Raw genomic sequence first — 72,089 nt, forward strand, 5'->3', positions numbered from 1 at the left:
ACAGCTGCGTCGCTGTAGCGCTTAAGTGAAGACGCTCCTACGCTGATGGGTGAGCTTCTCCCTTGGGCGTAGTAAATCCCCCTCTGCAAGAGGCAGTAGTTATGTTGATGGGAGAAGCCTTCCTGCTGACATAGTGCTGTCTACACCAGGAGTTATGTCATTATAAAGGGGTGGATCTGGGGCACCCCTAAGCGACATAGTTGCACCACTATAAGTCTGTAGTGTAGACCTGGCCTGAGTCTCCACTCTAACAGTGTAACAGAGTGGAGGCTCAGTCCAAAGGAATGGAACCTTGGCCCCGTTAAAGTCAATATCGAACTTCCCATTGATTTCAATGGGGCCAGGATTTTAAGAACAGCTGAGAAGTAGTTTGAGAACCGCCACTTTCTGAGAGATAAATATGTTGGAATCCTTTGAATATGTTCAGAAGTCTCTCTCTCTCTCTTTCTCCCTCTCCCTTCTATGGATTATATCTGCCCCCCTTCCGCGCCCCACCCCCCCCATGACATCAATACACTTGCAAGGAAACCATGGCTAAAACCAGTAGAATTCATCTGAGGCCACATTATCCATAACTTAGCTGGTGAAAACAGAAAAACTTAGTCTGAAGAGATACATTGAGAAAATCTTAACATTGTATTCCATATTGACCTGTTATACAGCACAAATTATTCTTTGAATGATTGTCAGCTTCCTACATAATACACAGTAGAGCCATTGCTTTGTATTTTGAAAAAAACACAAGAGACTTTTCTTTGGAGATCAGTTTTCATTATAGCATCATAAATGAAGCCTGCCACTTTTCTAAATGGGTAATTGTTGACAAGAGCCATTTAAGCTGTCACACATTCTAATAAATAGCCATGCACTCTGCAGGCTCTTGGAAAAAGAAAAAACCCAACAACAAAGACAAGAAAGCTTTTAAGCTATGGAGGAAGCCGAGCTGTCTAACTAGGAATAGCTTGTTTCAAGGAACAGGCCAGTGCTCTAAATAAGAGTAATGCCAGCCCACAAACACAGTGGGACAATTATGCGCTGCAGTGAAAAAGAGATAAGTTCAAAGTGTGCATCAAGCTCACAAGGACAACTGGAACTTTGCTGATACAACTCTCTTAGCTATAAAGCACATTCTACAAAACTGACCTACAGGAGTTCTTTGAACAGCTAGTAGGACTGAACATTTTCTATCCACTTTTATTGTCTGCCGCTGCCAAGGAGTGCATCAGCTCAAAATAAAAATGTCACACAATATGTCCTTCAGCATCAGATCACCAAAAACTGTTCTGTGTCTCCCATGCCTACAAATATCAGAATGTCATGACTGAATATACAATTGTCTTTAGATGTTCTTCCCATTCCTATACCCATTAAACATTTTGGAATTATATCATGCATCCGACGAAGTGGGTATTCACGCATGAAAGCTCATGCTCCAATACGTCTGTTAGCCTATAAGGTGCCAAAGGACTCTTTGCTGCTTTTACAGATCCAGACTGACACAGCTGGATCTGTTCTGTGATACTAGCAACAAGCACCCTTATTATTCACAGAGATCTTATTATTCACAGAGATCAGTGCTTTCAAACTGAAGAGGGTTTACTCACTCAACAGTGGCCTCAGCTTATTGTTTAACTTTAAAGCTCAGGACATTTCCAAGTGAAGAATACAGTAATAGCTTTTATTTTCAGAATCAACATTAGTTTACTGCACCATTGGGTGAAATCCAAGCATTTAGTCAGGCTTGTTTCCCTTGCTGCCTGGCTTAGCACATGTAATGAGAATTATGTCTTTCACGTCCATGCCAACTTGAATACATTAGATGCAAGAATAACAGAGTCAGCACTATATCAAAAGAGACAGCACTGCAAAAAATAATCTAATGCATTCTTACCCAGGTGGCATTCAACTTCCAAATGTTAGGGCTAATGAACCATAAAGAGCTAATGATAGACTAGATTTTTACAGTCATAAAGCTTGTTTGGTTTAAACTGTCACCCAACACATTTTTTAAATTTTCCTTGAGAACGCACCCTATTCTGTATACACTGGGTCTTGTCATCACATCACTTTGATAACACAATTATATCATAGCGTCTCTCTGTTACAGTATGTTCAGTTTGCAAAAGGAGACAAGTGAAGTGCTACATGAAATAAATTTTATGTTCAGATGGATTTTCAGTGATCTTTCAACTCCATCTCTGCATATGTAATTTTGCACACACACCTCATCCCACACTTACAAAGCACTAACACCTCTATGCATAGGAGATAACATTTTCACAAGTGGGCTTGGCACATAAAAATTCTATTACCTGCACATACACAGGTGTTGGAATCTATCCTCCGCACCCGGATGTGTTATTGCAGGAAAAACACACATGTAGGTTCATGCACATGTAAGGATGCATGCACACAAGAAGCTAACATCTGAAGATCAAGTCCTTTTTTTTATGGCTGGCAATAGGAAAACAAAAATGGAAATAGAAAAAAAAAGGTTTTATTTTATTTATATTCTATGTTGCAAAAAAATCTTTGTTTCCGTTTTTAGAAAACCCCAAGCTCTAGCCTTGATTTTAAAAACTGCACTCATTTCATGTTTTCACTATTCTTACATGGTCTGATCCAGTCTCCCATTGATTTCAAGGGTAGCTGAGTCAGGCACAACGTCCTCAGTTCAGAAAAAGTCAAGGTCTAGTAGTCTTAGCATAGGACTGGTGTCAGGAATTTATGCATTCCAATAACGGCTGTGAAATGGACTTGTTTTGTGACCTTGGACAAGTCACTTAACTTCTGTGCCTGTTGCTTTAATGGCCGATCTTCAGCCAGTGAAGAATTCCCTATGGCCTTTGTGCTGTTTTAGGTTACACGGTGGCCATTTTGGCCCCGACCAGAATCAAGAGAATGGAAAGATATCTCAGAACCACCTTTTCCCAGCCCTACCTCAGCTATCCTAAATATAAACTCAACACTATGTGTAAAACCAGTTCAGCCAACAAGATCTAAGCCCTGATTCAGCAAAGCATTGCCATGCAGCAAAGACAATGGGACTTAAGCACATAGCTGAAGTGAAGCATGTACAGAAATGTTTTGCTGAACAGGGATGGATTTAACCATGTATTTATTTGCTTCCCTAAATTAGGGCCCTTGTCCCCAGAGTGGCTGCTTATAGTTGAACACAAATCCCAATTGGTTATAATACCGGTGGTCACCAAGACAATGTTATTTAGTGACATTGTCAGACTATTCTATAACACTAGTGACATTTAAAGTCTTTTATGTAGGAAATAAACTACAGTAGCCAACAATTCATTTCAAGGGAGCTGAGTGATAAAATACACCAATTTTTTATTCATTAATATTAAAATACAGTAGGAGAAAATCTAGAAAGTATTCAAAATATGAAGACATAAAAAGTGCTGCTGGTTTTTTAAAAGCTGTAGTTTGACTTTTTTAAATACAAGTGACCTTCTATAGATATTATACAGACTCATGTCCCGCTGAATGAGGACAGTTTGCTGCCTTTATATGGCATTGCCTGTTCTGATACGTTCTGTCAGCATATGAGTGTCATCTTTCCCTTGTTTTCTAAAGCTTGTTTCTCTTTTCTCTTTGCTTTGGTTCCTTTCCCCTGATTTTTCTCGCATAAATCTGAGCACAAATATAAAACATGATTGTGCAATGTGCTGTTGGCATTATATTCCACTTACCATGGTAATTTTTATATTGTAATGCATAGGTCTGTTGATTTTTCTGCATACAATAGAAACATTTAATCAAAAGAAAGTACCTATTTATTTTATTTTAAACATAGCTGATATCCACATAAGCAGGATGATGCCATGTGTTCCAATTAATAATTAGTTTCTCTGACTCTTGCAGTCTAAAATGAGGGAAGAGGGAAAGAAGAAATAAAAGAGACAGATTACTGGGCAAGAGCCAGCATTGTTTAAAGACTCTATGAGGACAAGTTTCCCAGCAGATGTGACACAAACCTTCCATATCACTGACACATGCTACAAAATAGGGCAATCCCACACTCAGCCTACACCCACCCCATATACTGCAAAAGAAAGAAAAACCTCCCTGTTCACAAAATTTCCTCTTGCAGTGTCACAGAACTGAAGTGCTTGTTGAAGCTGTGTAATAGTCAATGTTATATTTTGAAAACCAGTACTTATTTCAGTTATACTTATGTAAGCAACGTTAGAATAAGGCCTGTTGAGAACTGAATATGTACTTAGGATTCCAAGCAAACACCTGGTATAGGAAGCAAACTTGTTTTTTAACTGACATGCAAGACAAGGAACTGTAGCAACTGTATGAATCAAGAAAGACAATGGGTCAGATTCCAACCTCCAGTACACCTGTAGATATCCAAAGTAATTTTCTACTTTGATGTAACTAAGATCAGAATCTGTCCCATTTTGTCAACAGTTTGAAAATTCTGCTTCTTCTGGGACCCAGCACAGAGGAAAGCAAAATGTTCTTCTAATGCTTACAGGAGTTTTCCTTGAAGAAGAAATAGCTTTGACTGTTCAATATTTTGCACAACTCAATGAGCCATAGGGTCACGCCTTGCAAGCAATGATGCACAGAGTCCTACTAAAGTCAATGGGATTATACACCCAGAGAAAGCATATGCATAGGAGTAAATAATTGCAGGATTTGGCTCATAATGGTGAAGGATATATATCTAGGAACCGTAATCAGCACAACAATTGATGATAAATTCACCATGGATGGCTAGACTCTGATTTGGACCAATATACTCTATAAACAATAATGGATTTTCTGTTTCCAAAGAGACACCATCTATTTTGTACTTCAGTTTCCAGTAATACTGTAACTGTTTCACTAAGACAATATGCCTGGACTTTTCTAAGAAGCAGCAAAAATAGTGAATGTCATTGTGAGTTGCTGAGGACTAAAGCAAATTGAATATTGTTTTTTTTTTACTAGCCTCAAATGTTAGAGTTTAGTGAAGACAGTTTTGTGATTTGATTTCATAGATATTTGTTCCCTATGAGATACTGATTGGGAGATTTATATTTTCTATTGCACTCTTACTGGGGGCCTGATCCTGTGAAATGCTCAGTGTCTTGAAGAATTCGGTCCTGAGTCCCCCTCATGACCTTGGATAAGCAAAGGAAGAATACACACTGCTAAAATCTAACGAGAGGAAATATAAAGCTGAGTTTCATTATCATACTGATTACATTATAGAGTGTTATGTGTATACATAGTGAATGATTAATGCATTCTGTGAGTAAATAAGAACCATTAAAGGCTCTATTGGAACAATAGCAGGCATACTAATTATGTTCACCTATATCCTTACTACACTATCCAAACTTTTTACCACCAAATTCTGACCTGTTTATTTCAATCTTTTTTACTTCTGCCTAAACAGTGGATGATCAGCCAACTGAATATCAATTTAATACCACTGCTGTAACTACTAAAGTCAGTGGAGGAAGCCTTGAGTTAGTGAGGTCAGGATCAGTCAGAAAGTGACGGGTCTTCCACATTCTTAACAGAGAGAGGTTAGATGGGGTCATATAGTGACAGAAAAGGGCGAGGGCAAACACCCAAATTTAGGCAACCACTTTATAAAGAACCTATTCCAGTCACTGCTGGAATTCCATGCTTTCACCTTGCATTTACCTTTGTCAATGCCCATTTTGCCCTTGAAAATCTCATTTTCATTTTCTTAGGTCTGTGATCAAAACCAAATTGCCACCAAGCATAATTCGAAACCTGGCAAATTTCTCATCTGCAGCAGACACTTGAGATATAAAATACTACAGATTTTTGATCAATATCCAAGACAGTCTCCTGCAAAGCATCAAAACCTTGGGTCATGAGCTCATTACTCTTTGCAATCATCTTTGCCAACTTTTCAAAATGCAAGTCCCCTCCAGCGATCAAGTCCTGCAAAGTCTTTGATGCGATAAACTTTCCTCAGGTACAGATGGTACAAAAGAGAAGATTTGCTCTTGTCAGCTGCTGCTGCTTTACTTTAAAAATCATCCCAGGGAGAGAGATGGTAAATATATAAAATGATCCCTAGAGATTGTTGTAAAAAAAAAGGTGAGAGGAATGCAAAAATGTTCATGGAATTTCATTTCTGCTTTTCACTGAAATTTCAGTTCATCAAAATATTCTGACCAAATACAAATATGGACCTTAGACATTTAAATCTAAGACTGGGAATACCTGGATTCTCTGGAACAATTGACTCCCCTCAGACATTTTCTGATAAACTGTTGATAACTGAGTATCATGCGGTTTACTGGGGGTTGGGTAAGACCTTAACCACTGAGATTCTTTCTCTATTTTGTGAACTTTAAAAAGCCCTGTGGCACTTTTCATAAGAGTGGGCGTTTGCCCCTGTGTCCTGGATCAATAATGACATTATTGTGCAGTGTGCTGAGCACCACCTGGCTACTATTCTCCTGCATTTTCAGTGGTGCCATATGTATATAGCTCATGATTTCTCTAAGTTAAAAGGTGCTATATCAATGTATGACTATTGGACTAGACTTGTGTACAGAACCCCCCCACCCCACACAGAAGGGACTTAAGTCCCACTCCCCACACTCCGCAGACCCTGTGGAAGGCACTCCATGACTCCTGTGAGCTGCAAACAGGGAGTGAGTAGAAGCGCAATGGGGGTATATGCATCCCACCTCCCTCTCTACATACAGCAGCTAAAGGATAAATAGGACGCTTACTATAGCCATATGCCACATTAACTTTCCAGGCTTGTCTGCACTGAGGAATTCCCTAAGAAAGGGAAATGCCAATTGGAGAGATGCACTAGCAGGGAGCTGGGACAGAACCAAGGAAGAGGAAGGATAGTTGTGTAATTACTGGACTGTGAATCTGAGAAGTGGGATGTAATTCTGAGCTCTACCGCAGAGTCCCTGTGTTCCCTTGCACAAGTCACTTAAGCTGTCTGTGTCTTAGTTCCCCATCCGTAAAATGAGGTTATATTATTATCCCTTCTCTCATCCTCTGTCTTGTGTATTTAGATTGCAAGCTTTTCAGGGCAGTATCTGCCGCTTGTTATGTGTTTGTACAGTGCCTTGCACAATGAAGCCCTGATCTTGGTGAAGTCTTCTAGGTACTCCCATAATATTAATAATAATAATGGGGACCTAGAGGCAATCTGGAAGCACTGAGCCTTTACACAAGTACCCATGCGCCGCAGTAGGGCACTGAGCTCCACGCAGTTCAGAGATTCCAAGGCCAGAAGGGACCACTGTGATCCTCTAGTCTGACCTCCTGCATAAACACAGGCCAGAGAACCCTGGCAGGCCGGGCCAGTTTGTTTACCTGCCACATCTGCATGTTCGGCCGATCTCAGCTCCCCCTGGCCGCGGTTCACTGAGCCAGGCCAATGGGGGCTGTGGGAAGCGGCGCGGCCGAGGGATGTGCCACATGCCAAAAGTTGCCGTTCCCTGCCATAGAACTTTCCTAGAATAATTCCTAGAGTTAATTCCTAGAATTTTCCTAGAGAAAAAATATCCAATCCTGATTTTAAAATTGCCAGTGATGGAGACTCCACCATGGCCACTGGTAAATTGTTCCAATGTCAATCAACTGTTCAACTCTGCCAGACACACAGTAGTCTGTCAGGGCGGGACTGGAGTGTGTGAAAAGTCATTGGTTTATGTGCTGCTTAGCACCAATGCAACTAGCAATAAAAGTATTTAAATGGTTTCAGCTGGATTGAGAGATGCAGCTAGACTGTGCAGGAGAATCTTTCAAAATATTTTAGTCGAAAGTTTTCCCTTCAGAAAATGCCATTCTGATTAAACTGAAATCTTATCAATTTTAATGACCGTTCATCTCGAAACAAAATGGAGACAAATTTCAGAAATATCAGTATAGGATGTTTGAACATTTTCAGAGTGGAAAGTTTTGATTTTTTATTTCTGTGGTGTATTGAGGACTGTTCTAGAGAGATCTGCATGGATTGTGGAATGCAGCCCTGGTTTCTTTTGTTGGGAGGGAGAACCCCTAGATCACAGAAGATTTCACAGGAAACTCCACAAGAAATGTTTTCTGGTCCCTACATCGATATTTCCATATAGAGATAAGATCTGACCTATTATTATTAAAAATTATAAGTCCTCAGGATATAATGAAAAAGAAATGTATCTGCACTCCTTATTGGCCAGACAGATTCCCCAAATCATCATGTTTGTATATGATGTGCTGCTTATGTACACTCTTTTCTTTGCATCTGTTGTAAAGGTCATGTAGCATCTTCTTACCTTTACCGGCCCCTTATTGGCTTGATTATATATCTACCATAATTCAGTGATATAGGATGAAAATAGTCTGACATTCCATTTATAGGTACTGATCCCTTTAAATAGCAAGATAGGCTTTGCTTACTATTCCAAGGTCAGCCTGAGACATAATGGAAGTGGATGTGATCAGTGAAGGTCCGTGAATACTCTGACACAATACAAAGGGGAAAGCTTTACATGCACGTTGAAACACCCTTGTGAAAGGCCATGAAAAGGGCAGTAACAGTCAGTGCCTTGGTGGTTGGCTTCTTCTATTTTGAGTACTATAAATAAACACTTGTTCCAGTAAGTAAAACTGTTTCTTTCCAGCGTTAATCGAGACCAAGTTGTGAAAGAAATCACTAAGTACAGTGGAAAATTCATAAGGCATCCAAAGTTGCAAGCCAGAGGTGACAGACACAGCTGCTCATTAGTCTGGATTGTACCCTGATATGTCACAAAAAAGATTTAAAATATTAAAAGAAAGATATCTGCTGCCAACCCATGTACCATGTATCTGCTGCCAACTCCGCTGTACCTAGTGAGACAGACCTGTTTGCCAACCTCAGTTTAGAATGTGTTAATAACACCATGCAGTGGAATCTTACAACTTCACATACAGTGTTGCCACACATATTTTATCAGTATACCAATCAGCAAATTATGAATTTTCAAATGATACATTTAAAGGCATACTATGTACAAAGATTATTACAACAGAGTATAAGATGTGAATACAGGGGTACACTCTGTCACACCTTTGCCTTACTGCAGCTCTTTTCAGTTCTAAGATTTCATAGATATATATGTGTCAAAGACTGAGACCTAACTGATTGAAGCAAATTCTGATTGGACTTCATGTGCAAGAATGTGTTGCTGCAGAATTTTCAACACTTTAGCTGATTCACTCCTGTCGGGTTTTGCTTTTAAATAGCTACCAATTGGTACTCTTCTTTGTTTGTTTCCAATAATATAAGGAAAGTTTGCTATATTAGGTTCAGTGGTGCCAGACTCTTTTTGCAGCTGGTGAAATTATGTGTCAGTGTTAAAGCTAAAATTAAGTTCCCAGATTTACGGCTAAAAATGGTGTGCCTTTTTTTTCTATTAGATTGTGAACTGCAATAAAAGCCTATGCTTTACTTATTGAATTTTTCCTTTGAAAGCGTTTAAACTTTTGTTTATTAGCTGGTTATTGAACTAACAACTTTCCTCAGTTATATACATTCCCAATTCATTTTAAATTTCCTACAAAGTTCACAAACACTAGCTATTTTGGGCCCTGATCCAAAGCCATTGAAGTCAAAGAGAGTCTTTCCATTGACTTCTCCAATGGGATTTAGATCAGGCCTATGGTGAGTGGACAAAAACAATTTAGCCTTTCTAGAGACCAGCCTTTAAAGGAAAGCCAGTCCCCTAATTAAATTCATGATAGGTGAGTAATCAATCCATAACAATAGACATTATTAAAACACCTGAAAATTATTTCATTACTTTAAAGCAGGAATTAATTTGGTTTATGTATTGAAATCAAATGCTTTTTTCATCACAAAGAAATTTTCTGGTTCTTAAAAGCTTCAAAGTATAGTCACAAATAGTAGTAGTAGTTATAGTTTCTATTGTAATTAAAATGTAATGACACCAATCAGGGATCAGGGCCCCATCTTATAGGCACTGCACAAACAAACGATACAAGATATAGTATATCTATAAACAAAATGGTCTGCATGCTCTGCATTTGCAAAAATTAAAGCTGAGTCACCATGGTTGCCCTCTCCCAAGAATGGAACAGTTCCCTGGCACATGTACTAAACATCCTATCTCTGTTCCTTCAAATCCTTCTTTAAGGCACTTACCTTCAAGAACACTTTCCTTTCATCAGCAATATAACTGCCACTCCTGATGTCTTGTCCTCTGTCTTGTCTATCTTAGAGTGTAAGTTCCTCAAGACAGAGAACATCTTTTAATCCATGTCTGTAAATTGCTGTATACACTTCTGGCACTATATAAGTGTTTTGTAATAGCAATATTTTATTCAAGAAAAAATCGTGCTTCATTACATGATTATTAGCTCCTAGGAACTGATCTTCAGCACTGGCATTTGAAGACAAGACATAACTAGCAACAGATATTAAGCAGATCTATATCCCAACCTTTGGTGGTTAAAATACTGCTCACAGGAAGCACTGCTACCAAGAGACTTTGTAAAGCCTTTGTCTAAGGCTGCTCTCCTTGGGAAAATGTGGTGCTTCCTTCCCTAAACAACTAAAACCCAGATGTATTTTCTTTTTTAATAAAATTTACCTTTTTTTAAGAACAGGATTGGGTTTTTGTGTCCTAAGAGGTTTGTGCATATGTTGTTTAATTAGCTGGTGGCAATAGCTGATTTCCTGTTTTCTTCCCTGGAGTGGGGGTGAAAGGGCTTGAGGGTACCCCACAGGGAGGAATTCCCAAGTGCGCCTTCCTGGGTTCAAAGGGGTTTTTTGCGTTTGGGTGGTGGCAGCATCTACCCATCCAAGGTCAGAGAAAAGCTGTAACCTTAGGAATTTAAAACCAGCCTGGAGTGGCCAGTATTGATTTTTAGAATCCTTGTGGCCCCACCTTCTGCACTCAAAGCCTTGACAGCTATCTTCAAAAGGAAAAGGACTAGATGCTGTTTGCTTTTGTTATATGAAAGCTGAAACTCTCTTTTCTGGTGCCAAAGACTGGCTGTGCTGCCATGCCCCTCCAGTTCATCACTAGGCAGAACGGGGATTTTTCTCCTATCAGAGAGAAAATTGGGAAGGAGGAAAGCAGTGGTACCATTCCAGGCAATATAATTTGTAACACTCTGATTGCCAACAGTTCCCATTTGGCACAACACAGACAGTGCTTCAGTGATTGAATCATGTTGTGGTTCTGATTGCACATGAAGCAGAGTAATGAGGATAGAGAGAAAGTTGGGGGGGGATACAGTTATGTCATGTTTGTCCGCTTAGAACATTACTCTCTTTCAGCCGATGGCAGGTCTGAAAGCAGATAAAATGTTGTCCAACCGCAATCATTATATGTATTATGGTACAATGATAGCTGTCATTATATGTATTAATGGTAGCTGTATCATAGTTAAAGTTTAATTACAAAGTTAAATTTTAACAGAAGCATTAAACCTTTATTTGTAAAAATCGTACTGAAATGCCAAAAAAACAAAATGGAATATAAACTCAGAGCGCTATTTGAATTTTTCATGGCAGTTTGATGATAAATGAATTGATACAGAGAGAATGAGAGAGAGAACGGAACCTATCCTTTGGCCATATTGTTGCAGCTTATGTGCTGATTCCTAGAATATCACACCAATACAGAAGGGCAGTCTTTGTCTATAGAGAATTTTATAACTTTTCATCATAATGGAAAATATGCCCACCAAGCTTACTCTGCCATAGTACAAACACCCTCACTAGCTTCCAGGAGCCCAAAAAAACAAGAGAGGCACTTTTGTCAAATACTCCTGTAAGTTTGGGGAAAGTTCCTTGAGCTAGAATAGAGGAAACTAAGAGCTCAAATATCACCTCTTCTTAATGGGGTTTAAATTCTCATGCAACGCTTCTTCACCCATATTATTATGATAAACCCAAGCTTATTCACTACTACACCACATTGCCTTTCAGAACAACAAGCCGGTTAGATTATCACATCTTTAAACCCGATGCAGCTCACTCTTCTCCCAAAGCCAGGGATAGAATCCAGATTCCTGATCACTTATAGTCTACTGCTAACTAGTAAATAGTTGTGTGATGTACAGGAAAAGCATCTGTCAAGACTTCCTGCAGGGGCTGGTATATAGCAGGGCTAGCAATTACTCCAGCAGCTCAACTAGTACAGAACTGAGCTAAAGTGGAAGAAGATAAACCCTGCTGATGATGTTTGTGCAGGGAAGGATATGGTGGATGTGAGTTGCATAGTGAGAAGACCTCTTCAAAAGAGGTTCTGTTACTGAAAAGCAATGATAATCTGTAAATTGTGCTATAAATCACCAAAATGACAATATGAAGGTGGAAAGGCATGCCTAAGTCTTTCCCCTTCATTCTTATTTCATTTCTGGCAAGATTTGGGGTGTGTGGAGTGAGTCTGCCACTAGCCCTTGTTTTTGTTTTTTTAATTTTTCCCTGTCTTGATGATCTCTGGACAGGGACTGTCCTCTTCTGTGGTTGAAAAGGGGGTGGCACATTTTGGGTTCATTGCCATATGGTCACATTTTGGTCTAAATAAATAAATTGTACTATTGCTAATAATAATTGCATAGCTATTAAGACAAACTAGTTGCTTCATAGTTAAACTTCCTGCGTAATTTTACCTATACATTATCATGATAGTGTATATGGATTTAATCAACATACAAAATCTAGATTTCTAGATTTGTGCCTGCCTTCCCCTAGATTCACCTTTAGAAATATGCTGTAGGCCTAGATGTGTTGGGTTGTTTGTTTGTTTTGTTGTTGTGTCGCGTGCCCCGTGCCTGCACACAGTACACCTTGAGTGAGAAAACAACAATTTCAAACCTCAGGGTTTGATATTTCTTCCTAGCCTAAATGAGAATTGCACTTGCTGGAAGTAGTCATAAGGCTTGACAGAAATGTGAATTTGCTGTATATGAATAACATAAAAATAAATGTGTGGATTTGAATGAGTGTAAGAAGGTGTCTAATTTGGCATTAGTAAGCATGAAGTAATGTCCCATTCAATATGCATGGAAATTCCATTTTTAATAATGTAGTCATTTGAAAACAATAGGGCAATTAATGTTTATTTGACTGTTCTCTAGCCTGTGCATAATGAAGCTGACCCTATGTGCAATTTTCACTTCACTATCTTCAACCTGCAAATGAACATGTTCTTATGTTCATGAGCACAATTCAATTACAAAGAAATAGAAAATGGTCCCTAAAATCAATAGCCTATTACAGTACCACTATGATGGGTAATTTCAGCTCCCTTTAATGTACTGAAATATGAGACTACGTGCTGTTGTACTATGTGCTTGGAAATTCATATGGGCTTCAGCCTGCTCCTACTGAAATCTATGACAATACTCTTGTTCACTGCAAAGGGAGCAAGATAAAACCCCAGGGGACAAATCCAGTGCGACACTGATCATCCTTAATTCTCCTTGCCCTTACATTTAGTTTAGGATGTTTAGTTTGGATCCTAAGTATGGAGGACATGTATTTAGCACTCAGGGGCTTAGAATATAGAGGCAGATGGTTAGAATGCAGAGGATGGAGATAAAATCATGTAAAACTCAAAAGAAGTGAGAGACACAATATAAATAATAAAATAAAATAAAATAAAAATAATAGAGTTAAAAATATTGAAGATATTTTTAAATATAATTGTAGGATGAGCTATAATCATAATGAAAACACTATTGGAGGAAAATGTCCAGTTAGATTTCAAACATTATTTCTATTTTATTCAAAATGACAAAGAGAAGAATATGTACATTCATGTAATCTCATCATTTAACTCAAAACAGATGTACATTTCCAATTATATATTTTTTCATAACTCAGTTTGCTGATCAATTTTGATGTTTTACATACCTATTTAGTAGATTTAGTGCCAAAAAGATTTTTTGAGTCTGGGTTTCTTGAAGACTTTTAGAGTTCCAGTGGGAAATTATAGGATGGTCTTACGAAAATCAATTTTGATCAGATACAGTAAGTAATATTTAAGACTTCTGGCAAAAAGATGCCTCATTTAATTCTTCTTTAAGGCAATATAGGAAGCCGCAGAGCTTTTTTAAAAATAGGTATATCGGGCTTGGGGAAAACTGAATATCTTACTGAAACTGAAAGAGAAGTGCAACAAGGGAGCACTGAAAAGAGGAGGTTGCCTAGTGATCAGAGCAAGCCCGCTGTCACTAAAATCAGTGGCAAAACTTCCACTGATTTTAGTGGGAGCAGGAGGAGGCTCCAGGTTTATTCTACCTAGATTCTTTGAAGCCAGGATTTTCAATTCTACCAAGTTTAACTTAGCCCTTCATCTTTCTGTGGAAAATACAGTTTACGGCAGTTTGCTTCTTCAAGATGTAACTAAAATCCAAGTTTCTTTCTTCCCTGCAATGACATTAAAGATCACATGACACTTTTCATAAAAGTAAGAAAGGAAGAAAACAGTAAGCCAACATGTTTCCTCTCCAACTAGCATATTGTGCACCAAAAAACCAAAAGACTACATTTTATTACTCATAGTTTGTCAAAAGTTTTTGAAAAATTGGGAAACAATGAAAATATCTAATTGCTTTTGTGAAAATGAATTTTCCAAACAGGCCATTTTGCAACCATAATGTCAACCAGCTGTAATCATAGTGAGGTGCCATGCATTCCACAGTAAAGTGGACCTAACCTCCGCAACAGTCTTTGGAATGCATGGAGCAGACTAGAAATTCTGTGGTATTATTTAATTTAAAAAATGCAGCTTTATAATAAACTAAAAATGAAAATGAGAGGTAGGACTCTGAAGAGTAGCTGTGTTGTTTGCAGATTAAATTCAATTTGTTTTACCTTGCCCAACATTATTGGCATTCAGTGTGCTACAGATTTCTTAGAGACAGTGCATAGTTGCACTCTAGAAATTGTAAGGAAGAAACTGGTGGCACTGGCATTTGTGCAGGAAGGTTGGGTTTGTGAGAAGTGCATTAGTGGAATGTTTCTACTAAAATGATCAGCAGTGAAATAGTTAATATTGACCGATATAGTGCCATCGTTAGGTTTCAGAGTGAATAACCAATTTCGATTAATGAGGTGGTTCACACATCCGAGCTATTATTTTAGACCTTCTACAGGCTCCGACAAATATCAGTGCATCAGTTTATCCTTGGTTCGTGTTTGCAAGGTTATCTTTGCAACCATATGGGCTGGAAGACCTTTTATTTTTTTAATTTACAAAGGAAGCTGAGATTCTGGAACACAATTCTGCAGCAAGGAATGGATTTTGACAGAATATACGAGGCTGTGGTGGTCGCTAGCAAGATGTTAATTAAATGGCAGACACACAGGAAAAAGATAATGTCCTTGCAAAGGAGGACTTTTCCTACTAAGGATAAAATTCACCCCTACTATGAACAAAGCCTGAGTAAATGGGTTTCTGTGGAGAACTACACTGGAGTTGTTGGGAAGTGAAAACAACCCTAAGCCTGAATGTAAGAAAAGACAGCAGGATGAAACTAAAAACTGCTCAAAGTGGCAGTCCCCATGGAGTAGAGTCAAAACTATTCCTGGACTGCTGTGGAGACAGCATAATTGCAATAGGGTTGGTTTTTTTCCTAAAAAAAAAAAAAAAGAAAAAGAAAAAAAAAGATATCTGAAGATTTAAAGAAAAAGGGTCTTTTCTTGCTATAAAAAAAATATATTTCATCTACAAAAAGCCAAATTTGCAATTCCACTTACTTCATTGTCTTTGTATCATTATGCCAGGAGTGAATTTGTCTTATTTAAGGTACAAGTCCATTTATATATTTATGAAACAATGACAAAACCCCTCTCTGGTGGCTTTCAAATAATATCAGGATATAGTCTGCTGAGGGCATTTTATAAGGTCGGATTCTGATGTCCTTTCTCAAGCAAAACTGCCACTGGCTTCAGTATGAGTTTTGCCTCTAGCATGGTGGCAGATTTAGCTTTATCTGAGGAAGCATGGTACATATGCATCAGGCGATGATATACTTTAGTTGCGTTTAGCAGGAGACTGAAAATGTTTTACAAACTGATTATGCTGATATTATTTATGCATTCATTTTTAAAGGTCACTTCACTAAACTAAAGACTTTCTATCAAACTGTTGTTGCCAGTACTTGGCTCATCATTGTTGAACTTGTAACAACTTGTTTTCCTCTTGGGAGGCAAAAACCTCATTCATAAACATTAATACCTACAAGCCTGACAGCCAGTGCTGTTAGTATTTCAGTGCTTATTAATAGTTATGTACTACAATCGAAGGCAGGCCTTTTTCTCTTGTCCGATCGTCTAAAAATACAGCTTTACCAAAGATGCACAAATTTGCCTGAGGGCTAACATTTGTACTTTATGGATTAAGAATGCTTACTCCATTGACTGTTCCCATTCAATTCAAGGTTTATAACCTGGTTCATTAATCTTGTGGTAACGTTTGTAAGTAGTTCAATTCATTTTACTTAAATCTGAGCAGCATGGTGAGGAATCCTGGGATTTTTCCCTGTTAACTGTAAATACGTCTCACTGCTATATGTTGTGATGGCGATAACAATTGCTTTGTACACATTCAGTTTGGTCTTGAGGGAGATGTTTTTGAGTTGCCAGATGTTTCTGAGTCTTCCAAATGCAGTGTTTACCTTCCCGATTCTTCTTCTTATTTCCTCGGAACTAGTACCATCTTGGCTGATGGTACTTCCAAGATATGTACTTCCAAGATTCTCCAATTTTAATTTCTGTCCCTGTAGTCCCCATTAACATGACTTTACACTTCTTTGCATTATATCTCAAACTTATACATGGCAATTTACCAAGAAAGATTTGCAAAAGCTGGATGCATTTCATCACAAATGTCTGATAAGAATATTGGGAATAACATATCGAGATAGGAAGACAAATGAAGAAGTCAGAAAAATTATTGGACAAGGCACCCTCTAACAAACAATCTACAAAAGAATACATCAGTGGCTGAGATGTGCTGAGAATGGAAAAAGAACACTTAGTCAATACCACCCTTGAATGGAAGCCCGAAAATGCAAGAAGAAAGGAAGACCATGAATAACATGGAAACTAACAGTTCTGAACAATATCAAGCACCTCAACATGAAATGGGAAGATTTGGAGAGAAGGGCAGTTGACAGGCAAGGATGGCAAATGTGGGTAGCCCAATGTGCAGCTAAGCATAGGCTGGACTAAAGTCTAAAGTAAGGTCTAACTGTAAATATATTTGGATGCTAAGTAACTCAGCATGTCTGCAAACTTGTCTTTCTCCTCTGGACATCTGGTATCAAATCAGACTTTTTTATGATGCAGTTGGTCTGAAGTCCAATCCTTTGTGGCTACTTTACATACATAATTATGACTTAAGTTTATAGAGCATTATTCATCCAGAAGGATCACAACGCATTTTACAAATTGATTTACAAAGCACTGCATAGGCCAAATCTAACCTTGGTCTTTATGCTAAACTTACACTGTTTGCAATGGAAATTCTACATGAAAAACAATGGAAGAATATGGTGAGTGTGCATGTGTGTATATATTACTTCATGTACCGCTGAAACACAGCTACCACCTGTAGGAATGATTGCAAACTAAGAGCACACAAACACTTCACGACTATTTAGGAGAGGATATGAAGAATATCTTATATAACAGAAACTACAAAGAGAACATTTGGAGGATATGGACTACCCACACTGGAATTTTCCAGGATACTGAGGTTAACACATCCCTAAGGCTTTGAAAAATTAAAAACAAAACAAACAAACAACTCTATGGGATCTTCAATTACCACAGGTGCTCAGGAGCCTGGTTTTAGCGCTCACCCAAAAAACAGCACCAGTTGCACAGGGCTCCCTAGGACATTAATTTGATACTGCCTAGGAGAGAAAACTGCCACTTGCTTAATCACCAACACTACTTTATGCAGAAACTAGGTGATTTTCGGAGGTCTCCCATCCACTTATTAACCAAGTTTCCCCTGCTTAGCATATGAGATCTGGAGAGATCACATTCCAAGATAGAATAACTGCTGCCTATTAAAAAAAAAACCAAAACACAACAACAGTGGAATAGCAAGGGCATTACAGGTCATGTCTAAGGTGCTTTCATAGCACTAATCGGAGAGGCCTACCTTGCCCAGCTAACGCTGTTTACTTTATCTAGCCAGAGCTATCTGTACCTTGCATCACAGGCACAGAAAATCCAAATTTTTTGGAGAGCACATAATCTATGGCCTAATGGCAGCCTGTATGAAAAAATAAACATCCTGATGGCATTTCTTGTTTCTTCGTCCATTACTAATCTCGTAGTATAGCACAGGTGCCATCTATGCTTTAATGTAGTTTTTCTACACACAAAGTTGTACTGCTTGAATTGTTACAGGAGGTCCAACACCCCCCTCCCCCGCCCCCCACACACACCAGTATGCATGCAATTTTATTGGTATAAATGTGCTTATACTGGTATAGCCATTCCTATACCAGCATTCCTGGTATAACAGCATCACTGTGTCCACATTAGGGGTTGTACTGGCATAACTATATCAGTAAAAATATAAATCACACCGCTAACTGGAATAGTTACAGATTACAAAAACTGTGTAGATCAGACTTTACTTTGAAACTTGGAATATAAATTCGCAGACTAGAAGTAGTAGTTTAATTTTTTTCTTCAAATAAGATTGGCCTATTTTTACCTACTCCTAGGTAGATAGCATATAAAATCCCTCTTAGTAAAAAGTTTTACTCCATTTTAATAGCGAACATTTGCATGCTACTAATCAATAATGTGTGCACAAAGGTATACATTTGAACAGCACTTATCCACATTAGGGCAGCACTAACTGCTAATGCACAGCAGTACTTTTCAATACACTCTATATTGCGAGGCAGTCATAAAATTATAATGGATCCACACCACTCATTGCAGGTTATTATGTATGTTGTCAATGCTTAACAGCTGTGCAAAACTGCTACATTGAATGGGGGACAAAAGAATCACCAGAATGGGCCTACTCACTTCTCAAATCAAAAAATTCTATAGATATTTCAAAAGGTATTGGGGGAGGCAGGAGGGTTGGTTGTTGTTACACTTGTTTAGTGCTGTTAACAATATTTTTAAAAATAAATTACATGTAAGAAACATATTAAGATTTTATTTAAACCCAAAAAATTCCAAACTTAAACCTTATCTTGGAATTTCCTCATTCTTCATTGTCAGTTCTTGAACAGTGGTTTTTAAATTGTATTTTCGTACGTAACAAACAAAACAGTTCAGGCTAAGCTATCCAGACCTATAACCATATCAATAATGATATTCAACAGCCTCCCCATCACACAAACTAGCAATTTCAGTGTCATATTCAGGCAGTCCCTCTTTCTAGGCTCTTACCTGACCTGGTCACTTCATCCTATGTGTCATCTCTAAAATTTGTTCTTTACTTTCCAACTCTATCATTAAAATACATGCCCTTGCCTTTGCCACCTCTAATCTACTGAAACTTTGTCTTCACATCTCATTTTGCCCTAATCCACATCATACAAAATGCTGCTGTTAAATTATCTTCCCCTCCTGCTGTTCTGACTTTGTCATTGCTGTTAGAGGGCTTTCCCTCCCACTTCCCTGGTTCTTGTCACGCAGACAGCAAGCAGCAAAAGACCAGAAGTCCAAAGTGCAGACAATGTGATGTTTATTGGGGTTAATTTCATGCAAGTATGATTCCAATTTTTTTTCCACCCACTTCCTGTTTGCCCTCAATTTATATAGTAATCTCAGCTATACCCCTTACCCAATCATTTTACTGAAATTTAACTAACCAACCCTAACATATTGCAACATAATTATCTAACCATTTATACACCACTACCCTAATTAACTTACACGTCACAAAATTAATTATACAGCAGACAGAAACAATTAGAGAACCAGACAGATGAACAATAGAAAAGTGGGGGTCATAAAGATAAAACAATACACAAATGAGGGTTTCACAACCACAACCACTGATAAGTGATTTCTTGCCAGACAGGATGCTATCAAACTAAGTTTTCCTTTAACCATCTGAAGATCTCTTTCTTTATCTAGTGGTGGTGATGGGCACTATCAGGACAGGGTCATTTTCTTAACAGCCCAATATCACCTTATTTCAATGTGACTGGTTTGGGATGTGAGGATGTGACCGTTCGCTTCCCAGCTTATGGCTTCCCCTGCTGCTTAGCCAAAGGCCTTAGCCTAAGAACAAGGCCTCAGACTATCCTAGTGAGACAAGGTCCATACACAGGCGGACTGTGATTTTGATTCTTTGTTTTTATACCCCTGTAACTAGCTAAGTCAGGGGTGGGCAAACTACAGCACGTGGGCCAGATCTGGCCCGTCAGAGCTTTGAATCCGGCCCACGGGATTGCCACCCCCTTGGTGCTGTGGGCCCTGCACCGCTCCCGGAAGCGGACGGCACCACGTCCCTGCGGCCCCTGGGCGGTGGGGGGGGGGCACAGAGGGCTCCGCGTGCTGCTCTCGCCTGTGGGTACTTCCCTCAAACCTCTCATGAGGAACCATGGCCAATGGGAGCTTCAGGGAGGTACCCACAGGCGATGGCAGCGCATGGAGTCCTCTGCCCCCCTCTCCCCCAGGGACCATAGGGATGTGGTGCAGGCTGCTTGCGGGAGCAGCGCAGGGCCAGGGCAGGCAGGCAGAGAGCCCGCCCTGGTCCCAGTGCATGCCGCTGCCACCCCAGAGCCACTACAGGTAAGCGGCGCCAGGCTGGAGCCTGCACCCCAACCCCCTGCTGCACCCCACACTCCTACACCCAACCCCCTGCCCTGAGCCTCCTCCTACACCCTTCCCCCCAATTCCCTGCCGGACTCTTCCTGCACCCCAACTGCACCTCGCACCCCCCTGCACCCAACCACCCTGAGCACCCTGCTGTACCCTGTACTCCTCCTGCACCCCAACCCTCTTCCCTGAGCCCCCTCATACACCCCACACCTCTCCTCTGCCTCAACCTTGCCAGGATCCCCTTCCTGCACACCATACCCCCTCCCACACACTACATTCCTTCCTGCACCCCAACCCCCTCCCCCAGCCCTACATTCATGGCCCTGCATGCAATTTCCCCACCCAGATGAGGCCCTCGGGCCAAAAAGTTTGCCCACCCCTGAGCTAAGTGATAAAAATACATCTAAATTCTTAAAGCATAGGCCTTTACAGGCAAGCCTGAATATCTATGTTCTAACAATTGCCCCTCTGAATTCTTTCACTGAGGTCCACTCACTATAGGTATTTATGTTTCCCATCTTCATCTTCAAGGCTCTACTAGATCTGCCATGGCTATATTTCTGCTTGGGTGGAATTCCTCCTCCTCCTCCTGTTGTTGCCTATATTTGTCTCATTCCCTCTTCTGAGCACCCTTTTGTATTTGTTCCCCTCATTTTTGTGCCTCCTCCCATGCATCTCCCTCCCTTGTGCACCAGCTTCCCTCTCATCATTCAAATCACTGCACGCACACTTCTTGTGTGAGGCCATCAGTTCTAATTTGTGGGACACTGTTAGTGTCTTTCTTAATTGGTTGCAGCTACTATGAGGGCAGGTAAAAGCACTCAAGGTGCATTTGTACACCTGATGAATGTTATTTCTCTCTTAGCACCTGCTGGCAAAATCTGTATTAATGGCCTTTCTAGTACTTAAAACACAATTTTATAGAACTAAAAGGCTTTTTACCAAGAACTGTGCTTATACTATTTTACATTATCTAAAAACTCTTTGCCCAAGGCACTTTACAAGCTACCCATATACACTACCACAAAGGCAGTTTATTTTATTGAGCTAGAGAGGTACAGAGGAGGGGATAGAAAGGACTAGAAGTGGACAACCCCTTATCCTTACAAAAAGGAATCATGGGAGCGCTGATGTGTTTGAACAGTGCCTAGCACAATGCAGCCCTGGGTGGTAGCTGTAGGCATTCCTACAATACAAATAAATAATGTTCACTAGACAAAAACAGCATCTGAGCATAAGAATCTCTCTGGAAATTCAATAAATGAGTAAATACTGATGGAACTTAAGTGAGGTTCCAGACACAGTATAGTTCAAGCCTAATATTTAGACACATAAGCCATCCCTTGTAATTTGTTTGCTACTTGGGGTAAGAACATTTCTGTTATATATACACTGGCTCTGTACTTTCCTTCTCTTTTGCCCACGCCGTTGCTGGTCTAGAGGAAAACTTATTACATTTCTTTTGTAAAAGATGTGCTTTTTTCTTCTGGTATTGTTTACGCACATAGGTTTAACATATACATTGGTACATCAAGATTAACTGCTGTTGTGTGAAGTTTAACCTCCAATTCAATTATAAAACTTGCAAACCAGACAGTTCTAAAAAGCTGCCACAAGGTGGAGATAGTCTACAACATGAAGTAGAAATTGTATTTTCAGTTAGAGAAATAAACACATACATACTACAGTTAAAATAACTTTTGATCATTCACATTTGTGTTCTATAGTTGTTCATCTGGGCAAAAAGTTACCAAATTGAAAGTTACCTAAAAGCAGGTTGTAAATTTTGGGATGAGAGGTGGTTATGATCTCATCTATTACCCAGGAATGAACTTGCCTGCAAAAAGGACACTGCCAACTAAATTGTTCATGAAATGGATATGAAATAGCCGAGGCTACAGGACTCTACTAATGAAGAGTTTAAAACTGTATAGAATTAGGACATAATCGTAGATATGACAATCAAGCCTTTGACTAAGCTGACTCAGTTGTAGCAGGAAAGATTAAACAATATGTTGAATATTTATGAAAAAAATGTTTAAAATTATGGCCTTGGTCCCACGTGGGTAGATCTCCCAGTCAGCACAAAGCCTCATTGAAGTCAATTGAGCCAAATACATTTCAGTTTGCAGGATTGGGGCCTAGGGGAACCTGACATTGAATAAGAACAGATTTAAAAAATGTATTAAAGCTAATGTTAACATTTTATAATACACAGGTTAAAGAGAGTGTCTGTACATCTGGGTATAATGCTTAAGTTACCCAAAAGTACAAAGTGTGGTTTAAAAATTATAAGATACCTATAGTACATAATCCACAATATCCAAGATTAAGGTTAATAAATTCAGTAGTTCAGTTAAAGTATTAGCATCCGAATATTCAAGTACATCACTCATAAAAGGTCATACTAAGAGTAGCTTGTAGTAGTTTTACAAAATGGCCCCTTAATTCCAGGTACAATGCAAGTCAGCTATCTGTACCTATACTTTTCCATTATAAAGCAGTAGTACTAAGTGCACAGGACAGGAACAACTCCTAAATTTCTAATGCCAGTTCTCCTGTAACTCACCCTCTGGCCTTGACAAAAGAAGGCTGGAGATTTTCAAAAGCACCTATGGGATTTAGGAGCACAAGTCCCCAGAAGTCTAAATACTTGAGAGAGAAGGTGAGTGAGGTAATCTCTCTTATTGGACCAATTTCTGTTGGTGAAAGACAAGCTTTTGAGCTTACACACAGCTCTTCAGGTCAGTCTTCAGAATGTCACAGCTAAACACAAGGTGGAACAGAATGTTTAGTATAAGTAGTTAACACACATATTCAAGGTAAAATGGCCCATTAACATCCCTGCAAGACATAAATAGAAACCAAAAAAGAAGAGCTAGTGGGTTAAAGATTCTTTTAATAAGCCATAAATTCTGTTTTATACTAAGACCATGATTTTCAGAATCTTGCAAAGTTACCAATTTAAGCTCCCAGGCTCATTTTTTGAAGTTGGTGTTCAGGTTTCCTTTGGGAAGAGGACTGAGAGGTCAGATATGGAGTAATTGTTTTGTGAAAAGTGTTCACCCACAGGTTATGGTGGGTTTTGTTTTTTATTTTTCTGTGAGAGTTCATTCAAGAATGTGATGATTGTTGGGGCATTTAGTGCACACATGTAGTGATAGGCATGTACAGGACCCATCGATATCAAAAGCTTGTATCTTTCAGCAACAGAAGCTGGTCCAGAAAAAGATTATCTCACCACCGTCTCTCTAACATCCTGGAACCAACAGGGCTACAATACTCTAAATGCTCTAGGCATTTTTGAAACTCCTCCCCTTGCATTTCATGCAGTGTTTTGAGTGTGTAAGACATTAGATAATTCTTACTATATTCATGATGAGCATTCCATTTTAAGTGAGCTAGTCTACAAATAAAATGAATACAGCTACTCAGCACACCATTAGACACTATCTGGAGAAACATATTGTAACAAGCGTGTGATACAACTCCAAGTCAGTCCAGGAAGAACCTAAATCAGCAACAGAACAGCAGAAGTTAGACAGTAGAAGCAAAGTGTATTGATCCTGAGCATGTTTTCTCCTTGCCTACAAAGAAAAGTGAACCAATATCCAACATTCCTAAGCAGTTTTAATGTACAGACAACATCAATGGGGGATGGAGGGTGGGGGAGTGTGTGAAGGTGCCAGTCTGGGCAGAAAAGTCATCCTAAACTCCATGAGAAATAAGACAAAAGAATAGCAGCAGTCAAGAAGCTAAAATCTGGTACTTGGAACAGTGTGAGCCATCAAATTGTTCAGCAGTTTAGTTAGTGAACAAATGATCTTGAGCTCTAAGTTCAGTGAAGGGAGGGAGAGTGAGCAAGAAAGGAGATAGAGCCGAGTGGAACACTGGAGATCAAAAGTGAGCAGCTAAATAAAGTACACCAAGAATTCTGTGGAAGTCATGGGAGTCTATAGGAGGAAAGATTGTACTTTGCCAGTTGTCACAAAAAAGTTTCCTTACCTGTTTTCTGTATGGGCTCATCTGTTTAACAGGCTGTTTGGAAGCTGGGGCCAGAGAGAAGGTATTGCATTTTGAGCAGGTGTATTGGGGACTGCAATTAAGGAGCAACTGGAACCCAACATACTGATTAATAGACAACAGGTGATTGCTTGTCCCTGTTTAGATTCCAACAAAAGGACAGCTCTTTACTAGGCACCAGCTATTATACACAATACAATGGCTCAAAAGGAGCACAGGGCTGGTCTAGTTAAGCAGATGAAACTGCTTGTATAAAGGTTATTTAAAACTAGCTTTGTGCACTAGTTTAACTATATGTTGGCATTTCAATCAAATTAGCTTGAGTCAATTAAGAACAAGTTTAAGCTAAACCACCATAAGCTACTCCTAAACTAATAGTGTCTCTGCTGTGTTTTGCACTGGTTTAAGTCAGTTTAAAAGCCAATTTATCTTAAACTGGTGCAATACATATTTAGACAAGGCTTAAGACTGCATATGTTCCACACGGTTTTATGTTCCCAATTTTGCGTAAGCTCTAGGATGTACCATGTATAGTTGGTTTCTATTTGGGAGTAAGGACACATGCACCTACTTTGATATACTCTGGAACCAAGTACAAACTGCTGGGATACAAGTATCAGTGGTGCACTGAGCCACATGCTTCCCCAAGGTAAAGGAGTTGCCATCAGCTGTAGAACTGAATTCTGAGGAGCTATTACTAGAGCCCAATACTAATTGAAACATGTTAAGCTTATTGAGGGGAAAGAAGTTTCCTCTAAAGCACCTTGAGAAAGGGAAATTTACAGAGTCAGGATGAAGTTTGTAACTGTGTGCAGGAGTAGTAGTGTAGGAGGCAAGATTTTTCCCTTTGAGTAAACATAGAAAAAATAAACTGTATTTAACCACATCTCAATCTATGATCATGGATCTCACATAATGTAGGGTGAAGCCTCCTCAGTACCAAATAGGCCACCTCTCAGGAAAGTCCTAGGTACGGAAGGAAAGTATGTTGGTAATTCAAAAGACAGCATTCTACCCTTTGATTCACTACTCTGCCAACATACCAGAAATAGCTTCTTCATTAGAAAGTCTTATCATGAAAAAGGCTCTGGCCCCCTGCAGTACTTAGTTTAGTCCTTGTTCTGGCCAAGTTACAGTTTAGGAATTTTTTCCACTTGCCATTGCAGTTGGATATTTTTAACTGCTTGTTTCAAACGGTAGTGTGCTGAACATGGTGAGAAGCGGGCATGTCTTGTGCACTCAAGGGGAGGATGTAATTTAATCCTGGTGAAACATACAAGTTTGTGTAGCATATTTTTGATCTTTTCTAAATAAAGCATAAGGTATTAATAAGTGGTACAGTGCACTACTACATTAGTTTCTTAGTAGCTGCAAATTTAAATCTTAATAGTGTTACTAATTCCAATTTACGCAAATTAAATTCACTCATTTGGTTTACTGGCTACCTCAACCCTGATACAGTGCCATGTAAGTTCAGGTGGTACATGTAATATGCCTGGCTCAAATCTGTCAGACAAATGGGAAGTTCATGAACACATGGGTCACGCAAGCTTTTAAAAGAACTCAACTTTGCAAACTCTTATTTAAATTTTATTAGGAAAATGTAAGTTAAAAAGTTTAAAAGGCTGTTATGAACATTTAGAATGGGACTCCCAGATGAACTTTATATAAACAGAGAAGTATTAAACAGCATCCAAATTAAAATTTAACATTCATTTTAAAATTGGTAGCCCAAGAAAAATCCCTTATTTTACTAGAATACATAGTGTTCATCCTGCAAAACACTTACCATCTTTCCAGAAAAGATTAAGAAACATTGTTACATTATTGGGAAACAGTGAACTGAGTTGTCATTTATACATTCTCACTTTACTGGAAAGTATAATTAACACAATTCCATAACTTATAGCAAATCAGTACTGACTTTTTTCCTGAAGTCATGCAATCACTAGAGCACAAACAGCAAGAGACCACTTGTATTTACACTGATTAGTTTAAGATTAACATCTTAAAACGCTGTGTACATTGCCATCATTTAAAGTGCAAACAATGAATGCTGAATTCTCCTCTCAGAAGGCATAACTGGTATGAAGGGAAGCTGAAATACTGCCATGAGTGGTTATACAACTAACCAGGAAGCGGGCAGTTTATTTGTAGCCCTGTGTTTTAGTGTAATACTTTCCATTGCTTATTACCAGCCAAACATGTATTCCATAGCTTTAGATACAATACTTTCATCTTTCCTTGGGGTTTGTCTGTCAGAAACCACCTAGAAGAAACAGAAAACACTTGGTCAGCCAGCATGCATTCATTCTATTGACACACCCGAGCCCTTAGAATTACTATGACTGTAAAACTGGGCATCTATTGGTCTCAACACAAATTCAACTTCTTGGAATGAACAGATGAGGTAAGAAGCTGGCCTTCTTAAAAAAAAAGTCATCCTGAAAGCTTTTTGACAGATGGATAGGCTATGTAGGCAAGTTTGAAAAAAACTGCCTTGACAAGTGGGAAAGGAGCAAAGTACAGGTGGAGATGAAAAATGAGTTACGTCTAGAACGATGTGCTGATGTCCCCACTACTCAGTACAGAAACTACAAACATGCATTCAGCGTGTCTTTTCGCTTAGTTGTTTCTGTTGCAGTTTACCTTGAGAAAGTCAAGAAAAATACAAATTCCTTTTTTGGAAATCTGCTTAAGTATTTTGTAACCTTTGTCGCTCTCTACCCTCTCAGAATACCTGATAGTCACTAGTGGAAGCTTTATATGCTGTTGCAAGAGGTCTCATTGTAGAAATCCTTGGAGTACTTGCAGGCTGCATCAGTGTGCCTAAGGTTTTTGTCGGTGGCGTGAAGACTGAAGACATGGAGGATGCAGAGCCTCTGTCAAAACTTTCCATCACACTCTTGAAAGAGAGGGGGAAATAGGCTATTTAAATGTCAATAAACTGTAAGCAAATACTAGGTGCATATCAGTTTAATTCCAGTTAATGCAGTAACTGGATTTGATCTGACAAAAAGTAATAACCCAGTAGCTCAAGTTGGACCAGGACTCTAATAAAGTTGCCATTATGTATTCAATGAAGAGTATGTATGTAAGATATTTACAGACAGTGTACCAGACACTGAACTACCAGTACATGTTCTACAATGAACATTAATGCACAGAGCAGCAGTAAGAAAAATGCTCATTTAAAAGAACTGAATGATGCTAGTATAAGCTAGTGGTGAACTAATGATTTACTAGCCTTCAAGATAACATCACGACCAAATCTGGAAACAGTACAGACAACAACATGATTTTAGTGATTTATAAATAAACTAAAAGCAAGTCTCAACAAGCTTGTAGCGGGTCCAATTTTGGGTGTTAAATACCTAAATGCTGTGGATTCAAACCTGGGTAGTGTCAACTCAACCCTTCATCCTTCCATGAGTCTACTGCCAAACAATCCTGGGTTATCTGTAGAGTTAGTGATCCGATGGCTTTTTCCAGAACAGAGGTTTATATTTTGTCTTTCCAAAGATTTTTTTTCCCTCCTTTTATTTTTTGATTCTGCAACACAAGACAAGCTTCTTGACAGCCAGCCCATTAGAGCTGGGGCAAGAATAGGTCTCAGTCCTGTTTAGAGGATTTTCTGAGCAGAATCGTTCCTTCGCCTACTCCCATTCAGTTGTATTTCCCCAGTCCTACATTATTCCTGCTCATCCCTCACCCCCTTTAATCTGGTATGTAGGTTAACTCTTCCCTTTAGATGGTTTACAGCCACACTTGAACCCCATTACATCTGACAGCACAGTCAGCTCAAGCAAGTATATAGATAAGACTGCCAAGATAGCCAGAGTGCTGCAGGAATTGACGTTTAAACAGGTAGGCGTGCTTTCCTCTTAGTGTAGAGGAGACAATTACAAAATGTGTCTGTACTGTTTTGGATGGGGATATATATAGTTTCCAAAGTATATATGCTAGCCAAAGACTCAAAAAGAATAGTCAAAAAAAAAAATGTTAAGTACATCAGAAGCAGGAAGCCTGCTAAACAACCAGTGGGGCCACTGGATGATCCAGATGCTAAAGCAGCGCTCAAGGACAATAAGGCCATTGTGGAGAAACTAAATGAATTCTTTGCATCGGTCTTCATGGCTGAGGATATGAGGGAGATTCCCAAACCTGAGCCATTCTTTTTAGGTGACAAATCAGAGGAACTGTCCCAGATTGAGGTATCATTTAGCGAAGGTTTTGGAACAAACTGATAAACTAAAAAGTAAGTCACCAGGACCAAATGGTATTCACCCAAGAGTACTGAAGGAACTCAAATGTGAAATTGCAGAACTACTAAATGTAGTAGTTAGTAACCAGCAAAGTGTTAATCCTAGTGAATCAAATTCCAACTCGGGTAAATGCATACCACCCAGCTACATTTCCCCTGCAGTTTTAGATGAATTAATATACACCACACTTAAGGCTGTGAAGTGGGTAACACTGCTGTACACCGTTCTAGTTTCCATGTTAAGTCCTCAGATAACAAAGGACTCTACTACTGCAAATTACTGATGTATGCCACCTGATTTAACATATGAACCCTTTCCCCTCCCCCCCCAATCTACATGCTTCTGGAAAAGAAAAAGCAAGGAAGAGACCAAAACAAAGATGCCTTGTAATTTAATTTGTCATTCCAAACAGAATGGATGGCTAACTTACTTTATCTATACAAGGCTTGACTCCGATCATGATAGATTCACCAAAAATCCTTCCGTCTTTGCTTAAGGCTTTCCGGGCTTGCAGTTTGGACTGATACCGAATATGCATCCAGTTTCCTGTATTGGACATCTGTCTCGGTTTTGGTTGGAAGTAGTGAAATTTAGTATTTGAAGAATGAACAAATTACCATATGTTTTTAGGAGATAGTCAACATAAGACTTACCACATGCTTTAATATGTTTCCATACTGTGCAAACTGTAGTAGAATATAGGAAGCAGATGCTTGAGGAAACCTGAAAGCAACAGACAAGATACTCAAATGCTGTTCAGTGAGAAACTATTATAGAACACACTAAATATTCTATAATGTTTTGCTGAAATATATATCCTTGGCAGAATTCCCAAAAGTACATCATCAGCTGAACTGTTCATTAAGCACTGATTCTGAAACAGTATTTAAGATAACAGAATGTTCTAGATCTTATTGGCTCATTATCATCTACACTTTTGCATGAAGAGAATGATGTGCAGATTTCCTAAGGAAGCCACTTTACTGTTTAGCAGATGTATTCACTTGCTGTCTCCTGGCTTTGAGGATCGAGTCCTGTGATTGCTAGTACTCCAACACAATGTCCTACTGCTGCTTCTTTCTGGCCTTGCACTCCCCACTCTCACCCACTTCCTAAGAAGCAAGTTAAATTTCAGTGTACTGTAGTGTAGAAAATTAAAGTAATTAAAACTCATACATCACTGAAAAATGTATAGTTTGTACATCTATATGTACTGGTACTCAAACAGAATAGCCAAATATAAGGACTTTGCCATTAGATTTCTTAGAAAAATGCTGCAGATCACTCACCCAAATACAGTTACCCAGGTATCATCGAGATGGTCTTCTGAGGTTAAAGAATCCCCTTGAGTGTAGAAAGGATCCAGCTGAGCAGGAGACAGTGTAGTCTTTCTGGGCTGTCCAATACTTGCAGGACTAAATACACCTGTGGCTGTTAAATTGAAATAGGATTGGTTTCAATAAATTGCTATTGTAACTAAGCTAGTCAGAGTAGTGTAGAAAGCTAGGCACCTAAGAGTATAAATTTGATATCAAGATTATTTTAGTAGGAAAAATTAGGTGATTTATTTTCATAAACACAGTAGAACAACATTAACTCACACTTCAGACTAGTAAAATTTGAAAACACGTTGCTAAGCTCTGTGACTGAGCTACTTACCACACCTTCGTTGGCTGCTGCTAGAAATGGGGCCAAATCCTGATCCTGCATCTACTGTGCAGAGGCTACTGTGGGAACAAAGAACCCAGCAGAAAGCTTTACAAGACGCCGCTGGGTTCATACAAGGAAATGAGGAGGCTTTAGAATGGTGGCACCATGTCTCATCCTCCATAGTATTCCTTAAAAGCAGCCACTTCTGCCTCTGTGTTCAATACAGCAGAGGGAGTTCTACCGCATAGTTCTTGTTCTGGCTGCAGTATTGTAACAACAAACAAGGCAGTACTTTCCTGCTCACACTTATCGCCTGCAAGCGGAAAGAATGCTACTTATTTGCAAGGCAAATTTACAAAAAAGTGAAAGAGTTCAGCCAGAGTTGGCCCTCTACCATGCTAACAGAAGTATAGCAAGCAATTTGACAGGATGTCTACCTGTTCCAGGGGTTGCTGGCATAGTTCCAACCAATGGACTCTGCGTTACAGAATAGCTGGGCTGCATTAAAATACAGAAAAGTAACAAATCATAGTTGCAGGTACATACTGACTATGAAAAGAAAAGACCAGTTTTCAGCCCAATTGTTAAAAATCAGGAGAAAAGGTTAAATTTTTGCCCCAATATCAATTTAAACCAAATATTCTTCTGCTTGCAGCTAGTGAAACAATTGTGCAAACCCATTAAGCGGATCCTAACATGCTATAATTCATATACCCTAGTAAATTCCTTGTATATCCAAATAACCCTCAATTGGTAGATAATGAATGAATGTTTATCCTTGTGGAATAAAGTGCAATTGACTACACGTCTTCTGACTAAGTATCTAACTCCTATTCTTTTACACAGTGAACTCCCCTAGTAACTATTTCACATTGGGGAAACATTGTGAATAGCACACTGCTTATAAATTTGTTCATAAGGCAGTTGCCATCTAGACAGCAACCAATTATCATAAAATAGGGACATTTATGCACACCACAGATTGAGGGGCCTCTGAACTACTCAAGTAAAAGTCAGCTCTCCTATAAACAGCGATGTTTTGCTAAGAATGAATAAGTATTTTGCATCTATACCCAAAGACCTTTCATTATTTTGAAGAGTTAAGTAAACATAACTCACTGCAACACCTTAATAAATATTCACAAAACATATCAAATGAGAGGCCTCACTTGTGTCTATCAGTTCTTTAAGTTAGTACGTCCCCTTCCCTTCACTCAGTTGTAAGCTTCAGCAACATCTGCAGTATGACGAGAACACTCAGTTGGATTACCGACCCCTGAATGACTTTTACCCTATGCTAGCTATTCTCTTCTTTACCCTCTTCCAAATTGAAACAGAGGATTCAGAAGTTTGACATTTCCTTTTGAGAAACCTAGTTTTTTAAGTAAGGGCTTCAACAATGCACTTTCAACATTAAAGGCAGCATGTTTTTTCTTAAATACAAAATATGATTAAGAAAACAGAAGTACTTTTAAATTTAACAGGCGCTATTAACTATAGTGAAAGAACTGGTATGCATTCTGGGAAGTCTCCAGCCCTTCAGTCTACATTAGTGGCTTCTCCCCTTCATAAAATAACTTATTTTCAATTTAAGATCCTTATGCCAGAAAACATGCCTATGTTCTATGCAGAATCAAGTACAAATCAATAGAGTTAAGTCAGTTCTCTTTAACAACAGAAGAGTTTTCTAGTGAAAGTATTTGCTCTCTTATTACGAATCAAGAGGCTGAGTGACAGGTTACTGAATTGACCTTCCAGAAATCTTACTTCTGGCCTGTTGATGATGGCCTACTTCAGAAACTGAAAGTTTAACCAGGCATTTCACTCAACAGAATTTAACTGAAAAGCATTAAGATGACTTGCTATTGCTGGCAGTGCCCCATTGCTGCGACAGAATGCTGCCATCTCATTTATGCTAATTTTTTGTTGCATTATTGATACCCCCAAAAAATTAGAAATATTTTGTCTTCCTGTATTTTAAGTCTTAATTAAGCTGTGACAAACATGTAAAGATATGTAACTTCTGGTCTGATGGAAGACACGTGACTGTTTTGTTTCAAGAGAAATTCCTTGATTTCATATTTCACCCTCCAAAGTCATATGGAGGGAGAGATAAAAAACGAAAGGAGATACATGCTAATATTGCAGTGCTTGTCTGTCAGATTAAGGTAACCAGACTAAAGTGAAAATTGAGTTAAGTTAAGATTCAGGAGCTGAAGCCCCTCACTAACCAGAGCATGAGCGGCATTAAACACTGAAATAAAAATTGTATGAATCAAATGCCTGCACTCAACCTGGGAAGTAAAGACAGTCACTACTTAAGTTAACTCAAGTTTCAGTTTAGCTTTGCAACTAACCTTTAAGATTACCACTTACTGGTTTTCTTGAGGTTAGAGGTGTAGATCCAAGTCCTGGACTAGATAATTCATCATATATACTTCTAACAGGGGGAGCACCACTTTTATCCTTATGTGTAGGAACTACTGGTTGTGGAGGAGATCCACCTGCAACGGAAAGGAGCAAGTAGAAAGCCTATCATTTCCATTTACTCCACCAGATTAATTTTGAAACTCTAGCCTTTTGACATTCAAACACTTAGCAATCATCTGATCACAGACTGTCCAGTTAGTTTAATTGTCTGCCCCACCCCTCCCTCGACACCTAATTTCTATAAATTAAGAACAGACTGTTCAACCACTTGTACACTTGTTTCAGAATCGGATAGATCAAAGGGCCAGATTTTGACACTATCACTCACTCTGAGTAGCACTAACGCCTTCAGTTGTCCCATTGAAGTAAATGGGGCATTTTACAAAGTACTACTCAACATGAGGAAGGATATCAAAACCCAGTCCCTAATAATTACCCAATGGTCTTCCAGTGGCAATGCATTTGCTGCTTATAACATTTAAAGTTATACAGAACACAGCATGAAAAAATACTGTATGGCACAACACTACAGCAATAGGGGAATATATCCGATAACTTCAAAGATTATATGACACGAGTTTTGATTACTACTATCCACTCACAGAAAGTGAAGTGACTTTAAATTGTGAATTCTGTTTTGCATTTCTGTGGACATTGTCAGAGTGTGGTCTATGTACTTTGTCAGAAAAATAGTATTAATGTACAAGTGTTAATACTAAGCTTGTAATACAAACATCCCAACCCTAATTTGTCACTTGGTTTCATTGTTGATGCTTGGACAACATATGAAATGCTAGATGCCTAATGTATCTGGATATAGTACAATAGCAGGATTTGAGGACTGTTTGCACTAAGATTACCATAGTATGAATGTACAACAGGATAATCACAGATTTTTTTATTTTTTTTTAAAATAGTCATGAACTACACTACCTAAAGACGTAAACTGATCCTAGAGAGTAGTCTTACAACTGCACTGATTTTTGCAATGTCAAAGTTAGAGGACCTTCTAAACCGAAGGCGGCACTCGAGCTGATTTTAAGTGCCACTCACACTGCCCGGGTCCCGGCCACCGGTCCAGGGGACTCTGTATTTTAATTTATTTTTAAATAAAGCTTCTTAAACATTTTGAAAACCTTATTTACTTTACATACAACAATAGTTTAGTTATATATTATAGACTTATAGAAAGAGACCTTCTAAAAATGTTAAAATGTATTACCGGCACGCGAAACCTTAAATTAGAGTGAATAAATGAAGACTCGGCACACCACTTCTGAAAGGTTGCCGACCCCTGTTCTAAACCCATCTAACCCAAATCATTTAGATGTTCCTTTTCATTTTCTTCTAATTTCTAATGTTATTTAACAACTATATTTCCAGTTACCTCTTGCTGTTTTATGGCAGAGTAACAATGTAGTATTCGCAACAGTCATTTTATGTTAACCAACTGCACTACAGCATGAAACAGAACACATCATGAGAGCTTAATCAACAAAGGGCCACGGGAGATTAAGACATCTATATGAGTAATCATCAAGGATTTTGAAATGTTTAACTGCATGCACACCTTAACTATCTCATTATCATTGCTCAAATTATCTCTTCCCTCCAATTGGTAACATTTGTGTTAGGTCATAAATTAGACTGTAAGCTCTTTGGGGCAAAGACTAACTGCCTATGAATTTATACAGCATCAACCAAAACAGGACCACAAATCTGACTGGAGCCTCTGGGTGCCACCACAACACAAGGATATAGTAAGAGTAGCTCAAGAAATTAAACTGATTTAAAGAACCTTGATGCACCCAAGAGAACATTTACATGGGCATGCTCAAGAGAATAGTTGTGCATGTGGAACTCGGTAAGTCAATAATATCTAAACTAAACTTCTATTGTTATCCAATTCAAATATATTTCTCAATCCTGCACTACAAGACTCCCTATGAATGAATTATTTGTGAGCTGCAGAAAGCAGCGGGTATATCTATACATCAGTTGAGGGGTTTGATGAGGTGTGTTCCCTCAACAGATAGCCAGCCACGCATGCTCTGAGGACATCAGGCAGGATTGTACTTGGGCAGCTAGTTCAAGACTCTGCTTGTACTGTTGCAGCCACCTTTTTTTTTTTTTTAGGTGCTTGTTCAAGCAGAGCTAGCACATGTACATCTACCTGAGCTGGGAATCACACTTCCCAGCTTCTGGTTAGACATACTCCGAAAGTCCTCCAATCATTTATACTTTAATAGCTCAAAATGTCCAGAAGTTGCTATAAAGAACAAATTAATGCCTCCAGATTACTCATCTCTTAAATTAACCCAAATTTAAGATGACATGTTCAATCTTGCCCCATTTTGGGTCTTCTAGTTAGACTATCTGATGGCTTGCCTCCAACCATCCCTCAAGACTTAGATGGAAGCCCTACTTTCACTGTCTTGCGGGGCGTCAAATTTGTGGCAATTTATTCTCTATTGCAGTAACTCCTAATTTTGGAGGATTAAGTTAAATCTACATTGTTATTCTAAATTTGTTTTGGTAATTTTCTGAAGAGTTTGTATTTTAAGAAAATCAGGAGCCTCAGGTCCTTAACGGACAATGCAACATAAACTGCTGAAATTTCTATTTATGAACACTTTAAAAAAGCTAATCAATTAGTTCATTAGCTGAAAGTAACAGCACATTTCAGTCCAAAATGATATTTAGACCAGTTATACTGAAATATTGACACAATAGCTCAAAGGGGACAGAACATGTCAGTACTGCATTCTGCACCTTTAACCCCCTCCTCCATAATGGAACCTTTGCCCAGTGGCACTAGCGTGCTACTCACACTATACCCATGCAGTTGATTCAGTGAAACAAATATTTCCTACTTCATCTGGGACATTGAATACATTGATTTAGAGATGTAGAAGCTGGTAAGTGTGTCTAAGGAAGAAAGAAAAGCTGACATAGTATTGCATTCCTCTGGGTAAGAGCAGAGAGAGGGGTAAAGCCTCTTCGACCCACCCAGATGTCAGGATGGAGAACAGAATCATACAATTTCCCCAGTAGCCAGGAGGGAAAACAGTAGATATACATTACTTACTACATGCCTATGTAATCAGTAATTTTCCCATATATGCCCAATTTAACTTGACAGCCTTCATCTAATGGAGCTAACAGGCACCTCACAAAAACAAAGAGTCAGAGAGACCCCGACATATTCTGAAAAGGATTTTTAGTTCTTCCCCAATGACAGTTTTATCTATGTACAATTTCTCAAGCAGATTTACTAGTAATGTCTTCCTTAAAAATATAGTATTTTAAAATCAAGAGTTTCCAAAAGCTTCATTTTATTTGTGCTAGCACAACAGATCACTGCTTTGATCAAACAACTTCCCAACTAGCAGAGCAGCTACTTTTACCAGCAATCTACCTGTGGGAAACCAAACTCCCTTTACATCCCTAATTCAATCTATACTAAACAATATAATTTTAATTGTTTAACTGGTTAACCAGTTAACCGAGGCCGCTCCAGCTGGCCCAGCTCTGGCCAGCCTGACGTAGGCAGTAGAACTACCTTTCTGACTGCATGATGGTGCCATCTGTAAGAAGCCTGCTTAAGGTCTTGATCACTCATACCTGGTCTGCAATTAAAATTTAGGTTAACATAGCTATGGTGCTTAGTGTTGTGATAAATCCACCTCCAATGCTGACCGGCATAGTTACCTAACCTCTGGTGATGGAGATGCTTCCATCAACCTAGCTACTGTCACTTGGAGAGAGGGTGTTCCTAAAACTACAGAAAATCCCTGTCATTGTAAGCGGTGTCTACACTACCACAGCATGCCAGCATAGCCATAGCTATATCACTGTAGTCCCCACGATGTAGACATACTTAAAGGAGTATGGGAAAAAGTGAACTAACTGACAGCTGAGCATCTGCTGGAATCTTCTAGAACAAATACTCTATGTATATCTTTTCTTGTGTACCACACCATCAATCCACATGACTGTTTACAATGTACATTAAAACAAGATAAATATATGGTTACTTTCCTGAAGATTTTACACTCTAAACAAATTTACAGAAATTAAAAAGGGAATATGGGAGGGAGCATCCACTCATTAAACCTCCTTCCTCAGAGGAAAGATGCTCAGCCATGTAAGCCTCTCCCTTAAACAAAAGTATCATATCTATTAACACTTTCCACAACACTTCCCCCACCTTCAACAAAGCAAACAACCAACCCTCATTAAATACTTTTGTAAATAAACCCCCACTTTTTCCTTTTCTGAAAGTCAAGCTAATTCCATTTCTTCATCCTCTAATAAGATTTTTGCTACTCTAGCTGGCTGAGCACTGAAAACTCCTACTCCTAGAAAGGCTTCAGATGTTTGTCAAATCAGCTATTGGGGTTTTTTGGATAATGTACCCTCTGACCAGGAAAGCGAATTTGATCATACTTTGCTAGAGCTATTTATGCCAGCAGTATACTATTTCATATCGACAAAAATCCCTATGTGCCATAATTTTTATTATAAAGTTGCTTTCACTTTACCAGTTACATTAATTAGCACTTTAAAATATTTGACCATTTATGACCACTTAACTGACCAATTATTTTTGACAAGTCAAATGTCCGACCTCAGATTGAACCTATGCCAGCAGAAACTCACATTATACTTCTTGAGGAAATGTTGTTAGATTGAAACAGTCATAGTTAAATCACCATGAAACTTGTTCAAAACTTATTTGCAATAATTGGCTATTCAAACTAATTTGAGTACGTCTGGGGCCATCTTTAGCAACTACAGTTTGGAAAATGATGGAGACTCAAATTTGTAACAAAAAATCACTGGACTGGTAAATCAAAGCTAGCCTTTTTTTAAATAAAAAAATACACAGCTACTTCTACAAAAGGCTTCATAGTAAAATGTATTCACCTGTAAGTAAAGGAGACCTCATTTCCATCACACCAACAGAAGGGCCACTTAAAGAGCGAGGTTGTGGAGTCATTGGAGCTGGTAAATCGCCCATTAAAAATCCAGGTAGGAACTGAGCACCAGCTCCTGGCTTTGGAGAGGTGGGGGAACCAAGAGTCATTGGTTCAGCTCCTGTATTAGTAAAACAAAATTTAAGAATCTAGAAATGTTCGTGATTCAACATACCGCAGTTCCTAAGGATAAAGAATTTGTCTGATGGAAAATTACAAGAAAGTTAAAATTAGTTCTGTGAAATTGATATGAAAGAACTTTCCTCATTACGGATTTACTTTTATAATCAGAAACAATACCAGCTAAACCTGCATGTTCAGTGACCATAGCAGCTGTTATTTCTTATCACTTTAAAAAAATAATAACCAACTTTACATATTCCTTTCCTCCTGCTCCTCGTTTCATTTTGCAGCACAGAGCGCTCACACTGCAGGGATGGACCCAGGAACTTCCAGGGCCTAACGCCAGCCCCCCTGCCTGCCTCGGTGCGTCGCCCGGCCCAGTCACGTCACTGCATAAGGGACAGTCGCTGGGGGCCGGATGTTTCAAAGTAACGAAGCACCCAACTCCCACGGACCGTTAACGATCTGGCGCGGCGCTGCTGTAGCTTGTGTGCGCAGCTTCCAGCCACGACGTGCTGGGCGTGGGGACTGGCACCGTCAGGACAGGAGGGAAGCGCTGCTCGGCGCTGCGATCCCGCAGCCATGAGGGGACCTGCCCCAGGCCAGCCCCGCAGCCGCTCTCGCACCGGGGAGCCACAGGCGCTGCCAGGCCTGTAGGCAGCTGCACGGCTCGGATCGCCGCCCATCACGGCAGCGCTAAACGCCGGGACACGGGAGAGCCAGCGCGGCCTTGCGATACCGTCACGGGCCAGGCGGAGAGCGCGGCCGGGGCCGTGCAGCGCCGCACACGGCGGGGAGCCAGGCCGCTGACACGCCGGTCCCTCCCCCCCCCCGGCCGCGACTTGCCCCGCACCACGCGCCGCGGTAACAGCCGGAGCCGCCCCCAGCCCCGCGACACCCTGTTTACCGGCCGGCGGCAGCTCCATGGCGAAGGCGGCCATCACGCTGAGGGCCCGGAACCGCGGGAAACAATAGCAGCCGCCGCCGCCGCGGCGAACACTTTCAAATAGAGCGGAAATTCGGTCCGCCGCGGGGCGCGCTAGGTGCGTCACTTCCTGGCGTGCCCAGCAGCCATCTTGGGGAGCGTCACGCGGGGGGCAGGAAGAGGCGTGGTGACGGTGGCGCGCTCAGACTTTCGCCTCGCCCCTAGCCACGCCCCTACCCCTGCCTATGCCTCGTGCCTTGCACTGACCCTGGCCCCTCGGCCGCGTTACACCGGCAAGATGCCCCCTGCTCTGAGGTGGTGAGACCCAGCTCGCCCCCATCACCCCTTGAGACTGTACCACACCCAACCACCACCCCATCGCCACCGTGAGACTGTCACACACCCAACAACCACCCCATGGCCACCGTGAGACTGTAACACACCCAACAACCACCCCATCGCCACCGTGAGACTGTAACACACCCAACCACCACCCCATGGCCACCGTGAGACTGTACCACACCCAACAACCACCCCATGGCCACCGTGAGACTGTACCACACCCAACAACCACCCCATGGCCACCGTGAGACTGTACCACACCCAACCACCACCCCATGGCCACCGTGAGACTGTCACACACCCAACCACCACCCCATCGCCACCGTGAGACTGTAACACACCCAACCACCACCCCATGGCCACCGTGAGACTGTACCACACCCAACAACCACCCCATGGCCACCGTGAGACTGTACCACACCCAACAACCACCCCATGACCACCGTGAGACTGTACCACACCCAACAACCACCCCATGGCCACCGTGAGACTGTAACACACCCAACAACCACCCCATGGCCACCGTGAGACTGTACCACACCCAACAACCACCCCATGGCCACCGTGAGACTGTAACACACCCAACCACCACCCCATGGCCACCGTGAGACTGTACCACACCCAACAACCACCCCATGGCCACCGTGAGACTGTCACACACCCAACCACCACCCCATGGCCACCGTGAGACTGTAACACACCCAACCACCACCCCATCGCCACCGTGAGACTGTAACACACCCAACAACCACCCCATGGCCACCGTGAGACTGTACCACACCCAACAACCACCCCATGGCCAGCGTGAGACTAACACACCCAACAACCACCCCATCGCCACCGTGAGACTGTACCACACCCAACCACCACCCCATCGCCACCGTGAGACTAACACACCCAACCACCACCCCATGGCCACCGTGAGACTGTACCACACCCAACCACCACCCCATGGCCACCGTGAGACTGTACCACACCCAACAACCACCCCATGGCCACTGTGAGACTGTACCACACCCAACAACCACCCCATGGCCACCGTGAGACTGTACCACACCCAACAACCACCCCATGGCCACCGTGAGACTGTACCACAGCCAACAACCACCCCATGGCCACCGTGAGACTGTACCACACCCAACAACCACCCCATGGCCACTGTGAGACTGTACCACACCCAACCACCACCACATGGCCACCGTGAGACTGTAACACACCCAACCACCACCCCATCGCCACCGTGAGACTGTAACACACCCAACAACCACCCCATCGCCACCGTGAGACTGTAACACACCCAACAACCACCCCATCGCCACCGTGAGACTGTCACACATCCAACAACCACCACATGGCCACCGTGAGACTAACACCCCCAACAACCACCACATGGCCACCGTGAGACTGTAACACACCCAACCACCACCACATGGCCACCGTGAGACTGTAACACACCCAACAACCACCCCATCGCCACCGTGAGACTGTAACACACCCAACAACCACCACATGGCCACCGTGAGACTAACACCCCCAACAACCACCACATGGCCACCGTGAGACTGTCACACACCCAACAACCACCACATGGCCACCGTGAGACTAACACCCCCAACAACCACCACATGGCCACCGTGAGACTGTAACACACCCAACCACCACCACATGGCCACCGTGAGACTGTAACACACCCAACCACCACCACATGGCCACCGTGAGACTGTAAGGGAGAGGGGATTGTTGTGTGTGTGTTAGTCTCACAGGTGTATGAGGTCATGTAGGTTTCTGTGTGTCTGTTACAGTCTCACAGGATTCAGGAGATTGCTCTGTGCACGTGTGTGTTACAATCTCATGGAACGTGGGGTTATGTGGGTTGCTGTGTGTGTGTTAGTCTTCTGGGATTGGCGGAGGTTACCATCTCAGAGGAGGAGGCAACAGTTGCTGGCTGCATTACAGCGTCACAGAGGTTACTGGGGTTTGCTGGGTGTGCAGTTGGGATGATGGGGATAGTCAGGCGTGTTACAGTCTCACATGGGTGAAGGGGGGTTGTTGGGTGTGTTACAGTCTCACAGAGGGTGATGGGGTAGCTGGATGTGTTAGTGTCATGGGAGTGATGGGTCATGATGGGGGTGTGTTGCTGGGTGTGTTTGTCTCACAGGGTGCTGGGTGCATTACAATCTCACTAGGATGATGGGGGGCTGCTGAGTGTGTTACAGTCTCACAGGAGGTGAGGGTAGGTTGCCTGATGTGTTTCAGTCTCACGCGGGCCATGGGGAGGTTACTGGGTGTGTTACAGTCTCACAGGAGGTGAGGGTAGGTTGCTGGGTTTGTTACAGTCTCACGGTGGCCATGTGGTGGTTGTTGGGTGTGTTGTGAGGCTGTAACACACAGAGCAAACTCTACTGAGACTGTAACACACATACAGCAACCTCTCTCATGTATACCCTGTGAGACTGTAACGCACACAAATACCCCCATCCCATGAGACTGTAACACACACACAGCAACATACATCACATTCAATGATGTTATCAATCTTATATATGTGACTAGATACTGTAAATGACTGTTGAAGGGGGAGTTGCAAAGTTGCCTTGTGGTTGGGATTACATCTGGCTTACCTTGTGTGGGGGCGGAAGGGTAACCCTACCTACACCCCCTCCCCCAGGAGATGAACATCCACAACAGCCTCTCCCATACCCAAGACTAACATGCACAGCAAACTGTCACCTCTGCCCTGGAAACTGTAACACACACACAACAAACACAGTGAGTAGGGTGGCCAACCCTCCAGGATTGCCCTGGAGTCTCCAGGAATTAACAGATATAGACTCAGATCTTGAACCCAGTAACTTCAGTAAAACTTCACATTGGCCCAGGGTTCCACTCATGTAGATCTGCTTGCAGGATCAGGACCATGGACGTTTAGGACAAAATAAATCCTACTGAGCTGCGAGAACATTGCTGACATTACTGATAATATGCTTGAGATACACTTTCTGGTTTAGCTTTTGATAAAAGCTCCTACTTAGATTAGTTTGCCAAAAATATACATACTAATACTGAGACACTAATACAATGGCCACCTTTTAAAAATACCAATACCTACTGCTTAATATAATTAAATTTACTGTGGCATTTCCTAAACCCATTGTAGGAAATACTGCAAGTCAAGTTGCTGGTGCCCAAAGGCAGGCATGTTATAAATATGTAACAAATCTCCCAGCTGTCCCTCATTTTACATACACATTTATACTTGACCCACCCAAATCCTGTGTTATTTCATTTCTACTGCAAATTAAGAGATCAGAAATGTTGAATCATGAAACCAACAATACTGCCTATGGTAAATAAATTAATCTTTTAAAGCTTTTCACACTTATTTATTCTTGAATTTCTCACTTTGAGTGGTTTGTCAATTATGAGAGCTGGCAGGATAATGACGAGATGAAGAACTTTCAAGAAAAAATTACTCATTGTTCCACCATCCTTTCTCTTTTAGGTATCTCAGCTTAAAACTTCTGGTTTTGGCACTGCTTCTTTATGTCATCTCCATCTTCAGTTTTAAACCAGTTTATATTACTGGTTAGAAGGGGTGTAAATGAGGGCAGTATTTTGTCCTTGTTCTGTAAGGAAGTGTACATAACATTGTAGGTTTTAAGTCTTTAGCCATATTCTGGGGCTTACAGAGTGGACAGCTTCAGGGGAGTGCACATTAGAACAGCACTCTTTGAAAAAGTAAACTCTTTTTTGAGCAAGCCTACCTATACCATGTGTTGCAAGAGATAAAGAGGAAGAGGTAAGTTTCCCCTCCTGCTTTGGAGACTAGTATCATTGAAAGCTCCAGCAGGAAGCACTTCCTTTATTCTTAAGGAGGCTTCTGGCTGGCCCCTGAACAGGATGCGAGGGAAGAGAAGGCTCCTTACTGTCTGGCCACCCCACAGAATTCAATAAAAACCTGTTTACCTTGCAAAGTCAACTTAAGAAAAAAAAAAACAGAGGCAGTTTGTTATAAGAACAGTTTATTATCTAGATTTTATAACCCGCTAGACTGGATAAAGGTTGGACTTGGTATTAAAGTAGATGGGGTCACTTTATTATGAGAGCCTGCATTTTATTTTCTTTTTCTATTGCTACCTCCACAGACAGTTCAATGAAAACCTACCATTCTGTTCCACCTGATGTTTCAAACAAACCAGAACTTGTTTGATCATTTTCTCACCACTCTGGGAAAAATGTGTCCTTGGGCCAAATCATCGCTGAAGTCAATGGAAGACTATCAGGGAAAAAGCCAGTCTCTTAGCAACTGAATGTCTGGACCAACTAGTGTAACAGTCTATTTAGACTAAAAAGCTGAAGAATGAACTGTGGGGGAAAGGAATTTAACCTCCCCTCATACATAGATATTTAAATTCAGAAATGACCGTTTAAGGTATGCTATGCCAGCACATTTGTTACAGAATAACCACACAGATAGTTGCATGCATCTCTCTTATTTTATCATTTGTGATCATCTATGCTTCCATTTGCCTTTTTACTGCACTCTTGATACTTGTGAAGCTGCTCCATGAAGCCAGGATTCGGACAGATAGCAGGTCTTGCATTTTTCACCCAAGAAAATGCCCTAGCAAAATTGAGTCCTTCTGAATTAATTAAAAAACCAATGATGATTGCGGCAGCACGAGAAACTCCTGCGTTACAGTGAACCAGCACCACTCCATCCTTCAAGAGAAAAATGAAACACATTAGTCATTTGAGATACTGTTTTACTATTGTCTATTATACAGGCAGTGACAGATTTCATATATCATTTCCTACTGTTTATTTAGGTTTATTAAAAGCACCTTATCTAGCTCTAAGCAATTGTATAAATATCAATACCTACAAACAAGGATAAAGTGCCCTAAACATCTTGCAGTATAGAAATATTAGTATTACCATGAAAGGCTTTATAAGAATACTTCTGATTATAGAGAAGTAACTGGAAAATTAACTTCTGAAGTGGAGCAGTGACACTAAGCTGGCAAGTATCATTTAGGAATGAAGTGGAAATCGTAACTGGAAACCTGAAGGAGGTCATTAAGTGACACCCCGTTTCAGGTAACTTGTAAATGATATGTTAGAAAGAAAGAACACTACGTGGCACAAAAGCGGATGGGGCAATGTTACCTTCCTTTATCCTAAGCTATGTAAATAATGAACATGATAGATCTGGTGGAATAAGCCAGAACCAGGTTTGACTATCAAGGCATTTTGTCTTCTTGCACTGTTAAAGTCAATTACTATATTTTATACAGGCCATTCAACATATAACAATTAGAGAGGACTTTGATTATCTGTAGAGCCTGCCAAGCTTTTTAAAAATTCTGGCATGAGATGTGACATCTTTTTTTTCCCCCTCTCTACCCTGACATTCCTTTTTCTACAAGAATTAAGGCAATCAACCTAAACCAGAGCAAAATTCTGTTCCTAGACTTGCTATGTAGATCTCAGTTCTGATTTCCTGGTCTCACACTTCTGGAGAAATGAGACCAGTCCAGTGCATGTACACAGAACAGAATATCAGAAATGAAAGCTGCCAAGCAAGTTTTCTCCTATTTCCTACTTTTGTTCTTTTACAGGAATTTTGACATGCAGTTAGGCACTGATTCAGCAAAGCAGTTAAACACAAAACTTATGTCTATCCCTGTTCAGTAAATATTTGCTGAATGGGGATGGTTTGCTGAATCAGGACCTTTGGTTACAGTTACAGTTACTAACGTGTGCTCTATTTTTATGCTGAATTCATAGTTTACTGTGTTTCACTTTTAAGGGAGGGTTCAAGGGACAGTAGCAAGCTGAGGTATCCCTGACAGCTGGAGGAAGCCAGCAAAAATCCCACTGATTTCCAGGGGCACTGCCAAACTCCCTGTTTCTTCTCTGGTATGTCAAAACTCTGCCTCCCTAATAGATGAATTCTGGAAGCTTATAGAGCTTTCCTTTTCCCCTGCAGGTTTTACTCCTGGAAGAGGGATCTAGACCCATGTTAAGACTTGCTTATCAAAAAGTCACTCATTGCTCTAGATCGAATTAAGAAATACTGCACTAAAAAAATAAATCTAGTAGATAATAGTAAACAATATTTGATCACTCTAAGAAAAGCATGATTGATGTGTTTTTGTTTTTTTAACCAGAGGAAACTGTTTTAAGTTATTGCCACATACCCAGGATAACTAATAGTATGAAATATTGATTTACCAGCATCTTAGCTTGCTCAATAAATTCAAAACATTCCGGGAAATACGATGTGATGTCAGTCTCAGGGAGATCCAGTATAGAAATATTCTTGTATATAAAGTCATTGGGGAAGGCATTTTCAACTCCATATGCCACATTTAGGATATGAGTAACCTAAGCCAAAAAAAAGGTAGTTTATGACAACAACAAGCAAAATGGACAAGAACAAAAATAGCATTATCCATTAAGCAGACATCAATTGGAACATCAAATAGTAGTACTCAATTTTATTCAGACATTCTGTCTGTGTTTCTGATTTGAGTATCTTTTTGAATCCACTTAAGATTTTATATATAGTGTTAAAATGTATAAAGCGGCATTTCAGTTTTCTTCAGTCCATCTTAACAAAAGAAGAATTAAGCTTTAGGGTAATGATGATTTTTCAAGAAGTTAACTTCTGAAAATGAATCTTTGAGAAGTTGTTGTTGCTACAGGTTAAAGTCTGCATCTTAGGTTATCTAGTTCCTTTCATAAAGGAGGCACCCAAAATCCTTTGCAAACTACTTATAGAAATCCCCTCACTGATCACTGAAACATAGTCACCTCGGGGGTGGAATGAACCTACTATTTAATAGTGCATAGCCACAGTATGTAACAGATAATGAAAGAATATGAAGAATTCCATATCCAATAAACTACTAAGGGAATTTTTAGGCTGGTCAAATCTGATTAACCAAATTGAATTTGGCAAGACTGACACCTTGTAGAAAGGAGCCATGGGATCTTGAATGACTATGAGTAGGCAAAAACATCCCAGCTGAATGTGGAGGGGGCCCAAATTAAATTAAGACTGTGAGGGTCTTCTGCTCTCTGGGTGCACTGACTGGTCCCCTACCAGACCTTTGCCTGCTAGCAGTATTAGGCACTCTGGGGAAAGATCTGGCCAATGGGCCTTCACCCTCATGCTGAATCATATGATGGAAGAGCTACTGCTTCCCCTCACAGGGATGAAGAGAGAATATCTGTTGGGCAGGGGACGAAGAGATAATATCTGTTGCCCACACCCTAACTACACCAGCTAGCATAAGGGTTTTAAAGAGAAGAGGGGGACAGCAGAGCACAGGAGAAGAATAGAAGAGAAAATTAGCTGCAATATATTAGCCAGCCCTACAGCTGAGGAGGCAACACCTCCATCAGCAAAATGTCCCCTAGCATTATGCTGGGACATTGGAGAACTGGTTAACAGTGCACTTATTGAGTCACCAGCATTGCTTACTGGAGCATGGGGCCTCATGGTGCAGCAGGTACAGACTAGGCAGGACAGGGAAAAGATGGCCTTATGCCATTTTTGCGCTGTCTGAATTCTGGCCTGGCTAGAGACTACTGTAAGTTATGGCAAGGTGGCACAAGGCTATCCATAAAGTCCCTATACTGCCAGAGTATTGGCCTGCAGCAGGGGAATCCCCCTGGAGTACATTCCACTCTCATTAGATCACCAGTGATCTAGAAAGGGACCAAAGTTGGGGAAAGACTCAGGACTATGTCGTCCCCCCCTTGAATATCTCCCATTCAAACACTGAGCAGGCTTAGTATCTGAGGACTGATAAATACACGGTTTGAAATGCATATAATCTGTTCTATAATAAAGCAAACTTTAAACCACAGCTAATCTTGAAATTTCATATTTCTTGCGAAATCCACAAACACCCATCACATTGTGTGCATGGATCAGATGCAAGCTTTTGAGTAGCAACCTTATTAAATTAGATATAAAATATAGCTCATTTGTAAAGGGAAAAGTCAGAAAACTAACATTCTCTAATGATTAAAAAAGCATTCTCACTAGCAAATGCTAAATATAAGACAGTCTATAGTCATTGTTAGGCAGTTTCTTACCCCATATTTTTTCATTGTCTCCAGATCCTGAGCAGCATCTTGTGATCCTGTAAAGAGAAGGGGCTCATTATTGCATTATTTGCACAGAGCTGTCAAAATATAAACAAAGCAAATACCCTACTTAATTTTAAAAGAAGTTAGCTATTTGTTTTTCCCTGGGGACAATGAGTTATTTTTAATAATGCAATCTAAATATGTTTACATTGTGTATAGTAACTTTTCATCTGAGTTTAATAAATCCAACTTTCCATCTGCTTAACTGGATAAAAACAATGTGAGCAGGAACGCAGAAGGGCAAGCACGAAGAAAGTCATATTATGAATGCCAAGACAGCAATCTCTTGGAAGGAACTTGATCCTGAATGGTGCGGTGCTGAGCACTTTATGAAAGATATGTATCGGCGCCACCTCCAGTTGACTTTCGCGGGAGCTAAGCACCCCCCTGGTTGGTGCTCAGACCCTTCCAGGAGCAGGCATTTAACAGGGATGTAATTTTAAATTCAAATACGGACTCACCTAGCAGCAACCAGGGCTTAATAACGCCAACCTGCAGGTCCAAGCTAAGGTCTTGTACGTAACCACAACCGAACCCATCACTTGGCTCTGCTTCTTCCACCACCTGCATTCGGGCATCTTTCCATGTCTCTATCATTCTCTTCCCCGTTAAAGTTGTTACCCTTGTGCATTGCTTCTTAAGATTCTTCCTAGAGAAGCTTCTGATTTCCTGAGTGAGTGAGTGCATTACATGAGCAGGCACCTTAGTTCCAGCTAGCACGTAACGCAGGCAAACCTAGCAGCCTGCAATTCTTCTCAGTGAAGCCAATCTCCTTCTCTTTAGCCTCTGGCACAGTCTGCACTGAACGAGCGAGCGCCTTGCTGCTTGGAGCGGGCAGGCAGCAGACAAGGCAACCACCCTAAGCCTCATTGTTCTAAACCGGCTGTGCAAGACAGCTTTTGATTGGCCATAGAGAAGCGTTCCCCGATTGGTTTACAATCTCTTCTTCCTGTTAGCTGGCTTTCCATCTGTAGCACTCCAGGCACCAATGAAAAATAGCTCTGCGCAATCATGTTTTGATCTGACCACGCGTGTTATTTGTCTGTATTCTAGTTGTGTTTGTTTAGTTGATTGTGTCGACTGCTACAGAATTGTTATTTGTAAAATAATTGGGGAAGCTGTAAAACTGGATTGTGATTTATAAAGTTTTAATTTAAAATATTTTCTGATGAAGTCGGGGCTTGTCAACATTGCAAGTCAACACGCCTGGAGACTGAACTCCGTTATTTACCCGTGTTACAGAAAATGTTGACAAGCATAGGGGAGGAGATCATTGTGTTGACATTTTCCTACGAAATTGTTCAGGTTTTCACTGGAAAACTCTTCCCCCCCCCCCCCCACCGGGTTTTGGCAACAGAAATCTATTGTTAACAAATCAGTTTTCAGCAACATAAAGCCAAAAACTTTTGGGCAGTCAAGCAACATTTTTTTATTTGAGTGGAAACTTTAGTCTGACTAACTGAAATGTTTCAGGTTTTGGTTGCTGGAGTTTGCAGTTCTTTGTTTTCCAGGAGAAACTCAACCAATTTCTTCAAAAATAGCCATTTCACGTGGAAATTTCCTTTTTGACAAAAGCCCCATTTTTTGTCCAATGAAAAATTTTGACCAGCTATGTATGTGAGCTTCCCCATACTGCCCCACCAGTCTGTAATCTGCCTGTCTTTAGAATACCATTATGTTTAATTTTTTGTTGTTGTAAATGGTTGGCTGGAGATATATTTTTTGCTTGTATGCCCTGACTGCTAAGATGTGTGTTCAGGTAACTTGTATAATTTAGGAGAGAAGTTCTTTATGACAGTGTGTGGCCAAGGATGGTGCGAAAAAAGAAAATAAAGCTTGCAGAAACTACTAGTGTTAATTTGCAGTGTAACCTGGTGTCAACCATAATAATTTAAACAGAGTGTTCACTGCAGCTCCAACTATAGTAATTGGGAAAATCCCATGCCTGCAGGAAAGAAACCCTTAAGCACCAAAATGGAATAGTTATGAAGACTGATTTTATATCTCAGTATTTCTCTCCAGAATCTTATGGAGCAAACACCAAAAACTTGAGCAGGATGGGACTCTCTTGCTTACAACACTGGTGTAATCATAGTGAGAGATGTTCTCATCTCTGATCTCCCAGTCTCTCACTCTCATACACACACACTTTCAGGCATTCTGATTGGAGGGTATGTTTGTGGGGCTGTTCTTCTCCCAGACAAGGTTCCACACCATTGTTTTACCCATGTATTTTAGTTGGGCGAGGGTAGCATTTCAAATTCCAAACTGATTCAGGAAATAGGGACCTAATTCGGCAATGCATACTCAAGCAGACCCTTTGAAATTAATGGAAATCCAGGAGTAGGGCTGGAGCTGGACATTGTCTGTCCTAGGAACCCCTATCTCCAAAAGCTCTGCTGGGGGGAGTGGCTGGGCTGGAGCTGCATTGGTGTTTTGGCCCCTGGTCCCAGCTTATGATGTGAGATGCCTTTAAAGGGGTAGAAAAAAACCCTTTGGTGAAAGGGGTTGGGCCAGAAGTGCCCCTAAAAAAAATCAGCCCATGTGACCTATGACATCTGCCTTGTGTGCGTGTAAGGCCTATTTATGTGAGTAAGAGTCTGCAACATTGGGCATCAGATCTTTTAAGCCTCCACCTTTCTGACAGAACTAAACAAAAACCCTGCAAGTGTTTACCAACCAGGTTTAACATCTGATTCAGAGTCTCCATTTTGAGTAAAGGTGTTTGGGGTGGGGTTAACATAAAATCAGCTAATCCCTGGCTGACTAATTGAAGGCATATCTATGTACTGTGAGGAATGTGTATAATTGCTGCAGCTGCTTTAGCCACCAGATGTCAGCACTACACATGAAATTGTTTGCTGTTTTTAGTTTACCGAAAGGGATGAATGTGCTGCAAAGTGTATGTATGTGAACAATATATTTGTCATGCTCTGGAATATGCATCATGAGCACTGGAGTCATACAAGATGTGGTTGTCCCTATGGTAACTATTTCAGCATTGAATACGTCTGTGAACAGAAATCCATAAATAATCCAGTAATCCATACCCAGTTTTTGCAGACAGATGATCTAATCCTTTGAGGTGCAGAGCACTTTCTGCAAGCTGATAAATGCCTTCAACTCCCATTGAAGTAGTGGGTGTTGCAAGCATCTTGCAAGATTAGTCAGTTATTGTGGCAGAGAGAAAAACAGATTTCAAAAAAGCCATCTTGATGTCTTGGCAGATCCACAAAATTGATAATGGACTTGTGTAAACCTGCAAAGAGAAAAACATATCAACAATGAGTATTGTTGGCAATTGTGTAATTCATATTTGTTTCATTTTCGTATGGGTGGCTCAGTTTCACTGTTACATTTTCTAATGGTGGATTTTCTGTCTGGGTGTTTACAATGACATTAAGTTGATTTTATCTACCTGGTTCAGTAGATCAGTGAAGCAGAAAAGACAGTTTACAGAATTGTATAGAGTAATTGCACATCTAATGCTAGGGCAATATTGAGGGAAATTCAGATCATAAAGAATTAGAAAGAATTCATCCCCTTCTAATTTTTTGAACTGTGGCTTGCCCAATGTGCTGTTTGACCCAAGACAAACTGTTAAGACAGAAATGTTAAAACACAGATTTAAAAACAATCAAAATATATTAAAACATCTTAATTTACCTCAAATTCAATGTATATTTTTGCAATATTAGATGGCCTTGTACTTTGTCTAAAAATAATCAAATCATGTAACTTCTCCTTTCACTGCAGAAATACTATTTGAGTTTTCAACTCCATGAAAGTTTCTCACTCATGCAGGCTAAAGATTAATGACTGTGTTTGAATATTTTCACCTAATGGTAGGTTTTTATGTTCATCATAGGTACAGGCTCTACTTCCCTTTGCATGATGGGACATAGTATTTTATAAAGCTGGTGAATGTGTAAGATTTTGTAACAGCTGAAAAGTTTGTGAAGTTTTATAAATTGTACTAAATTTATATAATAAATCCCTTAACATTGTCATCATTTGCTATTTAAATGGCAGTGTTTCTAGCCCATCATTTACTGGCCAGAGTATGAAGGGTATTGGAGCAGGTTGTTTTTTAAAGCCCATGGTGGTCCAAAACTTTCAAATAAATTGTCTACTTTAAGAGATCTCTCTCTGGAAAGAAAACAATTTTTAAGGCCCAGTAGCCAGCCCCTGCTCCTGGTGGCAGATTAAGGTATACACTGTAGAAAACCCAGTTTCAGAGGTCAAATTTAAAAGGAGTACTCAAATTTAGTAAAATGGAGCACTGAAAACCAAGGGTCTACCCTCCGGTGAGCCATCATGTCTCAGTCCTGAATGCACCAGTTGGCATTCAGCTCTCTTTTCCTGAGAGCAGAAACAGTTCATTAACATCAGTAATGTGGATTTTTGGAATATTTGGGCCTTGCTATCTAAGTGGAAAATCACAAGGACAGAACAGTCTACTTCATTGTTAGTAAATTCACAGAGTGAAAAAGGACCTGTACAAACAAAGGGGCATATGTTAGATATTAGTCTCTATTTTTAAAAAAAAAAAGGCAAATAAAACTTCTCTAGATGACCATATGATCTTATTATTATCACGCTGATACTTCCCTCCCTCAGCTATTCCCTGTGGTTTTCATCTCCTCCTGTGATCCATGTCTTCATTTAGGGCCAGATTCTCCTGCCTTTACTCATTATGAATAGTATCCCATCAGTGTGAATAAAGGGGGCAGAATCTGAGCCTTGGATTGTAAATTCTTCTAGACAGAGACTCTGCACATGATTCTTATCTCACACTGGTGTAAATCAGAAGTAACTCCCCTGAAGTTAATAGAGCTATACTGATGTAAAACTAGAATAAGGGACATCATCATGAGACTTTCCAAGTAGCTGACTTGGAAAAACCAGCTATGCAGTCTGAAGAATCAATATGGTAGATGATTAAAGTTTTCTGTACACACAGAATTAAAGAGCTGATTCTCCTCTCACTTTATGACAGTGTAACTCCATTGAAGACAAGAGGGGAATCAAGCCTAACTGATGGTTTGCCTATTTGAAATCTTATCTCTTGTTATAGGTCCTGAGGATGGACCATTCCCCATGGAAAATCCTTTTATGTATTTTTAGGGAAGTGGAAGGAGTGGATTAAGACTAAATAGGTCCTACAACCACATGTATGGTATGGTATGTTTAGTCTTGAGAAAAGAAGACTCTGATAGGGGACCTGATAATCATCTTCAAATACGTTAAGTGCTGTTATAAGGGATGGTGATCTGGTGTTCTCCATGTCCACAGAAGGTAGGACAAGAAGTAATCAGCTTATTCTGCAGCAAGAGAGATTTAGGTTAGATATTGGAAACTTGCTAACTATAAGGATAGATAAGCACCCGAATATGCTTCAAAGGAAGCTTGTTGAATCCCTGTTGTTGGAGGTTTTTAAGAACAGGTTACACCAACACCTTTCAGGGATGATCTAGGGTTGCTTGATCCTGCCTCAGCACAAAGGGCTGGACTTGATGACTTATTGAGGTCCCTTCCAGCCCTACATTTTGCCCATCAAAATCAATTAAAAGGCTCCCATCAACTTCAATGTGTTTTGGATCAGGCCCTTACTGAGTGCTGACAACATGTTCAGTGCTGTACAGGCCACCCATTAGACAGAGCCCTTCCCTGAAAAAAATACAATCTAATTATTTTGGTCTTCTTTCACCACTTCCCACAGTACACTAGTTTACTTCTAAACGCTCCAATGACACGGTCTCTGTGTTCTGCTAGATACTTTCATCTCACCACAGGTAAGTGAGCACCAGTACATCGTCTTGGGGCTGGGGAGCAGTTCCTGTATCTGTCTCTCCACTGTCACTTTGTCTAAAAATAATCAAATCATGTAACTTCTCCTTTCACTGCAGAAATACTATTTGAGTTTTCAACTCCATGAATGTTTCTGTCACTTTAACTTAGCATGATGTCATTCAGGTTTGGCCCTTTGGTGTGATGGAGGGGCCACTGGGTCAAATTTCATTGAGTGGCACTGCGACCTAGAGCAAAGTACACTTGGTTTGAAGGGCCCAAGGCAAACTGCTTCCCACCCCACAGTGACTCTCCCCCCTGCCAATTTGCACCATGTGTAATATGTGCATGGTTGTGGGCACCATTGTATGCAGAAACATTTCAAGTGCAATTGAAAGTATTTGGAAAGATTTCAAACCATTAGAGGAGTGAAGTTCTGGATCAGCCTTCCAAGGGGAGTAGTGGGGGCAAAAGACATATCTGGCTTCAAGACTAAGCTTGATAAGTTTATGGAGGGGATGATATAATGCGATAGCCTAATTTTAGCAATTAATTGATCTTTGATTACTAGCAGGTAAATATGCCCAATGGTCTGTGATGGGATGTTAGATGGGGTGGGCTCTGAGTTACTACAGAGAATTCTTTCCTGGGTGCTGGTTGGTGTGTCTTGCCCACATGCTCAGGGTTTAACTGATCGCCGTATTTGGGGTCAGGAAGAAATTTTCCTCCAGGGAAGATTGGCCGAGGCTCTGGAGGTTTTTCACCTTCCTCTGCAGCATGGGGCACGGGACACTTGCTGGAGGATTCTCTGCACCTTGAGGTCTTTAAACCACGATTTGAGGACTTCAGTAACTCAGACATAGATTAGGGGTTTGTTACAGGAGTGGGTGGGTGAGATTCTGTGGCCTGCATTGTGCAGGAGGTCAGATTAGATGACCATAATGGTCCCTTCTGACCTTAAGTCTATGAATCTATGAATGAATCTATGAAAGCAAGATTTCCATAACGTTTAATAAAGTTGTCAAAGCACATGGGACACTTGAAGAAAATCAGGTGATGTGGCAGATGGTGATCAGAACACCTACATCCACCATAAGAACAGTGATCTGTGTACAATGACATATATGGTGAGTCAAATTGTGAAGTCCTGGCTCTCACAAAAGTCAGTGATTTCAATGAGAGTTTTGCCTAGGGCCTAAGAAAGGATTTTAGAATTTGGTCTTTTATTTTTGCTAATACTGTAAAAGTTTATGCATCATAATAAATATTTATAAAGTTCTGTGAAGTGAGAAGGCACAGCCTTTCAGCAGCTACAGTCCTGGGTTCAGTTCATGACATGGGTCAAAGATGAAGTAAAATATTTTAGCTTTACACTAGTATTTTTCTGAACACTATACACAGAACCTGCTGATGATTGGGTACTAGACTTCTATATCAGACAATCTATATCTCATGAATGAAAAAGCTAAGATCTTGCAGGTTGGGTCTATTAGGTCACATATGATCCCATTGTGGAAGCAGGGAAAGCTTCAATAAGGATTTGAAGCGGATTTTAATGCGTGTCAGTCAGTTAGCAAGAGTCAGGCCATACTGTAACCCTAATGACGTGAGACTTGTAGGAGAAAAGATAGTGCGAGGCGACAGGACAGGAACTGTGTACAAAGTTATTACGACCTTGCAATCACTAACCAAAATGCAGGCTTGCTTTTCTTAAGAGAGAGACAAATAAGATAAGCCTTTCTGCTATGTATAAACAAAATGTATTTGTTGCTTTTTACTGTCTCCATGATTGCTAGAAATTGTCTGTAACAAAGGTATAAAGGCTTAATGTAATTGTTTACCAGTTGAGAGACCTGTCCAGGACTGGGGCGACCCTGTGTCCTATGGCACTCTCTCCCTCCATTGTAATTACTGGAGAAATAATAAAGTATTTGATTTTGCTGCACCCAAACAAAAAGCGAGAACTGAGTTTTTCTCCGACAATTTGGGGGCTCGTCCGGGATGGCAACGCCCACGGACCCACAGACGGCTACTATGGATCATTCCCCTTCGAACCCCGTGGCGCCACATGAGAGGTATGAGACCTTTTGAAATCTCTATTGGGGTATCGGAGGAGGACTTTCCGTGAGGACGTCTGTCTCTGTTGGGCTCACGCCATCTGAACTTATTGACTGTGCAGCAGGATCAGATGCAAAGTGGTATTGGGGAGAGGCCCCAATAAGGTTAGTTTATAGCAGTACTGGGAACTGCTGAGTTGGCCAAGGTAAATGCATAGGTAAATGCATAAGGTAATGCATAGGTAAATGCATTAGAATGCACCGGTGCTGAGGGGTTTTTACCGCCTCAAGAGGGGTTGTCATACCGCCTCATGGTATTGGTCCGGACCAGGTAAAGATGCATCGTGGTTAAAAAAAAAAAATTTAAAGAGATAAAAAGGTTAAAAAAGGGTTAAAAAGAGAAAAAGAGGCCTTGGTGTGTGTGTGTACACCAGTGTGAGTGATCGTTATCGGAAGACGCCCAGAGTACCCTGTGAAGCGGAAGCTAATGATCAGGACTGCTCTAACGCAAGCCCGGTAACTAGTGGATCTTTAGGAGATCCGACCCACGGTGGGCTGACTCAGCCTGGCATAGTCCGGCGAGGAAGCTGCCTGGGTCTAGGGGTGTGTGAACCCATCTTCCCTCCCCTTTCCCTTCCGTGTGGGCTACTGACAGTCTGATCATCTCACTGGATGCAATTAGAGTAAGCGGCGCCGTCTCCCAGAGACTAGCCGACGCTCTTTGCTGAAGGGAGGTGTAGGAGAGTCGTAGTCTTCCTTGTGAGTCTCTCCTGTGTGAGTGCCCTGTAGGGAAAGATCCTTAGTTTCTGAGCCGCTAGCGCGGACAGGGCACCCTCTTTGTGTGTGTAAGTGGAAAATGGGTAAGGGACAGTCTAAATATTCCACCTTACCCCCTAAGGGTACCCCAGCATATTACATGTACGTACATTATGGTCCTAAAACCTGCAGGTATTTAGAGAATTGGAATCTTCACACGCGTGAAAATCCATCTAAACAATGCCCATTAGAAGGTACCTTCAATCTAGGTAAGATCATATATCTCAGAGGAGCTTTTAATCACCAAAGAAAAGCCTCTGACACAGTGTGAGCAATTTGTCTAGGAACGGGTTAATTTGAAATTCGGCATAGCCCAGAGATAAAGGAGAAGTTGTTTTGTGTTCAAGGTCAAGAATCAGTGCGGACTATGCTAAGTGCAAAGAAAAACTGCTTTCAGCCCCAGCTGCTTGTGGAAAAATAGAGACACAGGCAAACCAAAGGCAGTACAAGTTACAGAATTGGAATTATATTTGCAAAGCTTCACTTTCCAGTGGGACATGTGTGAGTATTAAAGTGGCTTAAGGCTTGGGGCATTCATATTTTTCCTGTGTGAGGTGGGAGCATTCCCAACACTCTCCATTGTTGTTTTATTATTTTAATGAAGCTTTAAAATTTGATTATATGCAGTGTCAGTCTGATCACCTGACATGAGGAATATAATTGGTAACAGAAATTTGTCACAGTTTGGTGAGCAATTAATAATGGGGGAGCCCTGCAGAATTTACACCATCTATCTGTTTTACCCTTGTTATTTTATGTTTGCTTTGTTTGGTATTGTTGGTGTTATATGATAAGGATTGCATGATTATAGGTGAGCCCTAATAGAATAAGGAAACATTATTTAGTTTTGTTCTGTTTTGTTTAACCGGTTACTGTTGTTTTTTTGCTCTGTTCATTTGGGCGTTGGGTGTGTGAGCGGAACTGAACTTCTCATTCATAATTCCTCAGAGTGGAAGCCATGTGTGCGATGAAGCTCTGAGGTTGTATTGAGATCTTTCTGTCCCGCCCCCTGTAACGGACAATGTAATAGAAGTAGAAAAATTTGGCTTAGACTGTAATTTTCTCTGCTTTCTGTGTAATTTTCTTTTCTGTTTAAGTGTCAGCAGACAAATGGGTGGGTCTCTGGGTAGACCCCCTAAAGGAGTTTGGATTGTGTGTTGAGTAAATGGCCTTTACGCAATGGCCATGTATTTTTGCCCAGGTGGCAAGCCTTCGAAGGGAGGACTCGGGTAGTCTTGTGAGTAGAAATGTTTTGGGGAAAAGACCAGAAGGGTGGGGGCTAGTTGAGAATCTCACCATCCTAGCTAAACTGGTTGTGGAACAAGCTAGTGTCCATGGACGGGACGATTCAGCGAGAAAAAAAAGGATCGGGCCCAGGCGGGCAGGCAACAGACAAAGAGATTGGAAAACAGGTTGGAAACTTTTGAGGGTGTAGTGGAAAGAAGGAGTAAGTGAATATAAGCATGAGGATTTCAAATACTCAGGAGGATATTTGGAATGGTGATTTGAGTTGATAAAAGTGACTGTTGGGAAAAGAAAGTGATTTTTAAGAGAACAGTTTTTTGGTGTCTTTGAAATGTTTGTAAATAAATTCAGGCAAAGAAATTATTAGATTGCAATCGTTTGGCTATGAACAATTTTGTTAAATCAGTTGAAGAATGTATACAGTGCTATGTAATGAAAATTTTATTAGGCTCTACAGGCACTATAAGTGGTGATGTTTTCTTTCAGTGTTTAAAAGCAGGAGTTAAAAGTAAAAAAAGCAAGCCAGAAAGCATCTGTGTTAATGCAAGTTAACTAACTGATAAGGTAGAGGACGCTGAACCAGGGCTGTCTAAGAAACACATACGAGAAAATATGGGGTAATTCCTCTGTTTTGCCTAGAATCAACAAGAGTATTTGTATATTTTAAGTATTTAACTACCCAGAAGGGGTGGACCTCTGTTTTTGTCTTTCAGATAATCAAAGAAAACTAATGCCAGCTGCACAGCATTCAACGTACCATGATTTACTGGCACAGTCAAAATTATGCTGTGTGTTCTATGTTCTGTCTTGTGGTGTTTGTCTCATGGCCAGAATTGTTGTGTTTAATATTTTCATGAGATGGTCTGATTTGAAATTGTTTGTTGTACTAGAAGTACAAAAGGGGGGAGTGTGGAAGCAGGGAAAGCTTCAATAAGGATTTGAAGCGGATTTTAATGCGTGTCAGTCAGTTAGCAAGAGTCAGGCCATACTGTAACCCTAATGACGTGAGACTTGTAGGAGCAAAGATAATGCGAGGCAACAGGACAGGAACTGTGTACAAAGTTATTACGACCTTGCAATCACTAACCAAAATGCAGGCTTGCTTTTCTTAAGAGAGAGACAAATAAGATAAGCCTTTCTGCTATGTATAAACAAAATGTATTTGTTGCTTTTTACTGTCTCCATGATTGCTAGAAATTGTCTGTAACAAAGGTATAAACATGGGTGGCAAGTTTGTAAAAATTTTGGTGGGGCCCAGAACCCGCCCCCAACTCCGCCCCCCCCAACTCCGCCCCCACCTGCCTAAGGCTCTGGGAGGGGGCTCGGCGGGGGAGGTCTGGGGTGCAGATCCTGGGCTGGGGATTAGGGTGCAGGAAGGGTGCTGGGTGCAGGCTCTGGTCTGGGGCAGGGGGTGGGTGTGCAGGAGGAGGTGAAGGGTGCAGGCTTTGGGATGGAGGGGGGTTGGCAGGCGGGGGCTGGGACCTGCTCCAGGCAGGGTCGCGGCGGCGGGGGGAGACCTGCGGTGGCTGGGGCCAATCCAGGCAGGACGCGGGGGGGCGGGAAGAGACCCAGCTCCAACTATTGCTGGAGCAGGGCGCCCAGCCCTGAATATTGGTGGGGCCCGAGCCCCACACAAATATATAACCTGCCGCCCATGGGTATAAAGGCTTAATGTAATTGTTTACCAGTTGAGAGACCTGTCCAGGACTGGGGCGACCCTGTGTCCTATGGCACTCTCTCCCTCCATTGTAATTACTGGAGAAATAATAAAGTATTTGATTTTGCTGCACCCAAACAAAAAGCAAGAACTGAGTTTTTCTCCGACACCATCCTCCCTGTACAGGAATGACCCATATCAGAGACTGGAGACACCATGTGATTCAACTCACAGAATTTCTTTACCATTTTTCCATTGGGGGAAGGAGCAGGTGTACAGATGCTGATCCTGAGGTCTCAGGTTCAGTCTAACGGCAACTCCTTCACACCCAATATATTATAAATAACACACACGGTTTTTCACAGTGTTACACCTGCAGGCCATCAATTTTGTAAATTATACAAGACTATTCAATTGCCTTCCAAATAAAAAGTGAACTTTACAAATTGTAAGGCCAAAGATGAAAGGTTTCTGAAAAGTCTAGATCCAGCAGAAAGAATCAGTTTCAGAAGATCATCCACTGGTAACAGTTAAAAACAAAATGGTATAAATCTCATAATTAATTATTTTAGTTTCTTTAAAAAATAATAAAATATGTATTTCCATTTCACACATTGCTTTTTATCCAACTGTGAATTTTGATGCACAAAAATCAGCCGTTCAATTAAATTTATGAAAGCAGCATTAAATTTAGTTCTTCAGTATCTAGTGCTCTACTTAATATACCCATGTATGCAATCATATAACATTCCTCCAGGGAATAAACCACTAGAATATCAGCACTTTTTAAAATTAGAAACTCGGTCTCTCTGCAGTATAATTACAGTAGTTAGATTACCAATAGCAATAGTTTCTGCAGCTTATTGAAGAGAAAGGTTATCTAAGATGCTTGACTAACAAAGATGATGTATCAGAAAAAAAAACCAAACTGTGCATGGTGAACTAGCTTTTTTCTTTTTACACAAAATACTGTGTTTAAAAGTAAATAATAAAGCATGTAAAATCAGCAAAAATTATGTTAGAATTATTACGAAGTAAATCTTAGTAAAATAGAAACTTAGAGTAGAATATAATTGTTTAAAGCAGGGGTCGGCAACCTTTCAGAAGTCGTGTGGCAAGTCTTCATTTATTCACTCTGATTTAAGATTTTGCGTGCCAGTAATACATGTTAACATTTTTAGAAGGCCTCTTTCTGTAAGTCTATACTATGTAACTAAACTATTGTTGTATGTAAAGTAAATAAGGTTTTTAAAATGTTTAAGAAGCTTCATTTAAAATTAAATTAAAATGCAGAGCCCTCCAGACCAGTGGCCAGGACATGGCAGTGTAAGTGCCACTGAAAATCAGCTCACGTGCCACCTTCAGCATATGTGGCATAGGTTGCCTACGCCTGGTTTAAAGTTCAAGTTCATGTTTGTCTTCGTTCACAGTACTGAGCAGCTCCAGGTTGAGTTATTACTCATAATGAGGATGAGGAGCTAGTAATAGAACTATACGTATTAAGGATGCAAGCCTGTTTTCAGCTCTATTACCACAGTCCTCTGTGCTGTGTGGAGCACATCAACTTCAGGGCCGGTGCAACCATTTAGGCGACCTAGGCGGTCGCCTAGGGCACTAGGATTTGGAGGCGGCATTTTCTTCAGCAGCGACCGCGGTGGCCGGATCTTCAGCAGCGACTGCGTTGGCCAGATCTTCGGCTGCCCCAGTCGCCGCCAGAATTTAGGCAGAGGGAGTTGGGGCAGGGGAGCGCGGGGAGGGCCACCTGCAGCAAGTAGGGGGGGGGCGGCACGCAGGGGAACTCCCCGCCCCAGCCCACCCCTGCCCCGCCTCCTCCCCGAGCACGCTGTGGCTGTTTCACTTCTCTCACCTCCCAGGCTTGCGACGCCAATCAGCTTAGGTGCCGCAAGCCTGGGAGGTGGGAGAAGTGAAGCAGCGATGGCATGCTCGGGGAGGGGGCAGGGCAGGTGGGCTGGGGCGGGGAGGGGTGCCTCAGGGCGGAGGGTGGGGGATGGGTAGCTGCCGCAGGGGGGGCGCCTCAGGGCGGGGGGGGGGGACGGGGGAGGGCGCAAGGTGGAAGTTTCGCCTAGGGCACGAAACATCCTTGCACCGGCCCTGATCAACTTCAGTGATGCTGTAGTAGGGTTGAATCGGGCAACACTTGAATGGGATGCTGCAGGAAGCAGCGTTGGAGACTTAGTAGATCTCCTCTCCAACACATTGCTGAGGAAGAAGGTGGGAAACTGTAGGTTCTAACTGCTGCTGTAGGTTCTATCTTACCAATGAGATATGAAGTGACCTAAACCAGAGGTCCTGAACACTTATAGTCATTACTTGTGGTAGGGTTGCCAACCCTCCAGGTTTTGCCAGGAGTCTCCTGGAATCGGGCTCTATCTCCCAGAGGCAACTGAATCCAATCTGGGAGATTTCAGGCTGCTAAAAATCCGGTGGTGCAGTGGGGCTAAGGCAGGCTCCCTGCCTGCCCTGACCCTATGCCACTACCAGAAGCAGCCAGCACATTCCTGCGGCCCCTGGGGGGGCAGAGATCTCCATGCGCTGCCTGCACCCCGAGCACTGACTCTGCAGCTCTCATTGGCCAGGAAATACAGCCAATGGGAGCTGTGGGGACAGTGCCTGCAGGCAGGAGCAGCGCACAGAGCCCCCTAGCCCCCCACCTCCCCCGGGACATGCTGGCCGTTTCCGGGAGTGGCACGCAGAGGGGACAGCGCGCGTAGCCCCCTGGTCCCGCTTACCTTGGGCGGCTCCCAGTTGGTGGGGCTAAGGCAGGCTCCGCCCCAGCAGCTCCCATTGGCCGCAGTTCCTTTTAAATTTGGGGTAAGTTAGACAATAGGGGCCTGTTCACTGGCTTTGGCTAAGACTCTTTTGGACCATTCCAGTGGTGCAATGGGACTTAAAGCTACATTAGAGAAACAGCTGAGGATTCCTCAGAAATAGGGAAATTCCTTTGTTATATCCTTGGGGGCAGCCAGCTTAGGAAGAAATCACTTGAGGCCAGAGAGCAGACAGCTAACAAAACCACCATTTTATTTACAGACCATAATACTCTAACTCAGTTGCCATAGCAACAGAAACCATGACAACCAAATACACAACATATTCCTCCCCCCCTAATAAGAACATCCCCTAAATAAAAAAAAACAAACACACACTAGACTAGAGAAGGAGGGTAGACTGCCTCCATTCCCGGCTAAACCCTGGGGATTATTTTGCCCCATAACCGTGGGTTCGCCCTAGCTAGAGATCCAGCCGATGAGGAGGCCTTCTGTCTCTAGGTGGATTACGGCGAACTTCTGGTGTTATTGCACCCGAAAGCACTCGGGGCTCAGGGTCCACAGCACGAACGGGTGAGGAGGTGGTATCAGCTCGTGCTGGGCAAAGGGGTATCTCAGCCGCCGGCAGTAATGGAGGAGAACAGTCAGGAACAGGTGACTCGTGATTCGGTGCCTCACCAGAAGAGGTGAAGTCAGACCCCTCAACTGCAGATGGGTCCTGAGGACTGGCATGACCTGGCAACAGCTGATCTACATGTCGCCTCCAGGTAACATTCTCTGCAGTCCGGACTGTGTAGGAAACAGGTCCTGTTTGAGTGATGACTGTGGCTGGGACCCATTTAGCGCTGGAAGTATAATTCCGAGCCAAAACTGGCTGTCCCGGGCTAAAGGTTCGGTCTTTTGCTCTGGGTGCCCGTCTGATGACTTGCTATTGCTGCTGATGTTGCACAGTTTGTCGGGGTTCAGAAGGTTTCAGCAGATCAAAGCAAGTGCGCAGCTGTCGTCCCAACATTAGAAAGGCTGGGGATGCCTGGGTCGTAGCATGAGGGGTGTTTCTGTAGGAAAGTAAGAAGATATCAAGACGCTTTTGAATGGAGTGTTGTCTCCTTGCTGATTTCAAAGCGTTTTTCATTGTCTGCACAAATCTTTCAGCTAATCCGTTGGTGGACGGATGATATGGTGCTGACGTGATGTGGTGTATCCCATTTGCCTTCATAAAATTTTGAAACTCCTGAGAAACGAACTGCGGTCCGTTGTCGCTCACAAGTTGTTCTGGCAGACCAAAACGACTAAAGAGTCCTCGTAGTTTTGGATAGTACTCTCTGCAGAAGTGGACTGCATTATAGAGACTTCTGGCCATTTAGAATGGGCATCTATTGCCACCAAGAACATGCTTCCTTCAAGGGGCCAGCAAAGTCAACGTGAATACGTTGCCACGGGTTTTCAGGCCAGTCCCATGGGTGTAGGGGTGCCCACTGGGGTGCATTCCTCACACCCTGACATGACATACAAGCTTTTGCCTTCTCTTCAATAGCGCTGTCCAATCCAGGCCACCAAAAATAGCTTCGTGCAATTTCCTTCATGCACACTATTCCACAGTGACCGGAATGTAGCTGTTCTAACATCTGTGATCTCAGTGGTGGTGGAATAATGACACGTCTCCCCCACAACAAACAACCAGATTGGACCGATAACTCCATCCGTTTGGATATGTAGGGAACAAGGTCGGATGAGACCGGAGAGGTTTGTCGAGATTTTCCATGCATCACCAGGTCCATAACTTGGGACAATACTGGGTCAACGCGAGTTGCTTTCTTTATCTGAGTAGCAGTGATGGGTGTATTCTCTACCTGTTCAAAGTAGAAGATTTCCTTCTGGGCGCTATCTTGATGTTTGACCGGCAAAGGCAACCTCGAGAGGCCATCTGCATTGCCGTGCAGAGTGGATTTCCGATATTTAATTTCATATGTGTGTGCTGAAAGTAACAATGCCCAACGTTGCATACGACTAGCAGCTAATGGGGGAATGCCTGTGTAGGGTCCAAAATTGACGTCAGAGGTCGATGGTCTGTAAGAAGAGTAAACTTTCGCCCAAAGAGGTACTGATGAAACTTCCGAATTCCAAAAACAATTCCTAATGCCTCCCGTTCGATTTGGGCGTAGTTAGTTTCTGCTTTGCTTAGAGTGCGTGAAGCAAAAGCAATAGGTCTCTCTTCTCCCGAAGGCATAATGTGTGACACGACTGCTCCCACTCCATAAGGAGGCATCGCAGGCCAATTGCAGGGGTAAGGATGGATCAAAGTGCGTTAGAACTTCAGAATTTAACAATGCATCCTTAGCTTTGTTAAATGCAACATCACAGGCTTCAGTCCACTTCCAGGCCTTGTTCTGCCCAAGGAGCTCGTGAAGTGGTTTTAGCAGTGTGGCTAACTGTGAGATGAACTTTCCATAATAGTTCAGTAGTCCTAGAAACGAGCGCAGCTGGGCTTACATTTCGTGGTGGGGGAGCCTCCACAATAGCTTTAACTTTTGCAGGGGCCTTATGAAGACCTGCAGAATCGATGATGTGTCCCAAATATTCAACAGAGGGCTTGAAGAATTCACACTTGTCTTTGCGAACTCGTAGGCCATACTCTTCCAATCTTTGTAGGGTAGCCTCTAAATTCTTTAAGTGATCCTCTTCATTTCTTCCAGTGACCAGGATGTCATCCAGATAGCACTGAACTCCTGACAAGCCACACAAGATCTGGTCCATAGCTCTCTGGAACAGGGCGGGAGCCGATGTTATTCCGAAGGGTAGGCGACAGTATCGATAAAGCCCCTTATGAGTCACAATAGTCAACAGCTCTTGGGACATTTCATCGACGTGCATCTGTAAATATGCTTGACTCAGATCAATCTTACTGAACTTTTGTCCCCCAGCCAGGCCTGCGAAGAGGTCATCGATGCGGGGAAGCGGGTATTGCTCTGCACACAACACTGGGTTGACAGTGACTTTAAAATCACCGCAAATCCGGAGAGAGCCATCTTTCTTCACTATTGGAACGATAGGAGTGGCCCATGAGCTATGGGTAACTGGTACTAGGACTCCATTGGTGACCAGGCGCTCCAGGTCTGCTTCAACCTTTGGCCTGATGGCATATGGCACAGTTCGGGCTTTCAGATATTTTGGTGGACTGCCAGGTTTAATGTTCAATGTCACAGTGATTCCCTTCATACTTCCCAAATCATCTCCAAAAACAGCAGCATGTTTCCTTAGTATAGGGGTTAGACTGGTTTCTTCTTTAGTCATCCGGTGCACTTCTGCCCAGTTCAGTTGAATCTTCCCAAGCCAAGACCTACCCATTAAGGCTGGGTAGTTACCTCTCACCACAAACAGTGGCAATCTAGCGGCCTGTCCATTGAGCTCCACCTTAACATCAATAGTGCCGACCATGGGCACAGCTTCTCCCGTATCGTCTTCAGAACAGTTTTTGTTGCCTTAAGCGGAAGATGCTGTAGCTTTTCTTTATACACAGTCTCAGAGACCAGCGAGACAGCTGCACCGGTGTCCAGTTCCATGCGTATAGGTTTGCCCTCCAATAAGGGGGTTACCCAGTATTCATGTGAGCCCGCTGCCAAAGACAAAACATGCAGTGGCACTTCCTCTTGTGATGAGGTGTCTCCTTGATCATCCTGGGTCTGCTCTAGAGTATGCAAGGTTCCTCTTTTTGTCGGCCAGACCACAGGCCTCTTTTTCTTTTGTTTACAGGCACACTCAATGTGTCCCTTTTTGCCACAGTGTCGACACACCAGGTCCTTACACCAGCATTCTGATGCCTGGTGTCCTGGCTTACCACAGCGGTAACATTCTTGACTCTGCACAGTTTTGTGGGTCGGTTCTTGTGACACTTTTTGCACCCTAGGGGGTGCACCGATGTATTGTGCCTCCCTTGTAGCCAGTTCCATGGAGACAGCAATATCAACAGCCTTCTGTAAGGTAAGCTGAGCCTCTGTCAGTAGGCGCTTCCGTATAGCTTCACTGTACAGGCCACACACTAACCTGTCACGCAGGGCATCATGTAACATTTCTTTAAATTCACAGTGTTCTGCTAGCTTTTAGAATGGCTACAAATTGTACAACTGTTTCATCTTCCTTTTGGTCTCTTTTGTGGAACCTATATCTTTCAGCAATTACCAGTGGTTTTGGGGAAAAATGGGACCCCAGGATTTCCACAATGTCACTGTAAGGTTTAGTTGCTGGCTTAACAGGGTGTAGTAAGCTGTGTAGCAGGGAGTAGGTTTTAGCTCCTACAACACTTAAGAATATTGGCACCTTCTTTGCTTCTGTAATGTCATTTGCAATAAAAAAAAGCTCAAAACGCTCAGTATACACATGCCACTGCTCTGTATTCTCATCAAAAGGCTCCAGAGGCCTGGTCAGAGTAGCCATGATTTTAGTTTCACTTTCACAGTCAGTGCAAAGAAGCAGCTTTTTTGTTTGTTTGTTCTTTACCTTGACTTCTACTTCCTTCTGTTACTGGAGCAGCACCGGAATCCCATCCTCGTCGCCACTTGTTATATCCTTGGGGGCAGCCAGTTTAGGAAGAAATCACTTGAGGCCAGAGAGCAGACAGCTAACAAAACCACCATTTTATTTACAGATAATACTCTAACTCAGTTGCCATAGCAACAGAAACCATGACAACCAAATACACAACATCCTTGGTTGTCCAAAGCATGTGTAGTTAGTTCTAAGTGACCCATTTCTCCCCACTCTCACCACATCCATGTACGAGATGTTCCGACGTGGGAAGAGGGCTATTACAGAGGTTGAAGGGGCTGAGCTGGAGTATACTGTTCTCCTCTGTGCTAGCAGAATTGTCTCTAGGAAGTTTGATCCAGCTACTGTAGGTTAGAATGGCTCTGTGGCATCTCTAACTAGTGCCAGCCAACCGTGAGACTAGGAGAGGTGGAAAGGTGATTTCTGCTCCCCCAACCCAGGCTTTGCCAAGCATTGGCTTGGTGCAGTGAGGATCCAGCCCTGGATGTCTAAGGATAAATGGACAGTAATTTTGTATATGCAGGTCCCAATTTGAAAAAACAAGCAAAACAACACACACAGCCACAACAATGTGGATTTTGTGGTTGTGAAAGGTGCTAGCTTGATCGTTATGAAACTTGAAATCCTCCATAGAACCACAAAACAGGTACAGCATGGTTAGCTGCAGTTAGATTATAAGTTCTTCAAGGCAAGGATCCTGTCTTTGTACACATATCTACATTTATGGAGCTATGTTAATAATAATAAAATAATAATAATATAATATGATAGTAAATGCTTGCCTATGCTGACTTGCCCTGGAAGGACCAGCTCTGTCGGTGAGAGGATAGGTCACCCTCCATGCTCATCCTTGGCTTCTCTGCCAATCCTGCCAACACAGTGGACATTGTTGGTGGTGCTTTGTGCAGTGGTCACTTGTCCTCTAAAAACTTAAGAGAAACTAACAAGAGGCCACCAAGCAGCTTTCAGATGGTAATAACTGTCAGTCACCACCAACTTGGACTAGATACACTAAGGCTACCAGCATGGGCAGAAGTGGCTTGAATGTTTTTGTAAAATCCCTAGTATAGTCGTGACTTTAAAGGGTCCTACCCTTACAATAGCAGGGGCTTAACAAAATAGAGAGTGTGTATTTGTATACTATGATCTGCCTTTTTGGAAAAGGATAAAAATAATATGGCATTCTGCCATTTTGGGGGGTGTTTCTTTATGCTTGCAGTTTTGTATTTGTGACTGCATGTATCTGGTCTCTGCCATTTCCTAGAGAAAGTCCAACGATCCTACTACGTCTAACCCTAGGAATCAGCAATGTGGGACAAAAGGAACAGGAAAAATGAGTCCTCCAAGCCTGCCTAGAGAGGCCTTTCTGGAGCAGCCATCTTGGAAACTAAACAGACCTGGTACTCCAAGGGCTAGAAGGGCTAGCAACACCCAATCAGCGCCAAGAAGGCGCAGATAAAGGGAGTTGCAGGGCCTTAGCAGGGCAGTCCTGGCTGGGACCAGAAGAGTCTGGATGGGTGCTCCCTCTTTAGCCAAAGGAGTGTGAGGCTTAGTCATAGTTTATCTCTAGCCGCACTTGCATAGCTAAATTAGCAGGAAGAGAGGTACCTGAGACCGTTGTCTCCGGAATAAGGATGAAGATAGAGGAGCCCAGGAAAGCAGCAGCAAGAAACTGAATTGAGCTGCTGTTTATAGTGCCCCTGGGCTGGACCCCGGAGTAAGAGGTGGGCTCGGGCTCTTTTCAGGCCACAGGTAAAGTGATGTCAACGCAAAGAAGGACACAGGGCTTGTCTGGAAGTCCAAGTGAAGGACTGAATTTAAATAACACAGAGCCAGGGGATGAAGATCTTAGTGAGGGCAGGTAGACTATTCATTTGTTAGACTCTTTGCTACTCTAGAAGAGGTTGATTTTGACCGTGTGATGGCTGAGCCACTGAAGACGAAGGAAGCAAGATCAACAACTTACAGAATTTCCAAGAGCAGGAAAAGGCCTGCAACAGCGCATCCAGCTGCAAGGAGGCTTTCAGCAGGTGAGCATCCCCTTCACAGTATTTGTAACAGACATTTAGTTTTGAAAAGTACTTTTAGCTGAACCATGTCATTGATGTAACATTTGTAGACTGTGCCAAAGTGGGGATTTTCTTAATGCTTTGCATGAATACTGTGTGGGCCTCAGTTTCCCCTGTGTATCGCACAAGTATTTAGGTGGTGGGTGTGACGGGTGTCCCTCCAGGGTGGAACTGGGGTACCACTGAGTCCTTTGACCCACCAGCCTGGGCTCCCTCTCACACTCTACTGTTGTGACAAGCTGCAAAGCCCTCCAGCCTGCACTTTCACCAGCATACATACAGATAGGGACACACCCAGCTGCAGTTACATGCAGGCTCTCTGACCAGCATAGGAAAGCTACAGCTAAGGCAACTCCCAGCTCCTCAGGCATGCACCCCTCTTGAGTGTAAACCCAAAATTATACCATCTTGCAGTGCACAGGGAACTGTACAGCGTAAGCTCATAAAATTCGCCCCCTCAATTCGCCGGCTCAATGTGGAGAGGCATATGCAACAGCCTTTGCTCCTGAGTTATGATTCCCACACACTTCACTCCAACTCCTGGTTTAGCTAAAGCAAAAACAAGTTTATTATCTACAAAAGATAGAGCCGCCTCTGGCTGTCACTTGTAATCACTTAAAATCTATGGGTTTTGCTGCCCCAAGCATGGCAGTCAGGCAGCCTTCGGCGGTGTTTCTGCGGGAGGTCTGCTGATCATGCGGATTCAGTGGCATTTCTGCGGGTGATCTGCCAGTCCCGCGCCTTCGTCATACCTGCCACCAAATTACCACCGAAACCATGGGACCGGCGGACCTCCGCAGAAACGCCGCTGAAGGCTGCCTGACTGCCACCCTCACAGCGACCAGGTGACAAACAGATCAAAGCAGATTACCTAGCAAAGTAAGCTTAATATACTAAATAGATTGGATATGAATAGCAGATTCTCACCCTAAGAGATACAAGCAGGCTGCAGATTCTTAAGGGGAAAGCTGCACTTGCTTTACAGCTTGGAATCCCCTGGTATTTCCTTCACAGGCTAAAAATCTCTTTAGCCTGCGTCCAGCATTTCCCCCAGTTCAGTCTTTGTTCCTCGGGTGTTTCCAGGAGTCTCCCTGTGTGGATAGTGAAGAATCCCAGATAAAGTCACTCCTTGCCTTATACAGCTTTTGCATATGGTGGGGACCCTTTGTTCCCAAAGCTTGGTTCCCAGACCAATCTGTGGAAAAATACTGACATCCCAAGATGGAGTCTAGAGACATGTGATCTCATCACATTAGCAGCCATTACCAGGGCTGCATGAGGGGAGTGAGGGGGGGATAGGACAAGTGGGGTAATTTGCACTAGGCCTCGGGCCCCACAGGGGCCCCCCATGAGAATATAGTATTCTATAGTATTGCAACTTTTTTTTTTATGGAAGGGACCCCCGAAATTGCTTTGCTCTAGGCCCCCTGAATCCTCTGGGAGGCCTTGGCCATTACTTGGAGGCTGTCTGTAGCATTCTCAAGAAGGCTCACCAGGTGGGAGATAAGCTCCTCCTAAGGCCTATTGTTTTTTCCTAATGGCCCATTTTTCCTAATAGGCCCTTCTAGATCCACTATCTAGAATGAAAGCATCTTGTCTAGTGGGTGTTACCCAGGTGTAACTACATTTGAAATACAGTTACATAGTCAACATTCATAACTTCAGACACAAAAATGATACAAGCAGCAAAGAATCCTGTGGCACCTTATAGACTAACAGACGTTTTGCAGCATGAGCTTTCGTGGGTGAATACCCACTTCGTCGGATGCAAGTAGACTGCAAGATGTACTTGCATCCGACGAAGTGGGTATTCACCCACGAAAGCTCTGCTGCAAAACGTCTGTTAGTCTATAAGGTGCCACAGGATTCTTTGCTGCTTTTACAGATCCAGACTAACACGGCTACTCCTCTGATACTTCACAAAAATGATACATGCATACAAATAGGAAAATCATATTCAGCAAATCATAACTTTTGCAATGATACCTCACATGACTCATCTTGCATCAAAATACATCATAATTGTGCCATACTCATATCATATCATAATAGTATCACTGTGAAGAATATGGGGTACAGTGTCACAGTGGGACAAGGGTGTGTGATCATTGCAGAGACCCTAGAGGGCAGATCTGACTGCCTCTAGCTGCCTGCGCACAGATAATAACTGGACACTCTGTATCCTGGCAACTGATGGCCAGGGCTCCTCTGCAAAAGCCAGCCAGCTGAGAGTTGGAGAAAAGAAAAAGGTGAAGACCAGGTGACCTGTTTGTCTGGGAAAGAGACAGGGTAACGGGGCATGACTGAGGGTGGGCTGCTGGAGGCTAGTCAGTCTTTTAGTTTGGGACTCAAGAGAGAGAGCCTAGGGCTCTGGATCCCCCTTCAAGATGGACTTTGCTGAATGTTCCTACTTTCTGTGCTAACGAGAACTGGTCTAGCTATGTTCCAGATGACTAATATATCCTTCTGTTTTACAACGCTGGCTCACTGCTGACTATGAAATTGAGGGTTTATGGTCCCTATGGCCGGGGATCACGTAAGTCTTCTCCAGGTGTCCTATTCAGATAGACTCACTGTGGGGAGCTCATGGCGTGAAAAAAGGGTGCTGACTGCTCTGAGGTTAGACCCTCGAGGTACTGAAGCCAAGGAGGTTTGCTGTAATGAGAGTGTGCCCTGAGGGGGGACACACTACAAGAGGGTCCTGTGTGAACTTCATTCAGAGCTGTTCCAGAGCACCTAGCCTGTGCACCTGTGACATAGACACACACTGGTAACTGACCACCCAGCTATAACAAGGACAGCAGTCTAAATGCCAGGAAGTTTTTGTTATTATAGTTCAAATCAGTTCTTGGCTACATAATGCAATTAGATCATAATTACCATTTCCTATATGGAAGAGTGAAACTGGTGTTTTTCCTCTTGCTGCATTAAAATGTCATTATATTCTATGAAAGTGCTCTGTCAAAACACCAGGAGAATCAGTCTGAAAACCTGTTATTTCTGCAAAACTGATTAAGATACAATGGTTTTTGTTCTTGCTGCTGATATCCTGCCCCTCTCCTGATGTTATGACTTTCCTACAAACAGGAAAACAGATAAAAATGATAAAGCATATGTCTTATATGCTTTATTTATATATATTTAAAAGGAAGCTTACCCTTACCATTGATCATGCACAGCTTCTGTGGCATTAAAGATGTTAACATTTAGCCATTGTTAGCATTTTTAAAATGTTTATTAAGAAAACATGGGAAGCAACCAATGGCCCTTTCCAAGATTCCTGAAAATAGGAAGTTATCTAACATTTAAATTAGGTCTTAAGTTACAAGCAGAATAGAATCTATTGGCAGAAAAAATATCTGGATGGTAAGAAGGAACTTTCCAAAGACTTGATATAATTATTAATATACACAAAACACTGACTTGCAGTTTATCA

General features: G+C 41.8%; 2 protein-coding genes across 8 annotated transcripts; both read right to left on the minus strand.

Moving 5' to 3' along the window:
- Positions 1-26,382: 26,382 nt before the first annotated feature.
- NUP35 (nucleoporin 35) lies at positions 26,383-39,348 on the minus strand. 7 transcript variants are annotated; one of them, XM_039495690.1, is made up of 10 exons: positions 39,163-39,333; positions 38,221-38,253; positions 38,083-38,160; positions 33,100-33,227; positions 31,161-31,221; positions 30,363-30,504; positions 29,727-29,796; positions 29,504-29,632; positions 27,549-27,713; positions 26,383-27,077 (listed from the first exon to the last, which is right to left on the minus strand). In XM_039495690.1, the coding sequence occupies exons 1-10, from the start codon at positions 39,194-39,196 to the stop codon at positions 27,000-27,002; spliced, it is 918 nt and encodes a 305-aa protein (XP_039351624.1). In that variant the 5' UTR covers positions 39,197-39,333; the 3' UTR covers positions 26,383-26,999. The 7 variants fall into 7 exon arrangements, with proteins under 7 accessions (XP_039351624.1, XP_039351622.1, XP_039351623.1 ...); XM_039495688.1 differs by having other exon boundaries at positions 38,083-38,253; XM_039495689.1 differs by lacking the exon at positions 39,163-39,333 and adding an exon at positions 38,520-38,603 and having other exon boundaries at positions 38,083-38,253.
- A 4,230-nt stretch (positions 39,349-43,578) lies between these two features.
- On the minus strand, positions 43,579-48,583 carry DUSP19 (dual specificity phosphatase 19). Its single transcript, XM_039493757.1, has 4 exons — positions 48,150-48,583; positions 47,635-47,681; positions 45,760-45,912; positions 43,579-44,244 (listed from the first exon to the last, which is right to left on the minus strand). The coding sequence occupies exons 1-4, from the start codon at positions 48,373-48,375 to the stop codon at positions 44,023-44,025; spliced, it is 648 nt and encodes a 215-aa protein (XP_039349691.1). The 5' UTR covers positions 48,376-48,583; the 3' UTR covers positions 43,579-44,022.
- Positions 48,584-72,089: the final 23,506 nt, after the last annotated feature.

Source organism: Mauremys reevesii, linkage group 11 (genome assembly GCF_016161935.1).
Source record: "Mauremys reevesii isolate NIE-2019 linkage group 11, ASM1616193v1, whole genome shotgun sequence".
Classification (NCBI taxonomy): domain Eukaryota; kingdom Metazoa; phylum Chordata; order Testudines; family Geoemydidae; genus Mauremys; species Mauremys reevesii.

Coding starts and splice junctions, on each gene's coding strand:
- NUP35 (XM_039495688.1), bottom strand. CDS start 39,196: ATGGCCGCCTTCGCCATGGAGCTGCCGCCGGCCG. Junction 38,254..39,162: donor CATGGAGCTGCCGCCGGCCG/GTAAACAGGGTG, acceptor TTACTAATACAG/GAGCTGAACCAATGACTCTT. Junction 30,505..31,160: donor GCCAGCAACCCCTGGAACAG/GTAGACATCCTG, acceptor TCAATTTAACAG/CCACAGGTGTATTTAGTCCT.
- DUSP19 (XM_039493757.1), bottom strand. CDS start 48,375: ATGCACTCACTCACTCAGGAAATCAGAAGCTTCTCTAGGAAGAATCTT. Junction 47,682..48,149: donor TAAGCCCTGGTTGCTGCTAG/GTGAGTCCGTAT, acceptor TTCTCTTTACAG/GATCACAAGATGCTGCTCAG. Junction 45,913..47,634: donor AGACAATGAAAAAATATGGG/GTAAGAAACTGC, acceptor TTTTTGGCTTAG/GTTACTCATATCCTAAATGT.